This window comes from Festucalex cinctus, chromosome 2 (assembly GCF_051991245.1).
Source record: "Festucalex cinctus isolate MCC-2025b chromosome 2, RoL_Fcin_1.0, whole genome shotgun sequence".
Lineage (NCBI taxonomy): Eukaryota > Metazoa > Chordata > Actinopteri > Syngnathiformes > Syngnathidae > Festucalex > Festucalex cinctus.
The window spans coordinates 18,154,558-18,215,186 of record NC_135412.1 but is presented as its reverse complement, the minus strand read 5'-3'; the positions used below and the strand labels follow the sequence as shown (position 1 = coordinate 18,215,186).

General features: G+C 40.1%; 2 protein-coding genes, 1 long non-coding RNA gene and 1 other non-coding gene across 6 annotated transcripts; all 4 read right to left on the bottom strand.

Moving 5' to 3' along the window:
• Nucleotides 1-33,811: 33,811 nt before the first annotated feature.
• trnaa-cgc (transfer RNA alanine (anticodon CGC)) lies at nucleotides 33,812-33,883 on the bottom strand. Its single transcript has one exon. It is a non-coding gene; the product is annotated as a tRNA-Ala (tRNA).
• Nucleotides 33,884-39,347: 5,464 nt separating this feature from the next.
• On the bottom strand, nucleotides 39,348-43,635 carry aar2 (AAR2 splicing factor). 3 transcript variants are annotated; one of them, XM_077513475.1, is made up of 4 exons: nucleotides 43,370-43,635; nucleotides 42,512-43,279; nucleotides 40,724-40,953; nucleotides 39,348-40,511 (listed from the first exon to the last, which is right to left on the bottom strand). In XM_077513475.1, the coding sequence occupies exons 2-4, from the start codon at nucleotides 43,275-43,277 to the stop codon at nucleotides 40,344-40,346; spliced, it is 1,164 nt and encodes a 387-aa protein (XP_077369601.1). In that variant the 5' UTR covers nucleotides 43,278-43,279; nucleotides 43,370-43,635; the 3' UTR covers nucleotides 39,348-40,343. The 3 variants fall into 3 exon arrangements, with proteins under 3 accessions (XP_077369601.1, XP_077369600.1, XP_077369599.1); XM_077513474.1 differs by having other exon boundaries at nucleotides 43,374-43,634; XM_077513473.1 differs by having other exon boundaries at nucleotides 42,512-43,634.
• A 452-nt stretch (nucleotides 43,636-44,087) lies between these two features.
• On the bottom strand, nucleotides 44,088-46,760 carry LOC144014003 (uncharacterized). The gene is made up of 5 exons (XR_013282382.1): nucleotides 46,527-46,760; nucleotides 45,074-45,208; nucleotides 44,944-44,997; nucleotides 44,657-44,800; nucleotides 44,088-44,485 (listed from the first exon to the last, which is right to left on the bottom strand). It is a non-coding gene; the product is annotated as an uncharacterized LOC144014003 (long non-coding RNA).
• Nucleotides 46,761-46,867: 107 nt separating this feature from the next.
• Nucleotides 46,868-55,897, bottom strand: prpf6 (PRP6 pre-mRNA processing factor 6 homolog (S. cerevisiae)). Its single transcript, XM_077513472.1, has 21 exons — nucleotides 55,674-55,897; nucleotides 54,557-54,719; nucleotides 54,346-54,464; nucleotides 54,184-54,262; nucleotides 53,903-54,079; nucleotides 53,602-53,730; nucleotides 52,476-52,570; nucleotides 52,219-52,375; nucleotides 51,742-51,904; nucleotides 51,538-51,656; nucleotides 51,233-51,451; nucleotides 50,013-50,135; nucleotides 49,619-49,740; nucleotides 49,394-49,532; nucleotides 49,014-49,133; nucleotides 48,636-48,812; nucleotides 48,402-48,535; nucleotides 48,228-48,319; nucleotides 48,032-48,146; nucleotides 47,829-47,955; nucleotides 46,868-47,704 (listed from the first exon to the last, which is right to left on the bottom strand). Exons 1-21 carry the CDS (start codon nucleotides 55,859-55,861, stop codon nucleotides 47,552-47,554), a joined length of 2,910 nt encoding a protein of 969 aa, XP_077369598.1. The 5' UTR covers nucleotides 55,862-55,897; the 3' UTR covers nucleotides 46,868-47,551.
• Nucleotides 55,898-60,629: the final 4,732 nt, after the last annotated feature.

Here is a 60,629-nt window from a genome sequence, read left to right as displayed (position 1 = left end):
TGGAGGCAGTATGTAGCAGTGACAGCCATAGAGACACAAATAAATAAGAATAGGCTACTGTAGTTATTACTTCTTTCACTACTACTGCTACTACTACTGTAAGATGCTGTAATATTATCCACTTTTCATCGATGATAAAGAATTTAAGCCTTTGTATATTGTTTTATATATTATCTGACTAAATTTGTTTCTCCACCGTTTGTGCTCAAAAGATTCTGAAACCACAACTATTGATGCTAATCATTAACATGTCAATAGCCTTTTCCATTATATGCTAGCATTAAAAACAAACAAAAACAGCCGAATGACGGCTCTTGAAAAACTGAAATAGTGGGGTCCCTCGTATCTCAAGGCACCACTCCTACGTCTTTCTCAACAAGGAAAAGCATACATACACTTGTATATTTAAAAGGGAAAAAAAAGAAAAAGAAAAAAAAAGAAAGTCATCTAGTATATGTCTAAAGCAAACTGGATTAAAAGAACAAGATGATGAACAACTTATAACAGGAGATCAGTGACACAATCCAGAATCAAAAGAGTGCGATCATGTATAATGCACGTTCTGCACCATATTACATATGCTAGCCCTATTAATAAAGAGTTTACATGTGTAGGAGTTCGAATGCCTGCACATGGAATTCTTTACAACCTCTTATTGCAGTTATAACCATTATGTTGTTTTTTCTTAAGGTGGCAGTCTCCCCCCTAGCTGAAAATACTTACAGGATAACTTGCTTCTACACCCACCTGACTGAAATATCTCGTGCTTAATGGCTCACATGTGACGCCACATTCTGAATTGGCACTTGGCCACTTGCTCACTCTCTGGTCTATTAAAAAAAAGGGTTCTATAAATCAGGCCAAATGTTTCTCTGGACCACATAAATCTTGGAGAGGTGCTGCTTCTTTCTGCTGTGGCAACTGCCAGGATTGGTCACAAATGCGGTGAGCCGTCGGGTATGAAAGAAAACCAGAAAACCCAGCGAAGGCCGTAATAAATGTGCCAGCAGCCGTTGCCATGATAAACTACGACAGCATTGAGACCACGATTTAGAGAGTCTGCTTGAATATGAAAAAGGAAAGAAAAACCCGAGCCCGAATACAAAACATGGGAGTCAAAAATGACATCATTGCATTTCAACAGTGAAATCTGTGGCTTTGGTTACAAAATGTTCATAGCCACCATAAAGCAAGTTAGTATTTTAAGGCTATGATTACAAATGAAAGTGAGCATCCATTGGAGTCTATCCCAGCTGAGAGGGGATCTTGTCGCCAGTCAATCGCAGGGCACATTCATATATATGTATAGTGAGCAAGAGCCATTTGGACCATTTCCCACAGGAAAAGAAAAATAGCCAGGGGCCCTAATTTCGTGTTCAGAACAAGTCTAAAGTGCAGTCTAACTGAGCGCATGGATGGAGTTTTCTTTCTTTTGGTATTTTTGCTTGACTAGCACACATAGAATCAGGCATTCTGTGGAACGCGGCCAACTCCGGCACAAAAATTAAGCGCCCGTTTTTACGCCGAGTGGACTATCGTTTTGTTTTTTTGTTTTTGTTTTACCTGCATGTATAAGAAACTATAGTGTTTCATTTATGAAATCATTGATCTTAAAAAAAAAGCTTACTTTTAAATGAAATAGTGTTATTTTGAGTCCCCTTTGTATTTTTGAAATTACTTGTAAATCCAAATTTTGTCATGTCTGGGTCATGCAAGGGTTATGTTTGGGTCATGACCGTGAGGTCAAGTATCTGTTTTGACCTGATGTAACCGGCATCTAGTTTCAACTGGTCTTAACCTATGTGATGCCAGGAGCTATGTGATGTCAAGAGTCTTTAATCTCCTTATCCGGTCAACAGCCAATCAGATAATTCCATGTCAGTCCTGTTACCCACATGTCTAGCCACATCAAATCCGATCGATTCACGGTCTATATAAGCTGTCTGAGAAATGTGTGTGTTTGTCGGATTATTACCTCCGTTCCTCTGTGCATCCCCACAGCCCAAGGGGGCTTGGCGTCTCGTGATTCTCGATGTATTCTCATTGTTTCTCGTCTAGTCAAGTTGTTCTACACCTCTCGATGTTATGTGAATAAATAGTTAAAATCTTATTTGTGTCTGCGCTTTGGGATCCAACCTCAGCACCTAACAAATTTAAATGATCCAACGAACCAAAAATGCCATCTGCTTTTGTGTTATGTCATCATTTTATTGTGTGTGGTATTTGCAGTCAGCTGTCAATTTTGAATGAAAAATTAATTTCAGTAAATGTAAAACATATCACTGGCATCGGGCAAAAACGTCATAAGTCACAATTTTGGTAAATGTCATAGTTTTTCAAACATTCATTATGTTCCGTGTGGCTGTTATTTTTACAAATTATTGACCAATTTGAAGTGTTGAAAATGACTTGATGTTGTAATGTTAATGGATCAACAAACGAAAAGTGACTGTTTTGGAGATATGAGTTTGGCCCGACGCCGGTAATATATTTGCAAAAATAATAGCCAATTAAAATATTTATATGACCTTTTTTATGTGATATTTGCTCCCGAATCTCAGCACACCAGGGAAGGAAGACGTCACCTTTGAGTATATTCCAACAAATCCACATCAACACATTAAAGTCGTATTGTCCTTGAAAGTATGATGATAAACTTGCAAAAAGAAAGAGAAGAAAAAAATTATTGCAAAGCTCTTACAGTGAACATCTGCTTGGGTTGGCTCTTTTTCCACTGCTAAAGGATGGCTGGCAAGGAAAGTCTACCTGATGATCTCACCTTCTTCAGTTTGAAAGTTTGAGGATGATCACATAAAAATGGCAGCTGGACGAGGACTTATGATGAACTCTTCGACCTCAACTTTTGCCAGCGTGTTTTGGATATTTCAAAAATCAGTCAAGTTTCTCACAAGAAGTTTGAAGAACAGCGTTGACAGTAAGCGGATACAGTGCACAGAGGCCAAATCCTTCACTGCGTTATTACTTTGTGGGGAATACAATTATGTTTTTTTTTTTTTTTTTTTTTTGCGTCACTAATTTCATACACAGTCGTGCTTTGGCTACAAATACTCTGCTGCTCATTTACCACGCAAACCCAAAAGGCATTTAATCCCTACATCTGATTCCTCTCACAATTTAACCACAAGTCAGAAGCTCGTCATTAGACTCAGCAATTATTGTGGCCAGAGCAGGACACCAGTCAGACTTGCGGTCAAAACTAACTTCACACAATCGTTCATTCACCATAAAAGTTTACTGTCAGAATAAATAGCGTTTCAAATCTTAATTCTGCATTCTAAAATCCCATGTCGACTCCATCTGGTGTAGATAAAACATGCAACTCAAGCTTTCTTTCATCAAAATTCCTCCCACATCTCTCGACTTCCTGATCTGGCCTCTTCAAAGTGGCACAGTACGCGGCGGCGGCATGCACCTGTGCCAATAAACATAAAAGCAGTGCATCGGCGCGGATGGATAAAAACAGAAATCCTGTTTCTGTATTGAAACCAAAGCATTATGCGGATTCTTCAAATGTTAACACATGTGACAGGCTAAAGATGTTGATGCTGATGACTACAATTTGTGTGCTGATTCACATTTTGTTCCGCGTTTATTGGAAACAGAACATGCTTCGCACATGACTGTCTATAACAAGCGTTGTTGGCCTTACTGACAAAACACTGTTTCAAATCTTTCAGTTCAACAAATCAAAAAATGATCACGTATCATTAGCCTAAAAACACAATTGCCCAAGTCATTTTTACTTACCATCGTTATGTTAATCAGCTAAGGTTGAATTACGAAGTCAATTCAAAATTCACCTATTATTATGATCCATCAAAGCGGCTATTTTGCCACTCGTTATTGACTGACATCACAGTGCCAAAGGGTTCAATGTTGCTTATGTCACATGACCAAACCCAGAAACAGGTGATCCGTGATTGGGCATTAGCTGAGCCCTGAGCAACTGTGATGTCATTTTCAGTGGCGAGCAAGCGGCAAAATGGCCGCCCCTGGGCTCCAGGTGGATGAGTTGGTGCCGGTTGGCGTGGGTTCGATCCTCCGCCTGGGAGAGGCCCATGTGTGGCTTACAAGAAGTAAGCTTGTGTGAGTGAGTGGATATTAAAAAAAATTAAAAAAAAGTTAAAAAATGGCTGCCCCAAATACGTGGATTTTGCTGCTTAATTCATGTTCCACACATACATTATGGGGTAGATGCCATACACTATATTGCACTATAACAATTTTTTTTAAATGAAAATAAACAAAAACAGAATAATAATATAGAACAGCGTGTATTAAAACTCAAACTGACAGACAGAAAGTGGCAGATTCTTTCGAAGTTTTGCCTTTTCAACTGGTTATTTCCAGAGTAAACGCTAAACAGTGGCAGAGTTGTACGGAGAGAGCGCTGACTGGAATCAGTAGTGCATATTAGGTTAGCACTTTGAAACCCATCAAGGCTCTAAATTCTCTCCAAAGCTTCTTGTCTCCTCCCAAAACCATCAGTAAAATTGTGTCTCCCTCTCTTTACATCCCTTTTCATTCTTGTTTTTCTTTCGACAAAGAGAGGCTCCATTTTCACAATACTGATAGTGGAATGCTATTCATAAATTTGGATATTCTCTATTTAGGGTCGACTTCTACAGCACAGTCAAAATCGTTAAGACTACTGAACTTTTCAACTTAAATCTTTTGAACTTTGTTAATGGGAAGATTAAAATCATGCTTAACTTCCAACATTGATGTTTTTAGACAAAAAAACAAGAAGAAGATTCAAACAGTTCTGAAATGTTATTTTGTATAAATGAATGCTGACGGCTCAGAGCATTTCATAGACAAACTGTGTTTATTTAATCACGATTTGGCTTAAGACAACGATAAATATTTTGTATTTGGATTGAGGGTGCGGATTAACCGCAACTGCATGTTACTCAGTTTGCTTACTCAAGGATAAACTTAAAAAGTCAAACAAATGTCATATCCTCATGTTAAAAGACTTTGGTACTAACCTTTGACTGAGACTAAGCCTCTAACAGCCAGTTGAAACGGTCACAGGACATCCCAGAAGCATTATTGGTATTACTGTAAGAGGGATTACAATTTGTTTGCGTGTCTATCCATGCATAAAATACACTTTCTAAGACGTAATCACACAAGCTGATATTAGCGTAGTGAGCTCTCATTGTGGGATCTGTGAGCTCACACAAAAGGGAACATAATGACGATAAATTAGACAAAGCACAAAGCAGCTTCTGTTGCTACAATGAAACATACTCTTCTCTGTTCCCAACACACATCTGAAAAATCATTTACAGATGTCTGAAGAGTCCGAGGACAAACAAGCAGCTCAGGCTGACCACGTACATTGTTCACTTGTGTCGGGATCCGTTCCTTTGCATTTTCTCAAATCCTCCTCCGCAGCTCACGTGTTGAGCCAACCTAGCAACAAATACATGCGAGTGCTTGCTAAGCTAAATACAATATACTCCAAACGACCTCACGCATGCTCACCACTCTCATTATTTGTTTTTGTTTTTTTGTTTTTTTGCGAAGCTCACCACAAACGCAGAACTTTCAGTGATCAACTCTCACATGGTGTACTACTTCACTGGTCAGTCTTTCCATACTTAAGGATTATAAAAAAAATAACCTAAGATGTTGTTTTAATTTCTTTCCATTGAATCTGTAGAAAACATTGAGCTGCTCTGCATTTATTAAGCCACATGCCTTTCAAGTAAAATGGACTGCATAGACCACGGGCCCGGACTATCCCCACCACATCCAGCGCAGCCTTTATCAACATAATAATTATCACCTCGTAATTAGTGCCTTACTGCCTCAGGTTTCATGATTTTAAAAACAGAAAGTGTCAAGGGCGTGCCAGGACGAGCCCTTGCCAGGCAGTTAAATACGAGAAAACGACAAGCTGCCTGCTGCGAGACACAATGCACGAAGGAATTTATTGTTAGTCTCATAAAAACAACGAAAAGCAGAACTGTTAAACGCAGGCATGGTCCTTGGATTGACAACACAGTAGAGGACACACATGAAGGTTGTGAAGGAAAAAGTCAGAGACAAAATCACCAATATTGCCTGTGATGAAGCCGCAAATCAAATAGCTAAAATTATAATAATAATAGTTTCACATCTAAATATATAAACCTAGACCAAACTATAACCCCAAATGACATTAATTCCATTTCTAACTTCTCATAACACTTTTCCGAATAGCTCACTTATTAGAGTTTTGACTTAGTGATGTATAGCCTAATTTCTCATCATTTTCTGTACTTCACCTTAACCAGCTCGCCATTACAAGCTCTTTTAACTTCTAGCACTTCCATCGATCCTTCTGTCTCTGGCACCAACCCCACAAGGTACCTTGCCTGCCTGTCGGACCTCTACTGGAATCTTCAATCACGCTACTTTTCACTGACAAGGTGATTGGTTATCAGCTAGTGGCTATTGCTAGTAACGTTAACAATGCTAGCATGGGGAACAAAGATGTGCAGTGTGTTTGATACTGCGTCATAAATAGGTAAAATGAGGAGACAGTGTTAAAGTGCTTTGAGTACCTAAGGTAGAAAAGTGCTCTATAAATGAAAGTCCATTTACCATATACTATACGGATACACACACATTTACATACATATATATTCCTTTACAGTAAATAAATATAAATAGGATGTAAGGGATTTGTCAGCATGCATTGCAAATGAGAATCTGTTCTCAATTTCCTTACCAGGATCAATAAAAATTAAATAATTAAAACAAAAACAAATCAGACGATTTGTCTGTTTTAAACATAAAGGGTAGTTGTAGTCTGTGAGTGAGTTTCCAGAAGGTTTCAGCTTGCTCTCTAGACTCAGTTGGACTTGGGACCAAACCTCATGGAGTCCTGCCACCGACTACATCATAACTAAGGTTCGGTTTGGTTATACTGGCAGTAGATGAGTTGTGGTGGGTGCACGTACGATAGAAAGTAAAAGATACAGTCAGGCAACAAGCACCATTAACCACCGCCGCAGCTGTGTTTGCAGAAACACAAATGAACCAATCCCTTCGGAATTGTTTAACCATTTATTGGTAACCATAATTGGCTCTAATGAGACACTAGAGCAATACAATTTCTTCCAGACAAATAATAATAACAATAACATTAATAATCATGAACAATAATATGAAATCTAATGACAGGCTATAATGCAACATAATTTTATCCTAATAATAAATAATTACACAAATATATTGTTAATGAGAGAAAAATGGTGCTGTAATAGCTTTTACTGCATTCCAATAATTGCATTATTATTTTTTTCTTAATGAGTGTCCAATTAAGTGTTACGAGTCTACGAAACAAGAGCGGGAGAGAGATAAATGATTCATATTCAAATTCTTCCCAAAAATGCTCCCAAATGGAACAAAGAGAGCCAAGTGTTGCTGAATGAGCATGTAAACACATCTGACTTGGATTTCCATTAGACATCAGAATGAACTTTGGCTAGCCGCTGACACTTTTCCCATCATGACATTTCCAGTATTACATTAGCAAACTTCCCACTGAGGCTTTCTAAGGGACACAAATGGGCGCAATGATGAAGAATGCAACATTTTAGATGCAGTTCTATACTTATTTGGTCTTTGTATGTTTTGTGTTGCTTTGCTTGTTTGGCTAGTGTTTAGCCTTAGCATGCAGGGTCAATATTCAGCTCCTGCCTGTTCAGGTTTCTCACAGATCTGCATACAAGAATGGCTGTGGTCTGCTTGTCTCTAGCCAGGCCAACCAGGGACCCGGGTCATTTGATCCAACCTCACTGCTGTGTACAAATGAGGACGGGTACTCAAAGGTTTTTGTGCATACAGTATGTAACAGTGTAGCGTACTTCACGGTGTATTTGAGGAAAGATGACTTTGAGGAGATTCTAACTCTGTGAATCCAACACATGATTTTATGCGTACATGTTTATTTTTTTCCCATTATACTCTTGTAAACGGGGCCACATCATGCTTTCTGGTACCCCTCTGTAAATATCGAGAATTTCACCTCTACCAGCTTTTTGGTTATTTAGTTTTTTCTTGTATATAAGAATCCTACTCATTTTAAACAATATCAGACACACAATGGCCAATGTATCTAGAGTCAAAAAACAGTCCCTATCTAATGTGACCACCGTTTTATCGTTTATTGCACAGGTGGACCTTAGGCTGTCGACAATAGAAGGCCACTCTGAAATGTGCAACTTTACTGTGTGCAGTGTTCAATACCACAGACTTCGACTACTTTGTAAACAATATCTACGAGAAAAAGATCTTTTGTATACAGAGAGAAAAAGTCTTACAGCTTGAGGTTCATGAAAAATGGGAGCAAAAACTAAAGTGATGTATACATTTGGAATGTTGTGTTGTTGCTGAAAGACTTTTCCTATTATGGAGGCACATTACGCTGTACAGGCACACTGTGATCACATTGCATTATACAGAGAACATATCTGCAGATCTGGACGCTAAACTTTCTCTGAGTCAAAACAGGTTGTCAAAAGCAACACTCTTAATGGACAGGTGAATGATGTAACTTGTATCCCATCACACCCCGTATGTACTTGAGAGTACAGTAGGTAGAACAAGCAAGGATTTGTCATTTGTTTATTTCATGTCCCAGTATGAGCCACGAAGTGGACGAGTAGCTGGGAACTTGGAAGCCTTTTAGAGAGGTTTGAAGTGGAAAAGCCATTGTCTTGATTGGCTACTGATGATAGTGAGTGGTTTGCTTTAATCCGAGCCGGTCAAGGTCCAGCTGTCCCAGTTCCCTCAATCATGCCAGCTGGCCGCTTCAAAGCCCTGGAAGCCACCGGGCGACGAGGGATGCCAGCCAGAGAGTAACAAGGAACATACTATCTACTTATATAATTGTGAGAATTAGTAACAGAAGAGGTATAGAATATCCACAGGATTAGTGACTTTGATAGCTAGGGCCAAAGACAAGAAAGTGATGACTTTGGCATGATTTTTTTTTTTCCAGTTTGGAATGAAAACAAATGAGGACAGTGCAGTGTAATGACTGAGAAAACCATAAGTTCAGTGAAGTCTATCAGGACTACAAGCGGAACCCACATCAAGTGTATCAGTACTGATAATAAGTTTTTTGCTCTCACCAAGAAGGCTGTATCAGCATTTCTGGATCCGTCCACAGATTAGCTCAATTACAGAAGAAAATTGTCCCATCTGGCGCCCCAAATCTCAGCACTTACTCAGTGCGTGCTTGTGATGGCATGTGTGGGAAAAATTGAGTTTGTTTGAGTGCCCACTTGTGGAAGATGTACATGTTGAGATGTCAAATTGTACATTAATAGACAGTAATCTCCCAAGCACTCTCCCCCACCCACACGGAGCACATTTTGAGCTTTTAATGACATATAGGTAGAATATTATGTATGATGTCATCGCAACGTATTATATATTATGTTATTATGTATCGTGATTACGTACAAAAACACAATATTGTGCTAGCCCCCAAATATCTTTTTTTCTGCAATATTGTGAGTTTTTAAAGTATCATGATTTTTTTTATTTTTTATTTTATTTTTTAACTCATTCACTCCCAGCCATTTCCACCTAAGCAACCCCCTTCGCTCCCGGCTGTTTTACTGGATTTTGACTGATTTTGCAAGGCCCACAGAATATTGTGTTCTAGTGCTATTAAAACATGGAACCTACCAAAAGAAAGATTAGAGTCTTTTTTTTTTTCCCATCAGGAAAAAATAATATTTGTATCTGTTTCCGTTTTGCAGTAATTAGCATTAGAATATAGCTAAGTTTCATCATTCACAAACATGTTTACAACACTGGGTAAAGGAGCTTGTTGCAACATGGCCCTGGTTGATCTTTTATACTCTGCTACCACCTGCTGGCCATTTTTTGTAACAACTACCATTGCTTTAAATGACCTCTTCAGGTCAGCGGCTGCAGCAAAGTTTACTTTATGCTTCAGCGTTAAAAAGTCTACACACCCCTGTTCAAATGCTTTTTTTTTTTTTTTTTTTTTTTTTTTAAATAAAATAAAAATTATAAATATGTTTTTGGGGCCATGGCAATATTTAAAACAGAACGTATTTATATGTTTTTGGGAGCAAATGAGTTAATAGCATCAACCTCCCCACGTTTGGATATTGTTACATCCCTAAAAATTATTAATAGCAATGTTGGTCCACCAGTATTGAAGATGACTTCAATCAGTCATTGGATGACACGAATGACCTTTTCCTGCTTGTCACAAACCAGTGAAGTGCCAAATATTTACATACAATTAAAAAAACTTCTGCCACTATTCAAAGGTGAAACCACATTCAACATGGCTGGACTATGGTCCTGAATACAAGATTTGTTTTGTAAACGGTTTCATGGATACCTCGAGCTCTGCATTCAGTCAGATTGATTGACATCGCAAAGCCGTGCAAATAAAGCCCCACCAACAAATGTTCACATCTGCTGACCAGATACACTTCCAAGTAAACACTCGACGATATCAGGGAGAGAGGCAGGGTGACACGTTAAATATCCCGCTGCAATTATCCGCACACACAGACAGTGAAAGTGAGAACAGGCGAGAGGCTAATCCTGTCGAGCCTGCAGGCTTTCATTATACAGATGGCACATCGCATGTTTGAGCGACATACGGCAGTAAACAATAAGTTGTATTCTGCCACAAACGATCGCACTGTTCAGAACTCAGTGGAGTTAATTAGACACAGTCACAACACTCACTAATGTCTTTGAAAGAAATCTACAGTGATGCAAAGTGCACACAGATGCCAAGGTTTACAATACATCCAGTATTGGTGACATGAGCGATTGAGCGTGCACCTATTTTATTTCAATTTGATGTTTCAAAGGAGACAGCCAGACAGTACTCATGTGTCACGCATTTGCTTTTATTTTGACGTATGCTTTTACATGTGTGGACTATTGAAGTCAAAAGGGGTGAATTTGTTGGTCATCCTATCAGTCCGTAAATCAACCTATTTTTATAGCGCTTTGCATACATCTTGGCGGAGCTTAAAATTCTTCACTGATGACCATTCATCCAACCCTCTTCCATACATGCCGCTTATCCTCTCTAGGGTTATGGGTGTGATGGTGCCTATCTCAGCTTATATCAGCAAAATCCACTGCAAGTCCAGGATTGTAGGTTTAGTTTGTGCTGAGCTCCTTGCTATATGCAAGATAAATTCCAGCATTTTACACATCATGATGCATCCTAAAATTTCTGAAAGAGAAGCGTAACAGTTTTTGGGGAAAGACTGTGACTAAACCATCATATCTAATAAAGGTTAGTCAAATGTTCAGCCAAAGCAAAGCAGAAATGGACTGATTTTTCTAAAAACAAATAAGTTGTATTAGATTGTATGCTGCAAAATTCCATCAATAGCACATGCCCATTTTAGTTAGCAATTTTTGTATCTCTTTACTTTGTTTTTGAATTTCTAACTCTGTATCTGCTTTCAAATGTACTTTTAATTATTAGAAATATCTTGTTTATTAATTAGATGCATTATAAATCAGTGATTCTTATGTATTTATTTATTTATTTATTTATTTATTATACTTTTTGTTTATTTTTAAGCCCCTTGTATAAAAATAGATTTGGGAACTTTTTTTTCTTTCTTTTTTTTAATTCACAGGATTTTACATTGCTAGTTTTATGTGGTGTGGATGTATAAGATATTTGTGGTATAAATTAGAAAATTTATGGACAGCTACGTTTGTTTTGTAAGTCAAAGTTGGGTTTTGTGAAGGGACTTGACACATTTAGGTATATAAGGAACAATAGTTGCGTTTACATGGAGCCTTTTTAGTTATTCAGATTAGAATCATTCCGAATTAATCTGTGGCCACCTGTTCACATGTGACGTCATCTATTCTGGTCTGCCGTTTACTCCTGCGCCTTTAATCAGATCAGTCCCGCGTCAGCGTCACATGATTTATCAAGATGGAGTTCATGCGTCATTTAGCATAGTAGTTGTGATAGTTTTAACACTTTTATTAAGGAACATCTTGATTTAAAAAAAAAAAAAAAAAAAGTTCCGGGTACTTTAAAACAAGTTATCCCCTCGCAGACAAGCGCTTGGCAAGACGCCGCCATATTTACGCGCGGGAATGCCAATGTCACGACGCATTTATATCAAGACAGAGCATGCGCATACCAGACGCAGCCTCACCATTCCAATTGAAGTGTTTATATGGGGCTTTTTCATTCCGTTTGGCTGTTCAGATTCATATCTAATCGGAATATATGGCTCCATGTAAACTGGGCTAATGTCCACACAAAGCTTGATGGTCTCATCCGATCCTGCGTGGCTGAGCGAGGTCACTTCCAGGCAGTCAGGTGAAGGTCACGGCATTAAAATGTCATTTATGCATACTATCATTCACCAGCAAGGACTGTAAAAGCACCACTGAGAGCAAACTGCAATTTCATTTCATGAGCACAGGAGCCAGAGTCGACGCAGTTTAAAGTGAGCAAAAGCTCAGTGGAAACTCGTCAACACAGACGAATGGAAATGCAAACACGTGGATGCCCAAGGGGTAGATGGAGTGGTAGGACCACGTGTTTATGAGTTGGGGAGCACTAGGTAACCAAAACCTCCAGATCGTGAGCACCGCTCCTGCCTGCATCCTCACTGATAAGCCTGACACATTTTCAACACACATCATCATACCCTGATCTCTTGATTCACTGCGGACTGGTAACAAAACAGTACTTATCTGCAAATTTTTCCCAAAGCCTGTCCTAAAACAATAGAAACGTTCACTTTGTTGTCATGCTTCACATGGATTTCAGTTAAACTACATCATGTTTTGGATATTTTCATAAAACGAGCAGCTAATAATGTTCACAGCTGTTAATGCTTTGTTAGATTCATTCTGTTTTAGTGGCGGGCTACAATATAGTTAATATTTCTGGTCAATCTACTGTCTGCAGTTAAGTATAATTATCTGTCCCGCCAGACTTAAAGCAGAGACACATGCTCAAGGGCATATAATTAAAAGGAGATGATTTTCCTTGGAGAAGACATTATTATTATTATTATTTTTATAAAATCCACAATTCTAATTGACTTTCAAGCCACAACTGTAAATATAAATCCTCAAATAATATTAAATGACAAGGGTCAGATGCTAAAGAATCGCGAGGAGCAATATCTGAGTTATTGTAGCGATAGTGTTGCCATCTGCTGACATGTTGGCCTAATGTAATCACTTTTTTGTTACATGTCAATGTGAACAGGAAGCTTTTCCAACCACAACCCTTCGTCTTCATGATTAATCACACATCCCCTGCTGAGATAGCAGACTTCTACAAGAACAAAGACTTTCACCTTCTGTTATATCATCACTTGGCACCCAACAGACTCCACTGTTTCCTCTGCTGTATTTGCATTTCACTTCCTGCTGTCTGTGTTCCTCTCAGTACACACCTGCCACCATTTAAAGTGCCTCCTATTAACCCCAAATACATTTGAGTGGCATTTCTAAGCCTCTTCCAGACATTTTTTTGTTTGTTTCTAGCAGTAGCCTGAATGTTTTTTTATTTCCCCAACACTAACTGATATATCAAGCTGTTCATAAGTCATTTGCCAATATATAAGGCCTGAGTTCCATCTTAAAAAAAAAAAAAATAACACACCCCTAAAGCATGATGATGTAATGCTTCACACTGTAGGTAATTCTTTTGCTGAAGAACGGTCCCATTAATGGCATTTGAAAAGGCTTTGGAATTTTTATATCCAGTGATATGAATATATTGCTACCAATATTCCGTAATTGTTAAGGGGCCACGTTCTGGTAGATAAGAAGCATTTGCTTCACTCCATTTCTTTGGGAGATGTCAAAACAACATTGTAATCTGCTGGGAGATTTGACGTGTATAAATTTGAAGTCCACATACAAAACTGAAAACAAACAGTCAAATACAGTCCGGTGCGCTGGTATGAAGTCTGTCATATGAAAGCACACACACAAACACAAACGTGCGCCTTAGTGGAGTGTTTGTTTTTCTGCGGATGGCCAATTCCGACGGGTGGACTTTCAAAGCCGTCTCTAATCCATTTGATTAGCTGAACCCAAGAACCTGAGCCACGGACAAAGAGCTCTTTCACACATGCAGCCAATGCTTACGGCTACATGTGATCTCAGGAATCCGTACATCACAAAACATTCCTCGGCATTCCTCCTCCCTTCTCTTCTTTCCTCACTGTTTGTGTTTCCTTGAGCTGACACTCCCCACCGCTGTTCATCCGACAATGTCTTTTTTTACGCGCTTTTCCTCACTGACACACATTTCAATGACGTAGAAGTTCATAGCACTCAATTGTCAGTCAGGGAGGAATTTGGGAACAGTGAATACTAGTGAGGTCACACTGCACGAATGAGAAGGGCTTTCAACAAAGGCCAAGGTCCCAGACACGTGGCGACCCATGCTGACCTTGGCCTTGAAGCTGGGGGGAAGAAAAGCGGCAATCACAGGAAGAGAAACCATTTCAGATCAGTCATGTTTATGCTGCTCTTTGCGATGAAAAGCTGGAACACAATTCCCATTACGGCTTCTCTGGGACCATTTCCGCGGTTTTCCTGTAATCCAATAATGTTATCCGTTTAAAAATCAAGATTGTTTGATAGTGTGAGTGCTCCGTGCCACACTCGGGCATGGTAGAAGCAGGCTTGAGCATGATATCTTTGATGTGTTGTTTAATCAATGAGGTACTTCCTTCCACCAGGCTTTAATGAGGTCTGACACCTTACACCCGTTTACAATGACTGTGTAACAGATGCGGAACGGCATCTGTACGGACGCCGCAAGAAGCGAAAGCATTTTATATCTCCATGTCATTTCCCACTAGCTGGGGTGCGGTGCATATGCGAATGCGGAGCTGCGGAAAGTTTCTATTTTTTTCCAGATTCCGCATTCATATTTTCATGAAGCTGAAGAGCTTACACAAGCAGGACAGGAAGTCAGGCGTCGGCATCAAGGTTGAGCTGGTATAGTTAAAAATAAAACCATTTGCAAACTTGTTTTTTTGGGAGGGAAGCTAGCTAACTACAGAGCTTGACATGAGTCGGACATTGTGAGGGCCAAGCGGTTCAGAAAATGGATGGATGGATGGAAAATAACACAAAACATACTTACCCATGATAGAAGACCCATGGTAGAAGTCCCAGAAATAATGTCCAAAAAAACATATCGATGTGAACGACAGGCAAGTGTGGCTATTGTTTACAAGTAGCGCTCTATATACACAGATACGGACACCGTTACGCATCCGTCACGCAGTCAGTGTGAACTGCCAGGCTTCCCTGTGTTGGTCAATATTATTTTTTCGTGTTTCTGATAATCTGATTCTGAAAATACAGTCGCTTATAACACCAAATAGCTCAAATCATCTCTCCCCATTAAAATGAATGAAAATACCATTAATCCGTTCCATCCCAACGTTGTACTCATGCTGGTGTGCATGCCTTGCCCACCAGAGGGCAGCATAATAAAGACATACAGACAACAAACAAAGAAGAGTTTCAAATCTAAGTGACTCAGTCTGTAAACTGCAGTTATATAACAGTTTTTCCTCAAAGGATAAAGACTACATGCCCGTAAGTATTTTCTATGCATGGCTCGCTTGTCAAATAACTGCTTATAAGATCATGACAAAATGACAGAGCTGTACTCTTGTATAAGATATTGTGCATGTGCTCATAATGTTGCGCTTGATTGGCCCAGACCTGAAAGAATGTATCTTAACCCATCCTGGTGGCCCAAGAAGCGCAAGAGGAAATACACTTTGGTGGTAAATGCGTTCATTTTGACACGACGTACGGTACTCCCTTTTGTGCACATTCATACAGGAATGCACGCTAACATACACATACATGCACACACAATTGAAACACATCGACCTGCACTCAAGGGATTCGGTAGAGATATTCTTATACCTGTTGCAATAAATTACAGAACCGCTCAAAATATTTAATGCATTGTGTGTATCAGGTGTCATTCCCAAAAGAGCAATATAAAGGTGTGGTGCACACTTTTATAAATTATTCTAGACTTACTGTTGCTAGTGAGTATTTGTGCGTGCAGATTGTGCAGCTTAAGCAACAGTTTTATGTGACCGTGAGTGGGAAGTGGGTCTGGTCTGGGTTAAGGAGGACCTAGACTCTGTGAGCAACAGTGTCCCTTGGGTTCATCACTTTTTTCCCCTCTCACTGAAGACACTGTAGCTGCAAGAGTAACAAAACATTTTCTGCACATCCAAGTGCATATTACTTGACACAGAGAGAGAGAGAGAGAGAGAGAGAGAGAGAGAGAGAGAGAGAGAGAGAGAGAGAGAGAGAGAGAGAGAGAACCCGATGAACGTTAGTGTAAGAACAGAACGTAAACCGGCATTACATTCCACCGCAATCTGGTTTAAATGATTTGCTATGAGCCACTGGCAACTGGTTGACCATGCCGATATTTTATTTTCCTTTTACAGGCATCTTATCTAAACGTTTCACAGCTAAATGGCAGTCTACAGTCCCCTCCAGTGGTGGTCCTGGACAACTCTGATGGTTAAAAGATTGGTTGAGACAAAAAAAAAAAAGATTTTTATTTTTATTTTTATTTTTTTAAATGATTAATTGCTACTTGGAAGAGTGAGGCAGCAAACTTTCCCACGTGTCAAGAACCACCAAGCATATCCAGTGGTGGTTTTTAGCTTTTATTTTTTTTATTTTTCCCCTCCTCGAAGTAGAAGAACCTGAATGTAGTGCAAGCTAAATTATGGCATGAGTAATTCTGCAAGAACAAAATGAATTGCAACGTCCATTCTTTCATGTTGGGTTTGTTTGTTTCCTCCGGTGCCAGCTTCCTGGTTTCGTGACAGCTACACATCCCACCCCCATACACGATCTGCTTTGTGATTGGTCCAAACCACCAGTGGCTCGTATCGGTGAAAATCAGCGGGTTCGGTACAAGATGTATTCTCCGGAGTTTGTAAACTCACAAATACCGCGAGAATTCAGCTTGCAGAGCAACATTACATAAATGTTGCCATGTGCAGTTACACATATTGCACATACCAGAAACTGAGACTGGGTGCATCTAGTAAGAGCTAATACAAGATCTTTAACAAATGTTCGGCTTTTATAAAAATAGTCTGTTCAAAATTATTGTTATAGCAGGGATTGTAGGGTTGTTAGTAATATTTTGCACATATGTAACTAAATAAGGTAACCTAAATTTTGGAAAAAAGGAATGTTTACCCTTGGAGTATGTAAACTTCTGAGCACAACTGTACATGTACAAAAGCTAAATGTCACTTAACATTATGAAACATCACCAAAATTCACATGCACACCTCTACTCATGTCAACGTCAGCATCTGAAAATATCAAAACAATTGCCGCAGTATTTTGGATTTTATGGGAATTAAGCCTTTTTCATCACCTTATAGTGTGCTCATAAGTTTACATACCACTAGGTTATGTAAACTTTCAAGCACAACTGTATTGATGTTGTTTTCTAATATTTTTTAGCGCACCTGTAACCGATTAACAGCATTTCCATTCATTTTAATGATGAAAGACGATTTGATATACAATTGTTTTTAATTAAGCAACAAACTACACTTGTATCTGAAACTATTGTATCTCACCACTGTATAATTGAATTTATACCACTGACAAGTGCAATCACAACAATTCATGATCATTATTGTAACGTACTGTACAAGTATGATGCATTCAGCTGTATGGTATGAGAACACTTTTCTGGCAAATAAATCCGATCCCATTTTTCGACAGCTCAACGTGCGAACAGAAGAAACCAGGTGAGGCTTGGTCCAATCAGCCCGAGGTTACACGTGGAGCTTAATGCCGATAGACAGATGTGCTTGCTGCTTGGTGGGTCGGGGGTGCCGTTATTAATGTGGCTTGACACCTGGAGCATACCCTGATTATTAGGCTACTCAGGCATGTCATTACCTTGCATTCAAAGATTCCACGTGGGAAAGAAAATGAGTGAGAAAAAAAAAAAAAGACTTTCACATCGCTGCAGCCCTTTGGCAGATGTTGAGTGGCCAAACACCACACACGCCCGTTTCTTCGTGGGCCATAAAACGTGATCTCACGTGGACAGTTCTCATCTTTGACAAGATGTTGGAGGTCACAGAATGTATTATTGTGCTTTGGTGTTTTTAGGAGAAAAATATTTATCATCGCTGCCAGACATGAGGTCCCACCCAGGGAACAGCGAGCAAACACACATTCCCACAGATAGTCCCTCCCACCTGCACACACACCGGCCTCATGATATCTGACATATTGTTTTAGCTGCTGCATGACATGCAACGCACTCTCATAAATATCATTTGGAAAAATCCTTGGTGATATCGAGCACATGTGTCACTCCACCACGCTGCGTGTTTGTCAATGATGCTCCGTCACAATTTACTGTCTTTTAAAAGATTTCATCCCTGCTGTCGGTCTCTCTTTCATTTCTGTCCAAAAAAGCATTTTATTCCCATGTTGCTTCCACATGCTCCACGAGTGAGTGAAGCCATGCTGGAATGCATGTTATGTACTCCATGTATCGGCCGGTTGTACAAGGCACACTCAGTATTGATGCATATGCAAATTGTTCATATTTGTTCTAAATAATTTTATAACAACCACTTAGCTTAGTCTTTCAGTGTGCTAGCTTAATGCTAACGTTAATTAGCATCGATGTTGTGGTGTTACAACCCTTTATGAAAAGGAATGCGCTCATGCGATGTGGCAATATATTGAAAAACAATACAACTCTACTTAGTCATATGTTGTTTATCAAAGAAAGACTACAAGAAAAGAAAGACTAAAATTTGTGCCGTTGTACTGCTGTATTGCTGTTGTGCTGAGGGGACTTTACATCTTAATGAGCAGTATATACATCTGTCAGCCTTTAAGCCTTCAATTTCAAGTTATACGCGACTTCAGGCAAAACAAAATCTGACATTGAGTAAGTCCTCCTGAGCAGTAGTTGGCGCTATAATGCGTCAGTATGACACATCGGCTTGAATCTGCTTCAGAAAGAAAGGTCTTTGGTCACAATTTCATTGTGTAATATGAAATTTGATATACTGTATCAAAAATTCTAGAGGTAGGCTATTATTACTCGGTATCGGTGAGTACTCAAAGTGATGTTATTTTTTCCCCTTAAAAAAATACATAGAACAAAAAATTTGTATATATATATATATATATATATATATGTACAGGTACCAGGTATCGGTATCGGGCCGATACCAGACTTTTTTCAAGTACTCGAGTACTCGTGACGCAGACGAGTAGAAGTGACCAATGGCAGAGAGGGAAGACGTGAAGTGAGTCCTCCTTGCCTGTAACTGGCGCTAGCTTGCAGTAGTTTTTCACCAAAACTTCACCGGTTTGGAAATACTTCAAAATTGTGAATCTTAAACTAAAAGAGCATTTTTGTGTTTTATTTTGAGCGTTAAGACTATTGAAGAGTGACTGTGCTGTTTTTTTTTTTTTTTGTCAAAATTAATGGAAATATATTTGTTTAAAAATATCTTTTTGTGATTTTTTTTTTATTTGTCAAAATGTACTACTGATATCGGCAGTTGGTATCGGTATCGGTGAGTACTGAGGGTCTGAGTATCGGTATCGGTCTGAAAAAAAGTGGTATTCAACATCCCTAATATATATATATATATATATATATATATAAATATATATATATATATATATATATATATCAGTAGTACATTTTGACAAATAAAAAAAAAATCACAAAAAGATATTTTAACATTATATATATATATGTATATATATATATATATATATATATATACATATATATATATATAATGTTTTGAATTACAAACATCAACAACAAACAACAACAACAAACAACTCTTATCTCAAGGCACGATCACCACAATCACCACGTGTGCACAATTTAGAGCAAAAGGTGTCAAACTCAAGGCACGGGGCCAGAACTGGCCCAGCCACATAATTTTATGTGGCCCGTGAAAGCAAATCAAGCATGCTTGCTCACATTGGTACCAAAAAATGAAATTGTCATACGTAATAAATAATAACATTGACATATTGCATGTATTTTCTTGTTACATGGCTAAACAATAGTTTATTATTCTTAACTATTCTTGACGTCTTATTTCAAAACTAGTTATCCATCAATTTGTTGTGTACAGTATGTAATAATTAGAGGAGATGATTAAACATTTATATGGTTTGACAGTGGGCTACTGTAACTACAAGGACAAAAATGAGTTGGACACGTCACACCCCTGTTAAGAGTCTTTAATGAACCAATCATGCATGTTTTGGAATGTAGAATGGAGCCAGCGTGCCCAACGAACACCCACGAACGCAAATAAGAGAATAGGCAAAATCCACACAAGCCGAGATTGGAGCTGGCACCCCCGAACTGCGAGACAGATGCACCAACCACAAGCACCACCGTGCCGTCCACCATTGAAAGAGTTGTTGCTTATTGTGTGAAAGCAGGATTGTGTGTTGTGGTTTCTGAACAGGCTGTGTGGTCGCAGGCATCTTCCACTGTTCCAGAATGTCGCTCGCCAAAGAACTTTTATGGATCGTGTTATCCTGAAAGTGAAATGTCAGCAGATCATCACAATAAATCTTCCTGACAATGTTGCCCAATGCAGTGATTTAGTGTGCATGTAAACGAAATGGTGTCACACACATTAAGAGATTAAAGCGTGAGTCAATTTGTGCGAGTTTGTACATGATGGATCTCCTGTTTGTTTCGGGACAAACTCAAGTTAAATCTCTTCGGGATGAATTCAGGATTATTTATTGTGGCATTTGTTGTCACTGTGGGACGGATTCCATTTCAAGTTTTGGATCGAATATTTATTTGAATTATGTTCTTGCATGACAAAGAGCAGTAATTCCCGGATATTTGAAGATTATTCACGAGCAGCAGAGCACGAGAAATCTTGTTTCATTCCACCCAAATGTTTGATCTTCCTCTGAGATGTCAAGCCTCTTTTTGTTTGTTTGTTTGTTTGTTTGTTTGTTTTGGTAGTTATTCAAGTCTAATAGATATGTGAGCAGGCTGCAATTGTCACTACCATTTTTTAAAAATATCGTTTTCTTATTTATTAAAAACAAAAATGCAAAAACAACAAGCATAATACTGCTATAGTCAGGATCAACGATTCAATTTAATTTTGATGACAAGCCCAGACAACTTAGAACTTAGTACAATTGACATGTATGTTCATTTTTTAATTTATTTATTTTTTCTTATTACTTTTCCTTTTGTGGGGGAGAGGGCAACACTGAGACAGCATTACAAGTTATATTTACACTTTCTTTCACATACTTGAAAATGTAACTGCAGTTCATATGTGTGGTGTGAATTTCCTAATACCTGACGATTCGATTCGTATCGCGATTCATAGGTCACGATTTGATTTGATACCAATTAATCGAGATACACATTTATAAGTCGATTGTTGCAATTTTTTACTCAAATTTTGAAAATACTAATCAGTAAACTTGTACACTGTATGATTTGTATGAAAATGTATTATTTATTGATCTGAAATTTCAATGTCTTATAACTGTGAGCCACTGTATTTAATCTGTTTCATGTTTGCACAGCATTGAAATATAATATTAGGGTATAATGTTCCATTAATATAACATTCTTCCACGCTTAAGGTGTGAACACTGACCCTAAGTAAAACGTTTTGTTGAATATTTTTCCATCAAAAATTGATGTTTAAAAATCGATTCTGCCGCCTATTGAATCGATTCGAGAATTGCGTGCTGTAGTATCGCGATATATTGCCCAATCGATTTTTTTTTAACACCCTTATGTGTTATAGTACTATATGGACAGATTACATACCGGTACCTTAATTAATCCATTACGAGGCATACAGTCATTTTGGTCTGCAGGGTTCTCTCTGAATAACACTAAACATATACAGTAACTTTCTTTTCATTTCTTGTGATATTTTTTGTTGTTGTTGTTGTTATTATACTCCAAAAACAGGATATTTAGACAACATATAAAGTTTTCCTCAGATGGCAAACAATGGGTATGCTTTTTTAAAACTAAATAAATAAATAAATGTGTGCCTATAGCACTCCTAATACCTGCTACATACATCACCGAACTCGGACCAGAGCATAGATTAAAAAAAAATAAACAAATAAATTTGGCGGTCCACACTGAGTGATTTGATGTGTAGACGCCATGCGACGTTAAACGGTGTGCCTGTAAAGCTTTACAGTATACAGTACAGTACATACAGTATATTGTATATTGTACTTTATCAGTTTTATTAAACCATAAAAAGAAAATGAGTGACAGTGAAGGAAGGTGTGGGTTGCTGCAGAGAGAGGACACGGGTGAGAATAACGAGAAGAAAAAAGTTATATTGAAAGGTGAAGCTTGCTCCCGTTTACTTCAATGTACACGGCATAGTACATACACTGCGCACATACTTTTTGTCAATGAATACTGCAAGCTCTACAGTTTTGTTGTTTTTTTTTTTTTTTTTCTTTAAATCTTAAAACCCGGAAATGTGCTTTCACTCGTGCATTTTGATTGGCTGGGATCAGCAACATTGCGACATTGGTGCAATTCAAATTTAGATATACGTGAAATATTAGTAAGGTGGTTGAGTGGTTAGGACATCCGCCTCCCAGTATTGAGGACGCAAGATCGAGTCCAGGCTCCGGCCTTCCTGGGTGGAGTTGGTATGTTCTCCACGTGCTTGCGTGGGTTTTCTCCGGGTGCTCCGGTTTCCTCCCACATTCCAAAGACATGCATGGCAGGTTAATTGGGCACTCCGAATTGTCCCTAGGTGTGCTTGTGATATGGATGGTCGTTTGTCTCTGTGATTGGCTAGCCACCAGTTCAGGGTGTCCCTCGCCTACTGCCCAAAGGAAGCTGGGATAGGCTCCAGCACCCCCGCAACCCTTGTGAGGAGCAAGTAGTTAAGATAATGGATGGATGGATGGATGAAATATTAGTAGGGGTCACTGTCCCTACACATCTCAATGCATTGCAATTACTATTATGTACGGTTTATATTGTTACTGTATTGTACCGTGCTCTGCCATCATCCCTTTATACCGAGTGGTTGAGGCAGAATGCCACCCCGCAGTGAGTCTGGCTCTGTTCAAGCTTTTTCCTGTTAGACGTGTTTTTCCTTTGCTTCTTTGGCCAAAAAGTGCTTGCTCATGTGGCGAACCTTTGTGTCTTTTTCAATGGATGCGGAGCATCGTGCCAAACAGACTTGCTTCATATGAAAAATGCTCTCTTTAAATCCATTCTTTAAATAAAAAAATAGGAATGAAATGTCAGTCACGCCGGCGTGTCCCGCACGTCACCCCCCAATGGCCATTCTTCACTTTCACATGATCTCATTCTGGTAGCGTTCCGGCCACGGTGGGGAGTCTGGAATTCAAGAATCCTAAACGGATTCCCTTTCACCCGTGGAAATATTTCCACTTCATTATTTTTCGCACTACTCCTCTCTCGCTCTTTCAGGTCACGAGTGTCTTTTTAAGGCCAGTCATTTCAGCACCGCTCTGGTATGAACGTCCCAGATGGAGACGTGCACTGCAGAGGAGCTGTTAGGCTCACTGTCACACAGTTCACTGACTCACAAACAACATATGACCCATGAAGCTATTTCTTTCCACCTGCCAGACTCGTATTTACCAGTGCAACATTATGCATGCGTCTTTTTGAATGACTGGCTCATGCATGTCGACAATTTTTGTAGTGCATCACAAATATGCACAAGAGCCAACAGAATTGCCATCTTGTTTTTGTGTGAGAACTCGTGAAAGTTCTCTTGAAAATCAAGTTGCAGACGTCAGGTGTCTGCATGGCCTCTTGCCAGGAGGGATTCCAAACGGACACAGCAGGCATTGCCTGGATGCTGGTACGAGTGGGCACAAGATGATGTTGTGCAGACTGTGTTGTGTTCACGTGAGTAGATGGAGGGAGAGCATTAGTGTAGAAGAGCAACATTAACATGCACTGTAAATCGTGTGATTCAAGAGCACCTTTACATTCTATCTGATTTATGTCGTAGAAAGTAACAATGTGTACTTTACAAATGTAGGACAAAATTGATCAATAGCATTTCCATTTGATTTCAATGTGGAAAGATGATTTAAGATACAAGTGTTTAGAATTATGGAACAAATTCAGCTCATATCTCAAGGCACCATTTGTATACACTTGTGACATTTTTGTGTAGTAGTATGAAGTGAAATTTTTCTAATGTAAAATATGTAACTTGGCTCAATAAAGGTTGAGAAACTGCTCTATTCGAATGCTGTCTTTGGCAGTTAATAACTAACACGGCCTTGTTTCTTTTTTCGAAGCACAACATTTATGAAAGAGGGGAAATGGTTCCACTAACACAATTAGGTTCTTAAAATACACCCCGTGGACACCCATTTGCATCCTGGGCAAACTTTCTTCTGGCGCATAATATGTGAAAAGATTACGTGAGATAAGATCTTCAAAATTGGCCAAATTCACATTAACCCCGAGAGCCAGCTGGACTGGCCAGAATGCAAGAATGTCATCCATTTTGCCAATCTTCAAACAAACATGACCAGTCTGTGAACCAATCAGCATGCTTACAAGAGATCAGCCAAGTTTTTCAAGTTACTAAAAGTATATCATCGATAGCAGCTCTTACCAGATAAGAGTTTTATCAGATCGGGATCGTACTGTATTCAAGAAATAATGCCAAAGTAAACAGGTATGGTTACCTGAATGTTAAAATAGAACATGACATGACTGAATTACTGAGTTTTATTGAAGTATTATTGATAATAATCTAGTAAAAAGTGACTTATGGTCTCTAATCAGTACCCTAAGTCCCTTTTCATTCAAGATAACTGCATAAATCAGACGGCAATCTCATCTTATCCCTGCAAGGTACAGTAATTTTTTTTCTCAGTTTATAAAATTAAACTCAAACTAAACCCACCTGTTCGACACACATTACACCAGTGCCATAAAAAAAAGAAGAGAAAATTAGAAATGTATTGACAACTGGCCGAGTCTAAGAAATGAACTTGGTGTCCTGCTGGTCCAACAAAAAACAGATGTGAACCTGGCTTCCCATTAAATCCCCTGCATTATTTATTAATCCTGCTTGCATCCATGTTAAAATTGCTGGAAATTTCACCTTCCAGTGTTACAACCAGAAATTTTGCAAGGTCGACCAATGATTTTGAATGCTCCCATCTGGGATGATTGATTCAGAGGACAGTTGATTTCAATCTTTCCAGTCAATGGCGTCTTTCAGGTTCTGTTTTGCCTCTAGGATGCCACAACACAACGCTGCTTAGAATACTCCAACTCCGCTTTTCACTCCAAGGACACTCGTGTCCCGTCCTTGCTGATGTAAGAGCACACGCCTGCCAGGCTGTTACATAAGTTCTGTAACAACATGAAAATGTCATTCACAGAACCACATGATCTTGAAATCAGACGACTGGCCGAACAGATTAGATTAGAACATAACACCTCTGCTCCTTCTCACCCTTTGAGAGTTCAACATGAAAGACGAGCAGATGAAAGGACCTGTGTGACATACTAAAACTTTGTGGCCATCCAGCGGGGGTGTATGCCCAAAACAGTGAAAATCAACTCAACTTTATTTATAGAGCACTTTAAAACAATCATTGCTGCTTTCAAATGTGCTGAACATGGAGTAAAAATGAGTCACACAAATTTAATTCAGCGCCATCCGGGCCTTGATTTCCAGTCTAGCAATGACCGCTACGTTGCGGAAATTCACCTATCGCAGGTGGGCGTGAAACGTAACACCCGTAAAAAGTGAGGAAATATCAAGTTTTCTTAAAATGGAACCCAGGGGGCACCAAATTAAATGAAAGCAGCAGGGGCCCCAAAATTGAACCCTGTGGAACACCATACGGCAGTTGGGCAGAGAGGGACTCAATCTATCTTCGTTGACAGGTCAACAGCTGGGGGAAAAAAAAAAAAAAAAAGTTCAGTGCACGTTTTTGATCAATCCTGGCAACTATTGACTTGGAAGCTGGCTGTGCTGTTTAACTTGTGCCAGTCCCGCATTATAACATTGGAAATATACCGCCGGAAGAGCTCAGCTTGTGTTGGGTCTGACCACGACCGCAGCATTAGGCTAGTAGGACTACATTTCCCATGATTCTGAGACACAGAAGCACAAAGTAGTTATAGTTTCTGCATGATGAAAAAAAAACCAAGAAGTTACATTTGTTTTTAATTGGATCAAAATCAAGACATCTGGTCACCCTATATAAGACAATGTATTTGTTATTATTGCTAGAGCTAAACCTGTTAGCTTGAGAGCGTCCTGGTGGCTACCACCGCTTGTCATAGGGATATATTACAGCCATTGGAGGCTTTAAATGGGTATATTTTGTTGCTTAAATGTGGGAAGGGTACACATAAAGAAGATGCTAGATGAAGTAACAGCTGGTTGCTGTACATGCAAGTGTGAATTCAAATGGAAAAAATACAATGAAATCAATGTAGAATTCCATACAGTGTTGTCCTTTTGTAAAAGACTGACTTCCTTCCACCTGCTTGCATAATCTTGATTTACAGGTTTGAGTTCACATACTGAATTCTTCTGAGTGCATCCAAACTAAACTAAACGTACCTTGTGTAAGTCAACTGTCATAAACAACTCTTGAAATCTTTGCAGTGCTGGAAGTTTCCTTTTGCACTGCCAGATGAAGGGGAGTCCATGCTCAGTAATGAGCTCACGTGTACACACAGACACAAATGCTTATTGTCCTCAATGGTATTTTAAAGGCCAAACCACAATCGAGAACTCTGGTCATAACAAAGACCATTCCGCATCAAAATAAAAACATTTTACTCAGTACGGTAATTCACATAGTTTTAGCAGTGCAGCGTAACCGAAAACAGATGTGTTTGCACCAACGGAGCTTAATTGATGAAGGGATGGAAATTATTTCAGCCTCACCGATCAGAGCTAAGAGAGGCTTGCCCTCTCTTCCCCTGGCAGCCACTTTCCAACTGAGGACTAATGCTAATGCACATTGTAAATCCTGCAGCGGTTACACGTTTTGTGGATTGCACTCCATGACCTGGCTGTCACTTAATTGAGCGGACTGTACTCATACAGTGAATTATCAAGCACACTTGGGAAAAGCAATCGGAGGACACTTTAGTCTTGAGCACAAAAGTGTGGAAAATTATGAGTGAATGTACTCAGTTTCCCATTTGTTTGCTTATGTGTGAACCTGTGAGATAACGTGTGCTCATGTTGATACATTTACCCACGAAAATCTTTTTAATATATTATTCTACTTTGAGTTTGCTTTGAGTTTATGCTGTACCAGTGCACAGTGTATCAATGAATTGCGTACTTATTTTGACTGCAGTAGTTGTTTATATCCAAGTTATATAATGAGAGCACTCTGATGTTAGATCCACTAATGAATGATAAACTAGCTGGGAGATTAATTTAAAAAAACAAAAAACGTGGACAAGCAGAACCTTAATTAAAATGAGTCTGACGCACTGATAGAGAAAGAGTTGGAAAGTAAAACCATAGACAAAAACAAATGCTTCCAGGTGTTGCTTTGCAGGTGTCTAATAATGCTGAAGTCAACGAACACATGGGATAGTTGCAATCAACCTGCACTTTCAACAATCAGCAGACTAAAATCTCCCTGAAATCCTGGGGGTGAATGACTGTGTAGATATGTATGTTGTCAGTTCAATACATGTCATCATTAGTTGTCAAATTGCTGATACAAATAAGGGCAGAGGATTGATGCCGTGGGTTAAAATGAAGTAAATGAAATATTTGACTGTCGTACAGGCCTGAGCTCCCGTCATGATGAGTGTTGCACGTGCCAATCGAAGAGTCATTGAGCTGAGAAGGATGAGGTGAGTGTTACCAGAACGTCAAACAACGTAACGTAAGGAGTCTTCATGCAGTCACTTGATGCATCCAGAGCTTTATTAGATGAGTTCAAGCAACCAGAATAGATGGGACATTATCATTCATGCCAATGGGCTCTTTGCACAGCTCGACTACTTCCTGAACTGAATACCACACCTTTGTTTCCTATCTTTCATGAGTGGACAAACTGATTAATCCAGGTGTGTCTGGCCAATGTTGTTGTAGTTACTGAGACCAGGCACACCTGGATTAATCAAATTGTCCACTCATGAAAGACAGGAAATGAAGGACTGGTGTTGAGTTCAGGAAGTAGTGGATTTGTGCAAAGAGCCCATTAGTCTGTCAGGAGAGGTCAGTCCCCACTGAGTTTGCCTGAGTTTTACCTCTGTATGTCAAAGGTCAGAGCGTAGTAGAGTTGAAACTTCTCACCGAAATACTTCTAGCCCTCTTTTCTGGGTTTTCGTCACTCGGCGCGTTGACCAGTGTTGTAATTGTTTTGGAATCTTCATTATAGTCACTTTTTTATTATGTCGTTTTATACATTGAGTTGTTTTTAATTAGTTTTCAGAGTGATGAGAGATGATGTCACGTCGAGGCGACACACAGTAAAAGGACCACAACGCCCACACGACTGTTTGGCCTTCTTTCTTCCAGTTAACGGCTGTGCTATAATACCAAAATAAATACATTTAAAATATTTATAATCAACCCCAAATGATAATATATTAAATTAAGTGCCAAAGATAAACAAAAAGTTAGTTTTAGTTAGTTTTGTAAAAATAATAAAATGTAGTTTGTTATTTTATTTTAAACGCAACCTCAAGTGTCTTTCGGTAACGAAAATACTTTTTCAATGTTAGTTTGAGTTATTCTTCCATTGTCGTTGACTAACATAACCTTGGCGTTGACCCACAAAGATGAATCCACAAATAATGGGAAACGGTGGTGTCATCTGGGATTTGGCTTAATACGCATAAATCCGCTCCCTGTTGTGGCCTTGTGACCTGTGCATGCGCCTTTGTCAGTGGAGGGTGCCGGTATGCGGGGAATGCAATTGCTGAACGCATTTGCTGAACATTTTGCTCGACCTGGAATCGCTTATGACAAGCGCGGCGCAGATGCTCGAGCCTTCATCACCTTGACGTCTAACCCGATCATCTCTTCTTATTCAGGACTGTGAGATGTGATGATGTGGAAGACGTGAGCGCATATGGTCAATGCAGCATCAATCTGCTGTTCGCGATCACAAACGACTAGCAGCGATTTTTGCCTTGACTTGTTCAAGCCGGGATCATAAGGAGGAAGCGGGATCCACCTTTCACTCATAATAATCACATTTCACGGCCTCTGGGGCAGGATTAGAACGGCGGGCATGCATGAAATGAGATGGACGAGATGGGAAGGGAAGGGGGTCCAGTCACATGGCATTATATTTGTTTCAATATCATTGAGCTCTCAATATGACACCATGGGGGAGGCGTGGGTTTTCTTTTTTGCACTGAAGTGAATGTCCCCTGTCTCACACTTTGTCCTGTAAAGACTGCATTTTTGCATACTTGTCTACTTAAGAGAGCTATCAAGTCTTTCAGTGGAAAGCTTCTTGCCCAAATACAGCTTGGAATGTAATTAGCGAGTTAATTGTTGTGTCAATAAATCCAAAAAGAATTGTATAAAGTAAGCCTCAGCACTATAGTATGAACACGTAGTGATTTAGACACACCCTCCGTCTGGCAGCTTAATCCATAAATAGTACACACAAACAAGCCTTACATTTTAATAAAAATTGGAATCCTGCCTTGAATCCTGTTGGGTGGGATGATGGACGGAGCTCAAGTTTATTGAAGAGTCATCTGGGGCACGAGGGCGTTTTAGAAGTTAGAACCCCTGGAAACGATTCATTCTTGTACCTTATTTCAAAATCAGAACAAATAAAGAATCCAAAGCCTCGAATGGATTGTGTCCTACAGATTGTCTACTGTACAGTTTCAAATAGTCTTGTTTATATAAAAGTGGTCTACAAATCACTTTTAACGCGTTCACTGCCAGTTGTTCAAATTTTGCCGGCTCTTTGAAGACGCACATAATATTGTGTTCTGTGATAATATAAGCACCAAACCTACCAAAAGAATGAGTGGGCCCTCTTCTGTCACCAGAAAAAAATAAATGTTTCTAGCTACCGGTACTTCCATACTTTAGTAACAGGTTTCTAACCAAAAATAAGAGAAAACAAGCTACTGTGGCAAGAAACAGTGACTTTAATGCGAATATTTTTTTCTTTTGTGACTGAGAACTCAAACAGTGACATAACCAAGACTGAGAAAGGGCAAAATAAATGTATCTACAGATTCATGACTAAGTAGCTCACGTTGATAAATGGCTTTTTTTTTTTTAACTGAACTGAATTGAACTGCATCATCACACACTTTCGACTGCAACACATACTCTCTTTATATCCCATGCAAATGCTGTTCGAGTGTGGGATGCCTAAATCTGTTCATCTTCCAACGTGTTGACATTACACTCCCTCATAATAAACATGACAAGGCACCTAATCATTATCTTAGTTAAAAGTTATGCTGATCTCAAATTCAAAGTGATGCAATGCCAGCATCTTCTGGGATTTGTTAGTCATTACAGAGCTTGATAAGCCTTAATTTCACAAACACATACCTGTGGGGTGGGGGTTGGTGGGGGGGGCACTTCATAAAGTTAAACATGTCAGCAACAGTAAACGGTTGGATTCTAGTTGATGAATATAAACGTATGCACCAGACATGCCTGTTTTTAATAGCCCAGGCGGTTCCCTGCCTGCTGTGTAAAATTTCATGCATTCAATTGCTTTTGGGGCAGATACGAGAACTCAATTTTTGAAGACCAAAATAAAAATAAATAAATAAATAAAAATAGCATCCCCACTAAAATACAACTGAACAAGGTTTGGCACACTCTTCACATGCTCAATCCATCACTTGCAGAAATATAAATAGGGGTCCAATGACCTTGTCCTTGACCCACAGCTGCCTTCATGCCTTTTTAATTCACAAGAGGTAGGCTACAGAATTCGGCTCTCCAGAGCAACAGTCAGAGAGTTTACGGCATGTGTCGCTGGAAACTTTTTGGACTGTCACATTACCAGTTTTTTCCCTTTGCTATTGTACAGATGTTTATGATAATGTTTGGGGAGGTGCTATGGCTCCCATGGCTTTGAGAAGGTTTAGGATAAATATCTCCCAGAGCAGTGACAGTATGGATTTAGACCCTCACCCAAGAATCTGAAACACAAACAAATCCCTGCTTCATGCTGGACCGGATATGAAATATGTGCCCCAACAGACAGACAGACAGAATAAGCAAGGTTGGCATGCATGTTTTCTCACGCTATCATTTACTTAGGTAAGGTTATTAGCTTGAAAGACTGAGATGGTTAACTTGAGCCACAGTTTCTCCACTCTGCACAACTACTGAAATGCTATGATGAAATTCCCAGTATAACCAGTCAGGAATTCCATTGGATAAGCCATCAATCCACTTGAAACATGTTGGCGTCAGTTGTTCATCCAAAGCTCAATTGCTTATTTTTGTAGCCTATATACAATAATGGAGTATACCTTTGAAGGGTGGCTTATCTGGACATTACATTGAGCAATGCAGCTGACTCATCATAACATGAGCCAAAAAAAAAAAAAAAAACACCAGGAGATCGTCAGGAAAAGAATGTGGGTATTCTTTGCTGGACTTTGTCTCATAAAAAATTATATACACAGTATACATACTAGCGGCAGAACAACTAAAAATGTTTTGTAGTCAAATAATGTGACGAAAAGTGAGTTTAAAGTTGATTAATCAATTACATTAATTTTTCAGCACATCACAACATTAATTAGAAACACATAAAAACAAATTATTAAAAACTACAACTCACATTGCGCTGAATGGACTTGTTATTAATGATAGTCCTGCATGTTTCTCTTAACGCACCAGCTGAGCTCATCTTGTGTTCCATACCACAGAGGTACCACACACCGTCATGGGTAAGAGAAGAACCCAAAGGCAGTACACCAGGCCACGGTAATTGTTAGTAATAACTGTTAAAATGTCCGACGTGACAGTCAGAGTTCAATTTAAAAAATGTAGACCAACCTCCTCTGTTGACTCTGGAAGATGTTTGGGGCCTGGACATGTAAAGTTTTGCAATCCACTGTTGGCACAAGAAGTAAACTCATGGTGTGATGTTGCTGCAGTACAACACCAAGCAGCCATGGGGACAGGCAAACAGAAAACAAGAAGGGCCAAGGCACAACTTGTATTCTAAGACGGAAGGATGAGGTAATTACCTGTAAAACAACAAGGCAGAAAGGGAAGTTGAAGTTGACTACGGGAGTTCAATCCTAGAAAGATTGCTGGAAAGTTTTGCACGAGATCAGAAAAAAAACCTTTGAGAAAATAAGCAGCAGAGGCCTCTAATTGCTGATTGGAAGCATCTGTCATCCCAGGTGACGTGAATGGCGAATGACGTGAGAGTGGAACAGTGGACAGGTGAATAACAAGGAGTGTGACTTTAGCATAAGTGTAAAACTCCAAAACAACTGTGATCTGCGATTCTTACGTGACAGTCGTGCTTGTATTTAAATGGAAAATATTTCGATTGATTTCTTAATTGTTTGACATTTAACTGAAGAGGTTTCCCTGCATTTTACATTAAGCTGTATCTGTAATGAGAACCTGCACTCAAAGTTTTAGTTATATAGCTTCAACAAATCTTTAGCCAGAAAATTAGTCAGATATTCCTAAATATTCTAGTGCATCTGCTCTCACTTATTTTGCACCAAACTATTTACCGTTTGCATTTTGGGACTGTGCCTATCCCCTGCGGTTGAACACGAGAAAAATGTCTTCCTGTGAGCCAAACACTTGACCACCTGGTTCGAGTAAGAGTGGCCACAACATGTACCACCGCACAGTCACATGTACAGAAACATGTCCGATTAGGCAGTTTTGCGTGCAGTGGGGAAGTGGGGATAATCTGGGATTTTGGCCAGCACGACTAAATGAAAATGTTAATTTAAAGATTTGTACTCCATAATAAACACACCTTGATGAGAATGAATGCTCTTATGGGATCTGCTCATGATTAGCAATGAACTCCAGAGAGATGGGGTCCATTTGGGAGTGGAAGCAGGCTGGAGAAGAGAAGGAAGATCAAATCAGAACTTCCCGCTGTTACTTTGGATGACGGTCCCGTAACTCAGCATGAGCTGGGACAGGAGAAGAGGATGTGGAAGACGACAGGGAAAGAGTGTGTAAGGAGGTAAAAGTATACAAAGGAGACAGGAAGAGGTAGATTTACTGTTATATTTGTCAGATGTGGGAATAGCTCGCTGGGGTTTTTCTGTGACTGTATGAATGCTTAATATGTCTGCAAATAAATCCTGTAGCCCTTTCAAGAAAAGTTCATAAATTACATCACGTACAGTATGTGTGAGGAGGGTAAACATTACACAGCCCTTATGAGGTACAGCAAAACTGCACAGACTGCACAGAGCCTTGGCGGTCCCCCGACCTGATGGTCAAACAGCGAACATCTTTGCAATGTTTTTTTTTTTTTTTTTTTAATCTTTAACATAATGTAATGAAATACCAACACTCACGCTACTTGTGCACACATTTGCAAACCTGCGCCGTTCAGTGAGATTACAGGTTTAATAAAGAAATCCCATATTACGTTTATTCATGGCTGATTTAAACCTTCCCAAGATGAAATCAGACTGCCAGTCCATTCAGTGTGAGCTACCAAAACTTGGAGATGCTGGGGATTGAACCCAGGACTTCATACATGCGAAGCATGCGCTCTACCACTGAGCTACATCCCCATTTACCAGTATAGATGTGGAAGTACACTGCATGTATGAAGGACCAAAACTGCAACAAAACGGATACAAAAATAAAATTTGTACTTTCTTTATTTGTACTTAAAAAAAAAGTACAAATAAATAAAAAATAAATTTAAAAAAGAGATTAAAAAAATAAAAAATATTGACATAAATACAAAATATATAAATAGAATTAAATATCAATCAATAAATAAAAACGCTCTGCTCTCACATTTATTTATTTTATGCTGCAGATGCTCTGTCAGGTCGAAATGTTATTCAAATGAGGGGGCAGTCCTAAGAGTGTCTGGGTTTGTGCCTAGAGAAGTGGTGTCCAAACTCGGTCCTCGGGGGCCAGAGTACTGCAGGTTTTGGATGTTTTTCTTCTCCAACACACCTGAAGCTCATCAGCAAGCGCTGTATAAGCCTGATAACGATTATGCTGATTGGAACAGGTGCGTTGGAGCAGGGAAACATCCAAAAACGGGACTCTGGCCCCCGAGGACCGAGTTTAGACATCACTGGCCTAGAGTGAGCGGGTCGGCAAAAAAGGAAGTCTCACCGGCATGCAGTGACCATTCCAAAGTTGACCCCAACCTTCACCCAGAATCAGCTGAGATTCCTGCTCATCCCTGATGATGAACAAGATATGCAGTAGAAAACTGATAAATGGATCAATACAGAGACGAGAAATAGTACAGCTGTTTTTGTACAAATTTCTCTGTATATACTCTCATTAAGTCATCTCACATGCAACCGATTCGTTTGGAAAAGTAGCAAGGGAAAGGAAATGTGCATACTTGAATATGATGCAGATGAGGAAATAACAGTCAACAAAAGCAACGAGTACGAGCGAGAAATGCCTGAATAATACATCGGATAATGTGAATTATTTAAAAGCTAGACGAGAGCAAAGAGCCCAAGTGCTCTTTATTCCAGGTGGGGGTTTGTTTTTGGTTTTATTTATTATTATTATTATTTATTTATTTATTTATTTATTTATTTATTTATTTTAACTGTACTGCACTTTACAATCAATGATCTATTGACAACAGGTCCACGCCTGTGGCTATCTTACAAACCAACCAGACAGATTGTTCTAGTAGTCAAATGACATTTCATCACATTTTGAAATCCAAAGAATCCTAACAAATCTAATTACAACGATCCAAAGTCAAATGCTTTTCAGTGGGAGCTTGCTTTCACTAAGACCGCCTTTTTGACTACTGACGTAAGCTTGGAATTGTCCCTACACCATTGTATCCGCTTTGCGTGTACCTCGTCTTCACTCTAGGATGTGATTAATTTAGAATTAAGAATAATCATTAACAATTGTCACAATCAATACAATTATTCAATAAACCAATACCTACATTCAAAACAACCCCGTTTCCACTATGTATCATAAAGTTAGTTTAGCATCATCATACGCTTGTACCTTGGTCATCCACTTTGAACTACTAAGTTGTGATCCGAAATTCCGAACCATTAACATCTTTATACAAAATATTCAATATATAACAAAATTTATCAGTATTTGGTATTCAAACTCAATTTGCTTACCTGTAATACATAAAATATATTTTATTCACAATGTTTGATTTATGCCACAGCATCCACCTTGCGTGTGGCTCTTCTTCGTTCTATCATGTTTGGCTCTGCTTTGGTGCATGACAAGCAGCAAACACTGTCCTCGGGTGGTCAGACCGAGTCATTGCACCCTCCTTATCGAATGACGAAAGTTTTCTTATTTCCTCAAAACAAATAAGCAATGAAGTAAAATGGTCACCCTCCAAATGTGGGTTGCACGAAAAGTTGGTCCCAAATAGCCTACCTGTAAAAACAAAACAAATTCAAAATATAACTATTTTCACGATTGCTGCCAGTATGTGTGCCACCTCCACCCCTTCACACAGAAAAAGAAAATTGAGATGGGGTGGGGGGGAAATGAGCCAAGGTGGTGCATGGGTCTGTGCGGGTTGCCGGGTATTCAAATCCTGTCTGGGTCTGACAGAGTTCACGCTCAGCTCAGAGTGTCACTGCCAAAGACAACAGTCTGTAAAAATGGAAGGTAGCCATAAGTCACGTGATGGGCAGACCACAGGTGGGATAGCGACAGCTATCTGATGGGATGGGGCCCAGGAGAAATGAGGACGTAATGTGGCTTGTCTAAACCCAGCCTGATTAAAATAGGACTCTCCCCATGTTTAGTTAAGCTCCCATGGAAGATTTACCACCTGAGTGCAAACACATTTATGAGACCGATGAAACATGGCAATGCATGTTATTACTGTGCCACTGAAATGCTTTCACTCAGTCAATGAGTCCGCAGGGGAAATGTGTTTGCGAGCTCGCCGTGTGTGATCACAACGGCAGACGCCTCCGAAGTCTACCGCTTCGGTTTCAGTTCCTAATCACTTGAACAGATCATTCAAACAGGACTCGAGTGTGTATGACATTTCCAGGAGAGATTGTTATCATCATCCACCTCTTCTTTTAGTGCCTCCCCACTTGCCGTTGTCCATATGTCTGGGTACCAAATTTCCGATTGTGACCAAACTGCACTCGCATGTCCTGCCGCGGGGGATTAAACGTACACGTGCCTGTCTCAAGTCATGTGAGTCAGACATGAAGCGGGAGGGAATAAAGATGAAGCTCCAGCTGGTCATCAAGTCACTTACGGAAAACTTGACTTCATTAAGGTGACTAAAGTGAGCAAGTAGACAGAGAAGAAAATCATTCAATGTGCAACTAAACTGCCTATCACATATTTGTCATCTTATATTCATTTGTTTCATGTAAATAAAGCAAAGGTGCTAACCTTGATGTTTAAAGGGATACTTGACTCAATGAACAATTGTCAGCAGTGAAAAGTCAATATTTTGTGCAGAATTTGATAACTTCATTATTTTTCATGTACAATTAGTACCTTTAAAAAGTCATTTTTTTTCTGCTGTCGACTGATGATGACATCACCTGTGCTGAGGAAGTATGTAACGACCAATCATGGCTCAGTTTACTGACCAAACCCAGAAAACAGGTGAGCCATGATTGGTCGTTACCTACTTCCTCAGCACAGGTGATGTCATCATCAGTCGACAGCAAGTAGGAAAAAAAAAAAAAAAAAAAAAAAAAAAAAAAAAAAAAAAAAAAAAAAAAAAAAAACTTTTTAAAGGTATTCCTTGTACATGAAAAATAATGAAGTGACCACATTAATTATAGACAAAATATTCACTTTTTGCTGCTGAAAATAGCTCAATGAGTCAAGTATCCCTTTAATTAATGTGGTCAGTATAATAGTATTCTTCGGTTTAAATTATCCCATTTTTGTAAGCATTTAATCACATTATAAAAGGTAAAAGTGTACAAAGAGGAGAAAAAGTTGCTATGCACGTAGTTCAAGTCTTCTAACATGAGACTGTAGCAAAGTAATTAATACAATACAAAGTTAAAATATCATTATCATACAGTTGATTAAAAAAAAAAAGTCTACACACCCCTGTTCAAATGCCTTTTTTTTTTTTTTTTTTATCTTAAAAAAAAAAACAATGAGACCATACCAAAGAAATATATTAAAGAGAGGAAGTACAAATAAACAAATGTGATCATGCGGTTGTTGCACAAGTGAGTACACCCTCATAAAGAGACTGTTGGCTTTAGATATGACGCAACCGGGCCCAAGTCTACAGTGTGAGAAGAAATTGAGTGACATCCAGGCCTTGATTTCCTCCCAATAGGACAAAAGTGGCCTCAATGAGGAAGCGTCCTTTTTTGCTCAGCGAGAGCATCTTTTCTTTTTGGAACCCAAAGGCAGCAAATACAATGAAAACAGAAGAAGCCCCAAAATAGAATCCTGTGGAACACCATATGAGAGTTTCTATATTTCATTTCGCCTTTTCATCATTTTGGAGGGACAACCAATTCTTGGTAATGTTACCGTTTTGCCATATTTTCTCTCTTTTCTGTGCTCACTTTGCAAACTTGCCCATAACCACTACATTACTATAATGAGATCACCTCTAATGTTGTTAAAGGTCTCTGCGGAGCCTGAGTTGTGCTGGAAGATGTGACTAAAAAAAAAGCCAACTAGAACAGCTGGGGTTATTCGGGTATTGTAACAGGGGTGTGTAGACTTTTTATATCCACTGTATAGATATGCTACTTCAAAAGATGTCAACGTGTAGCACTAACCCACCTTTTGATTGTTTGGTTTCAGCCATTTTGCGTCACGCAGAGAAGATGGTGTGCAGCATGTGGTCATTCACAACCAAGAAGGTTTTCTTCATAATCGTCACTCAAAAAGGGACTGAAACGCCAATGACGTTAAAACGGTGTCATTCTGAATGGAGACGGTATTCATTGACAACATCTGATTGCAACCTCAACTAGAGAGGGGAAAAAAAGGAGGCCACAAATGTTTATTAATCATTTCCTAAGTTGTTTCCACCATGTGATCCAAACCAGTCGCGCCTTTGTTGCACACGAGAGGGAAATCACTCACACGGGGTTTCTGTGGTCTGATACAGGACCACATACATGAAACTGATATTTTAAAGACAGTGGTGGGAAACTGGTGGCTTGCAGGCCGCATGTGGCCCCTGTCCACACTCTGAGTGGCCCTCTGGATATTTTTTGTGGGCCGGGGGAATTATAAAACCTACAGTTAACCCCAGCAGACTTTTTCTTTTTCTTTTTTTTTTTTATATTTTTCTCTAGCGAAAAAAAAAAACCCAGCAGACTTGCAGTTCGGCATCTGCTGATTCATCTATTCGCTGATTTCTTTTTTTCCAATATTATCCATCCATCCATTTTCTTGACCGCTTATTCCTTACAAGGGTCGCAGGGGGTGCTGGAGCCTATCCCAGCTGGCTTCAGGCAGTAGGCGGGGTACACCCTGAACTGGTTGCCAGCCAATCACAGGGCACACAGAGACAAACAACCATCCACACTTAACTTACACCTAGGGACAATTCAGTGTTCAATTAGCCTACCAAGCATGTCTTTGGAATGGGGGAGGAGACCGGAATACCCGGAGTAGACCCACGCAGGCATGGGGAGAACATGCAAACTCCAACCAGGAAGGCCGAAGCCTGGACTCGAACTTGTGTCCTCAGTACTGGGAGGCAGACGTGCTAACCAGTCATCCACCCCTTTCAATGTTATGTTATATTATATATTATATTAGGGCACTTTGCATTATTGAATCGCAGTAAGTGGTCATTTTTTGATAATTAAAACGAATTTGTTTTAGTGTTAAAATCTAGATCTTTTATGCAGGCATTGTGCATGAAATACTTGAAGATACTGTGATGTACATTCTTTAAAAAAATAAAAAATCAGACATATGCACATATTTTATCCATATTAAAAATGACATATTTGTCATACATGTGGTCAAGTGTATGAGCCTATGAAAGGCACTGATTTAAAAAAAACAAAAAAAAAACAGTGGGGCTTCCGTCCATCATTTAAGATTTTTTTTTTAATCATTTAATCACAGCCTTGAATTACAATCAAGTATGCAGGCAGCATCAGCTGTACTGTGGATTCAATGTGAGCTAGTTGAGCTACATCAACAATCATATTATTTGAATTCTCATAAGGATTTTTGTTTCTGCTCTTTACTGCATAAGGCATAAAGTCCATAGAATCAAGCAAGACTAAAGCAAATCAATACAAGAACAACACATTTCTGATGAATGGATTAATGTAGTAGTTCACCAAAGCAAGATTTGATGAATCTGTTTTACTCAAAATGCACAGGCAGTCATCATTCTGCACAGCATTGACAACAATTTAGTTGCTCAAGTACGCCATCTGGTGCCAAGGAGTGATATGACAACCACTTTACAAGAATAAAAATAAACATCCATGATTCCAAAAGTTTTTTTTTTCCAATCTAGTAGGAATAATGATTTGTTTTGATAAATCAACAACAAAGAGCATCTTTTGTCTTGAAATGTTTTTATTAATATTATTGAGGTTTAAATATGTACACATGCGTCACCCACCACAATACATGGCTCAACTGTTTTATGTGCTTCATCACTGATCACATGAAGCATTCCCCTTTATTCCCAGTATGTTTTAAGCATTACTTATAGTAGTTACTAGTTAGTAGTTCTCCTATATTAAAAATAAAGATTGATTTAGTCATTGTTTTTCTTCACAGATTTAACGGAAATGTTGCTGGAAGAATATCTACTGTCTAAAAACTACAGATCTATAGACACATATATTCACAGGTAGTTGCAAAACAAGGATAAAAACAACAACAGGTTTCTTGTGTGACCTCGAAAAGCCAACTGATAAGATTCCCTGTAATCAACCACCAAGATAAAAGAACAAGATAACATATAGACCTGCGGGGCTCACTTGGACATGTGGAGCGCCATCTTGGTGTGGGAGGGCCATCTCACATGTAAGGCTGAGCTTGCCTGACCTTCCAGTATGGGTGAAGTCAGTCCACAGTAAAACCCTCGGGGAGATCCACCACCACAGGCTCGCACTCGTCCAAGTCTGCGTCGAAATCCCAGGAAAACTTCTTGGTCAGGTGGGCTTTGAACTTCTCCGCTCTCTTGCGGAGTGCTCCGTCCACGCCGGGCCCACTGGCCAGCTGGAAAAAGTCCTGCCGGAAACAAATAAATCTAAATTAGTCACACTCTTGACTGGATGGGAAAAACAAAATGAAGATACCCATTTTTACATTTATTATTAAGCGTATGTGGTATATTTATGGTTTTAAACTATTAACATATTAAACCCAAAATGGTTTTCAGGGAATATCAATGACCGTCCTTCAGTCAAATAAAACCATTGTGTGGGTTCTGCCTCATTTACCTGCAGCGTGGAGGTGAGGAAGTTGTTTTGCGACACAATGTCCACAAAGAAGTCAGGAGGGATTTCTCCCAGCTGGTGGTAGAGCACGGCGATGAGCCCCAGGTAGAGCTCCTTGCGCTTCTGCATGGCCGCCTCCGCCCTACACAGCAGGCTCAGAAGGCGCTTCCAGTGCTCGAAGCCCTCGTACACGTTTCCGATCAGGAAGCACACAAAGGCAAACTGCAGCTCACCTGGCAAAGCAGTTTTGTTGTCAGGCAAGGTTATTTTAGTTGACACCCTGGACTGGTTGTCAGCCAGTCGCAGGGCACACAGAGACGAACAACCATCCACACTCACAAGCACACCTAGGGACAATTCGGAGCACCCAATTAACCTGCCATGCATGTCTTTGGAATGTGGGAGGAGACCGGAGTGCCCGGAGAAGACCCACGCAGGCACGGGGAGAACATGCAAACTCCACCCAGGAAGGCAGGAGCCTGGACTCGGACCCGAGTCCTCAGAAATGGTAGGCGGACGTGCTAACCAGTCAGTCATCCACTGTGACGCCCCTTTGTTTTAGTCTTGGGTAATTAATGTAATGCATGAGCCTTCGGGGATGATTTTAAATGTGTTTTTAAGTAGATTTATTTTGATATTTTCCTATTTTCTATTTTCTTTTTATGTTATTTTATTTTCTGTTAGCACTTTGAGATCATGCTGATGAAAAGTGCATTACAAATTGAATTTATTATTATTATTATATTAACCAGAATAAGGACGTGTGTCACACAGAAGTGACGTCATCTAGCAGCAGCCAATAGAAAAGCACCTTCAGATGACCTCGCTCCCATGGTATTTTTTTGCGCACAATTAATACATTTTTTTTAAACTAAAATGAATAACTAACTAAAACTAAACTAAAACTAAGCATTTATTGAAGAAGTAAAGCTAATAAAAACTAACAGAACCACCCTGAAAACGAATGACAACTAACTACATTTAAAAAACAAAACTCAAAACGCAATTAAAACAAATTAAAAGGAAAAATTCCAAAACTATAATAACCTTGTCAGGTCAAGTTCAACATTTCAGAAAGTCCCACCATTCCAACGTGCAACATGAGAACATGCAAACGATAAATTGCTTATCAAAATAGTTGTTAATTTGATAATTGATTTATTGCAATTCATTGATTAATTGTTGCACAGCTATTCGGCAGTAACATTATTTTGTGTATAAAAATAATCAATCTGAAGTTTTGAGGCAGAGATTTTGCTTTGACGCTCATTTGCTCCCAAAAACGTATAAATACGTTCTATTTTAAATATTACCAGTGTCCCAAAGCCATATTTATACGTTTTCTAATGTTTTGTTTTTATGCTAAAGCTTTTATGCAGCCTCTGAACTGAAGAGAATGGTTGAAGCTATGGTAGTTATTACAAAAACGGCCAGCAGGTGGTAGCAGAGTATAAGAGATCAACCAGGGCCATGTTGCAAACGAGCCGTTTTCCCCACAGTTTAAAACAGATTTGAATGAGGAAACGTAGCTATATTCTTTGCTAATTGCTGCAAAATGGACACAGATAGAAATGTACTTTTTTTTTCTGATGAAAGAAGACACTCTAATCTTTCTTTTGGTAGGTTCCATGTTTTTATAACAATAGAACACAATATTGTCTAGGCCTTGCAAAATCAGTCAAAATCCAGTAAAACAGACGGGAGCAAAGGGGTTTGCTTCAGTGAAAATAGCTGGGAGTGAATGAGTTAATAATCAAATTATTGAAGTTATTTGATTTATCGTTTACTCACCGAGTAAGTCGAGAGGCTTCTGCTGATGGTTCTGGTCGAGCACAGTCTCCAGGGCATAGGTGAAGTCCAGGCTGCACTGTGTGATCTGGGCAGGCGTGGCCCCTGGAGGGTAAGACTTCTCCGGGATGACAGAGAAGCGCAGTTGTGTCCCCTCCCTGTGCTTCATCTTGGGAAGCCTGTCCAGTCCTTCCCTCATGGTCTGGCAGGCCGTGTCGTTTCTCGGCTGCTCGGCCCGGTCCTTGGTGTGTCGGAAGTCGATCTCGGGGACAACATCGCTGTAGGCACGTACCCGGCCGGAGAGCGGCTGCAAGTTGTTGGCCACCTCCTCACTCAGACGGTCCGTGAGGGAGACCCACTTCCTCATCACCTCATAAGGGTACGGTCCAAGATATGGGTCCAGATCTTTCAGGTTCGTTCGGACTCTGTTCACTTCCTCCTCATTGTGGGAGGCAGAGAAGTCCAGATCCTCGTCTTTGGCGTTCCAGTTAGCCAACAGGATATCTCTGGGTTTGAGACCGAGGAACAGACCGGTCTTGGGGCCAACTTCTCCTCCACAGCTCGGTGGATTGACAGAGCAGTAGTTGAGAAAGTGCAGCCCTGGGGGGATCATCTTAACACCTCGGAAGCGAGGACCAACCTTCCAACTCTTGCAGTCAATGCCAAACTCTGTGCCCTGAGGGACTCCCAACAGCACCAGGGTGGCCCCCTCCTCAAACAGCCTCCGAGCAACATCAGGGTCCATGTCTACACTGCTACTACTAGCCATTTCTGGAATCCAAATTCGGCGAATTTATGTTTTTTAAAAATGGCTACACGAACGCAGCCCCATTTCCAGCATTTAAATAACAGAGTACGTACTCACGTTTGTTGTATTTCTTCAAGCAAATTCGGCACAGTTGACACGACACTAGCAATGTGACCTGCAATGCCACTTTTGTGGCAAGATATAATTTACGGATTTATGTATTTTTATTTTTTAAGACTGTTCGCGAGGAGTGACTAGCTCCACCAGACGTGTAATGTTTCCACCCGGTAGGAAACAGACCGGGTATGTCCTGTTTTAATTTGATTCCGGGCAGGAACAATTGTTGTTACACGAGGTTCCTACCAACGAGACAAGTAGGTAACAAGGAAGTAACGAACGTGTGTAACATTTTTACTGCTTTTTGGAGATCGACTTATAACAAGAGACATTGTAACATTTGGAACTTTTCTTGGAGACAAAAACAAAGAACTGTGCTATAATATAATTTTATGTTTCGCCAAATTCTTTATTCACAAACGAAGACTTCTTAAATCGCCACCCATCTTTGCTGTTTTTCTGATAGAATTTGAGTTATATTTACATTCCCTTGATTGTATCAAGTCTGAGCGATATGAAAACATTTAGGTATTATTGTCGACTCTTGTATAACCCCTGTAAAGTGAATTTGTTTTTGTTTTGTTGAGCTTTGTATTCATTGTTTTGTATTTGAAAGTGTGGGAAAAAAACATTTTAAACATTTTTACTGCTGGGAGGTAATCTACTGAAATTGCTACTGTAGTGACGGTTTCACAGATTCAAAGACAATTACTTTTTTAAACATACTTTTTAATTGATACATTTGGCCCAAAACACGTATATTAAGAGGATGATTGCTCACAAGTCAGAGAAGAGACATCTTGTAAAATTGACACACAACGTGATGTAATCTAACACATAACAATAAAAATGACATTGCAGTTCAACGTATTTGCAGCCACTATACTATACATATAGGCCTACATTTTCCCCGCCCCCACAAATTATCCAGTGTGGGGAGTTTGGCATGTTTGGGGCCTTTAATGCTCAGTTTCTTCTCTCTAGCTGTTCATAAAGACACTGTGAAGTTTCTGCCAACAGGTTACCAGTGCTTTGATAGCTTTAATAGTCCTGATCCTTTTTCTTTTCTTTCCTTGAATTTTCTTGACATCTGAACAGGAAACTGCCTTGCCCTAAAATAATGGAGGGAAGATGTTATTATTCAACAAAATGTAACCTTTAGTTCAATTTTGATGTTGTTATTTTCAGGTTTACAGCCAAAAGCATATTTGTGACCGCAGTCTGACCCTTATCCACAAATAAATTGTCATAGTCAATCAACGACGTAGTGCTTGGCACCTCACCAGGAAACCTGGACTGCAGTTAAAAGCAATGAGTTGTTCCATGTTTTCGAGGGGCCGATCCATGTCCGAGGGGTAATCGCCACCTCGCTGACAGCGCGTCCGCTGAGTTATTACAAAGATGGAGCGTAGGATGTGATGAGCCTGCTATTAAAATAATCACAAGGTGACATTACTATATGTGTCAATAACATGACCAAAAAAAGGTGTAAAATAACATCAAATTCACGTTCATATTGGCCAGCGCCCTGTCAGCAATGATAGGGGGTACATAACATTTCACCCTTTACCTTTCCTGGACAGGGGTCTCTCCTTTTAGATGTATCACTTGAATCTGTCAAATTCTTCAGACAAAGCAGGACAAACATTTGGACTGATGACACGCACGTAATGTGTTGAGACTTTAATGAGTCTGTTTACCAGATTCTGTAGCTGCACCAAAATGACCTCACTGTACGATCCCAGTATTTCTTGATAGTTACATCTTCGTTTTTCACAAGAGGTGACCAATAGGAGAAGTGCCAGGACACTGTGGAGTAGCTTTCCAGTTTGACACTTTTGACAAACAGATAGAGGGGAGGGGGGTAAGAATACTGATAGACCTCCACCCTGCCACGGTACCAGTACACCCATGTAATCAGAACGTCTGCTTAAAACAGTGACAGGCCAGCCATGTTTGGACATTACAAAGTTGGGGGTGGGTCCCTTTTTTAATATAAGAAGAAAAAAAATTGTGGTACACCAGAACTAAACACCAGCAATATTACAGGCTACTATAGCAGTGGTTCTCAACCTTTTTTCATTGATGTACCCCCTAACCAGCATTTTTGGTAATGAAAAAGTAATTAATAACAATAATAATGATAATGAAACAGTGATTTGCATTGCTTTGCTTTCGTGTGCTATCGAGTCAAAGTCTACTTTTATCTCATGCGTTGATTTGCTAGTCAACAGTTAATCAGGGTGATCAACTGTCGATGCTATTACTGTCATAGATGGCTTGTTTGCTCATTCAAATCATATCTAAAACACACAATCACACAACAATCACTCAAATCTACAGTTCTAAACATTGCTTTTTTACTTAGGTTTGTTTTGCTTGTATTATTGAGTGTTTTGTTGCGAGATTATATCCTCAGACTCAGTTAATTGTTCATATGTACTCATGTGTAATGAGCGCTTGAGCCTCTGTGAGGCGCTCGAACACTTTTCTTTTTATCGTCCTTTGTTCTTTTATCTTCTTTTACTTTGAGCCTGGAGGCTGATGAGTGCAGACGTGCTGTGTTGAGTTCCACAATAAATACGCCATACTTGGCTAAAGAAACTTCATCTTTCCGTCATCCATTCATCCGAATGCATCATTCAGCTGCCAAAACATAACAGTTTTGGGCAAGATTGGTATACGTGTGCATTTTATCAAATCAAATGTTCTTGATCTTGACGAAAAAGAGATTAAGAGTTTGCATCCAGGTTGAGTGTTGTTGTTTTTCCCAGAGTAATTTTAAGAATACTCCAACTAAAGTCAGGATCAGTAGTGGCAACATTTTCCCATAGATTTGGGGTGGCCACCTGTAGCTCCGCCCCTGATACCACTTGCCCTCATTCGGGTTGCGAGTGAACTGACTAGTGACGAATCCCAGCTGGCTTTGGCGCATAACTCCTGAACTGTCCCAGGCTCCAGACCATTTCAGGGCATATAAACAAACAATAATTCACACTCTAGTTCATACCTATAGGGACAATTTAATCACGATAACAACGGATACCTATCAAATACGCTATGCTTTTGCCCTAGTAACAAACTTCAAACGTAACTCCAAGACGAACAATCGGCCGTTAGGTTGACGCCAAAACAAATTTAAAGCCCACTCACCATTTATATATCATGATCCTCTGCCGGCTCCTAAGGCGAGCAAACTGCCAACTGAGGCGTCATGCAGCACTCAAGTTTGTGGGATCTTCGACCAAGCAGGATTCGGTTGGATAGGTTTTATCCAAACCCCATCATGCAGCTCAAAAGCTGCCAAAAGGCAGAAGCGTACTTTCCATAGCCGTCGCCGCGGGTCTAATTTCATTCCCCGTCATGAATGGCTTCCTCTTGGCTTCACCAAAGCGCGCGCGTGCCAAGTCAACGAAAACAATGCAATCGATCATGTAGTTCTCATCGTTTCACTTTCGTTCACGCGACAGTCAGGCCAATTCGGACAATTAAAACGCAGTATGCAGCAATTTATTGGTGGACTACAAACGTATTTTGAAAGTATTTCAAGCAAACTACCAAAACAAAAGTACAACAGAACAATGGATGGGATGAAAACAAAATAATGAGGGGAAATGAGCTTAAAACCTGAGTTCAACCTAAGCATTAAGCTGGCACCATGAAATTGATTTCTTTCTCTACACTAGGTTTATAAGGTGTTATTTTTCTGTCTTTCTTTTTTTTTAATTCTTCTGTACATCTACTTTTACACAAGGGGTGCAGTGTTGGATGCTTCAATGCTGCAGAAAGAGGTTAGATTACAACACAACCAACGACTCATTATGTTGTATTCATTTAAAGTAATTCAATGTACAATCTGGAACACTTGTAATAATATTTAAGAAGCAGCTGCACACATGGATGAAGTCTCAATCAAGTGTGTCATCAAGCAGTCACGGTTAAAAAAACACACAGCCAAGCCGACACGAAAGGCAGCAACTTCTATTTTCAATTTGTTATGAAAGCCTAATTTCACACTTGATGACAATGCTGGAGGTACTCCAATCAGATTGTGCCTGCTGCAAATGGACAAACAAAAGCAAAGACGCTGAACTGTGTAAACCCGTAATGATTCCCATCCATCCTGGTGATTTGACAGACAGTTTGGCTCCATGTTTTGAGTCCAGCTCCTCAGTCTCTCAAAACGTGTTTTTGATCTTGCTTGCAACTTGTGCAAGAATCTCGGCTGTTTTCTTCTGCCAGTTCAGGACGTGTTTGGACTCAGCGCACCACAACTCGCCGTGACGTGGCTCTGCATTTTCACAGCGCTTACGCACTTCTTCCTGCTGCTCCTAATGGATGACAAGTGGCTATTAGTACAAGATAGGGATTTTTTTTTGTGTGTGTGGCTGGTTCCAATTCCGACATTTGTCAAAACATTATTATTATTATTATTTTTATTGGGGGTAATCGTACTTGTGTTCCGTGCTGCAGTTCAAACTTGTAGAAGAGAGCCCAAGCATCTCCCAAGTCAGGCTCGATCTTCACCGTGCGGAGGAACCACTCTCTAGCTTTGGTGATCTTCCGTTCACTCCAGAACAACCTAAGATTGGGAACAATTGCGAAGCCAGATTTCACGAGGATTCTGTTATAAAATATATCAAAAGATGCAGTCATACTTGGCCACGGCAAGCAACACATGTGGATCATGTTCACATTTCTTCAACGCATCCACACTTTTGGTCTTCCTCTGAGGCCTGGCCTCCAAAAACACGGCCTCGGCCCACAGGATGCCTTGAACAAAGCAGAAATGGAAGTCATTTATTACAAAGAATGAAAAGAAAGACTTCCTCTTACATTGGTCACATTCTTCACCTGAATTTGGACATTCCTGCAGAGCTTTGGCCATCAGCGTGTTTGCAATGTTCTTCAGTCCTGACCGGAATTCTAATCGCACCGATTCCAACCTGGTGACCAGGAAACACGAGAGTGACATGAGTGACAAGCCCGGTGACCGAAGCCTTTTGTTCGTTCACGTTTCTTCCTCACCACAAATCGGGACTCTGTGGGTTCTTGAGTCGCGCCTTCTCCAAGATGGCTCTGGCTCTGGTCAGCTGTCCCACTCGCTCTTCCAGTCGTGATGTCAGCAGCCACAGGGCCACTGAATTGGGACACTTTTTCAACTGCGTGAATTTATGGGACGTTAGCCACTTAGAGGTCCAAATGATTTATTTATTTATTTATTTATTTTTTATTTATTTTTTTTTAAAGCAAATAGCTCACCCCTTGGTTGTAGGCCTCTCTGGCTTTATCCATGTTGTCACATTGTTCTTCAATCTGGCCTCTCATCATCCAGAGTTTGGGAAAGTCCTCATAGTGCTTCAAGGCCTCTGTGCAAAGCTCCTGAGCGGCTTCAATGTTCCCTAACACCCACTCCAACTTGACGGACTTCATGAAAACCTTTAAAAGGGGAAGTCAACTCATTTTTTTCTTCTTTACAATAATTGTTGTATACAGCCCCACTAGTTTTAAGTGTTATTCTGGTTAATATTGCGTTAGTGACTGTGGAATATGAGTTAAGCAGCAGGGGGTGCAGAGTCGTGTACTTTTCGGCCATTCGTTTTTCCTACTGAGAGAGGAACGTGGGAAGGGAGGACTCACTCTTGCCGTGGGGGCGCTGCTCCGAGCTTTGGCTAGCAGCCGGCGGGCTCTCTCGTACTCGTTATTCTCAGACTCCAGTTTGACAGCGGCCAGCCAGATCTCCTCACTGTTGGGGTTAGCCTGTGGAACAGCGTGTCATGAACACAATGCTGGACACCCCAACGGATGTGTTAGAAAAGCCTGACTTTGCTATTACTAGGGATCAATATTTTCTATGCATTACTGCAAAAATACTGCCCTTGAAAATGAGATTTGTCTCTTATACACAAAAAAAATGTCTGATTTAATGTTGTAAAAATGTCTGTTTTAGCTTTTTTTCAGATTGGAGACTAGTCTTTTTTTTTTTTTTTTTGGGAGAAGCAACACTATATATATATTACCTGAAAGGCCAGGGCCAGGATACTTCTGGCGGCAGGCACGTCCTCAGCGAGCCACTTGGATTTGGCTCCCATAAGCCAGAGAACCTCGGCCTTTGGACAGTGAGCCACAGCTTTCTGGAGGAGGGTCTCCAATGACTCCCTGACAAGTACACGTAGGAAACACGATGCAGTATCAAGCAGACTGTTCAATTCAAAAGGTCACCTGTGGAGGGCGCTATTGTTTACCTGGTTCCATTGTTCTTTTCAAAGTAGGCAGCTCGAAGCCACACACTTTTCTTACTGGGGAACACCTGCAGAGCATGAGCATAGATGGCCCTGGCACACTCCAATGCTCCGTGGGCCACACACTGAAAAACACATCGTTTTATAACTCAGGGATTCTCACAGATGTGTAACTTATAGTGTTGATTATAAGTTTAAATAAAATAGCAGAATTTAAATATTTGGAGGAAAATATGATGGCCAACTTGAAGCAGGACCATCTCATTAGTTTGTGCCATCCCAAAATGGCTGACAGTTTAATGTGTATTTTGTGAAAAATAAAATGAATGTTTTGTCTGACTTTTTTTTTTAAATGATACACAGCTTCCAAATTATGTAAACTTATGTATTTACGCACACTATCAGAGTCCTCCATCCAGGTGTGCTTGCGGTCTTCCTCTTCGATGCCAATCCCGATGACCGCTCGGATGACGGCCTGGCAGGTGGCCACGCTGCCAGCTTTGTCGCACTCCTCTGCATCCTGTCAGCAAAGATGAAAGGTCAAGGAGGGGATCTACACTATATTCATCCGTTGAACCCACTGATCTGAATATATGACTGGACAGCCGATAGGCCAACAGTTTTGAAGTGGCGAGGCCGCCATATTACTCCTCCCAAGAGACGTTTCTCAGCATACGATCCTATACATTCACAGTATCGAAATTGGAGAACAATTGAGATAGTACTTAGTAGAAACAGCATGATTTATGGTGTTTTAAATTTGAACGGAAACCAAACGACTTCAGACATTTTACAACTTGTTTTAAATACATGTATAAATTATATGCTGAATGATGTTTACTTGTATATATATTTTTTATTAAAGAATTATAACTGTAATTCAACAAAAGATGCCTCTTCTAAATCTAATATTGGGATCTAAGGAATTGAGCGATAAAAGAAAAAGGGGGTCTTCAAAGCAGCAGATACCGTCCACTTGTGATTATTATTATTATTTTTTAACTTGTTAAAAAATAGTGACCACCACAAGTCTCCCACACCGTCCCCGGCCTTATAATAACTGCCTATGAGCTGTATATGTCTCTTATCTGTGCGTATACCGTGTAGTTTATACAGTCGTCTGCTTGCAAAGTGGGGGGAAAGCAAGATGGCCGCCCTGCACGGGCGTGTATGGGCTATCAGCTATCCAGTCATATATTCAGGTCAGTGGTTGGAGCACAAATCTCTCAGCCTTTTCAACTACCACCTTTTGTACAACTGTGTAGCATAAGCACCCACAGAAAATTATATTCATTTTAAATATGGTCTTAAAGTGACTGTTAAATTGCCACCTGGACCACGAATGAGCTCGACTGCCACTATGGGGTATATTCCACCGAAGAGGCGGGACTGTTTTTGCACATCAGTTTGGTTCCGGTTCGGTTTGAGACGTGTGGGCTGCGTCAAAATACTTGTCCTTCCGACTTTGTGGCCCTCGGTTGCGCGTTCGCAACCCGGACCGGAACCAAACTGATGTGCAAAATCACGTCCCACCTCTTCCGTAGCATATACTCCATTCAAGCCTCAGTTGGCAAACCTGTCCTGGATGGAAATATGTTGTGATTTACACAAACACACCTGTATCCACTGCTCTCTGTTGATCTCCACTCCGTTGGCACGCAATGAGGTGATGGCTCTCTCGATGATCTTGTCCACCATCTGCGTGTTGCCATTGGCTTCCTCCAACTTTGCGGCGGTGATCCAGATGTGGCGATCGGTGGGGATGTTCTCACGGGCCTTGTTCAGGACACGCCGGGCGTTCTCGTACGTCTCCAGTCGGGCCAAAGCCAGCCACAGCTAAACAGGATGGACAAAAACAGCACAGAACTGATGGGATTTTTCATATTAGTGAAGTCAAATGGAAGCATGGGTTCTACAAGCACCTCCACACTTGTTGGGCAACACTCCACTGCTCTGCTCAGCATGATTCTGGCATCTTCTGGCTCCTCCAGTTCAACAGCTGTCTTCCACAGTCGGACCGACTTGGACACATTCTCCAGGGCTGCGTAAACATTAACAACTGTTTCTAAAAAACACACACAGCCAAAAAAAAAAAAAAAAGCAGGTACATTAAACTTGAGTCTTACCCTTCCTGAGGACTCTTTTCTTGGCTCTGACGTCAGTTTCCAGCTCCGCAGCTCTGATGTAGATTCGGACCGATTGCGGCATGTGCCGGACAGCTTGAGCTACAACAGCTTTGGCCGTGTCGCCAGGCTGCAGCCTGGCTGCCTCCAGCCACACATCCTCGCTCTACGGGCACAGACAACAATCACAGATTTCCTGAACGGAGCCCTTATAGGCAAAGCCAATAGATGCTAATTGTCAGTAAAATCATTTGTGACTTAATGACACCACTTTGGATTCAGCCAAAGTCAACCAAAAAGAATCCCTCAATAAACTACAAAACCTTTAGACAGCATAAGCAAATGGCAAGGTTTCTGCTTTTAAAAACACACATACATAAACAAAAACAGTCACACACATGTTAAACCAACAAAACAAACAAAACACACTCACAATCCACTTGTGTATATGCGCTCAGCTCAGGCACTTTCCCGCTTTACCTTGGGACACATCTCAGTGCCTTTCATGATGAGGTTGCGGGCCACCTGCAGTTTCCCAGTCACTTCTTCCAGCCTGGCCGACGCAATCCAAGCAGGCGGGTGATGAGGGTTCGTCTCCCTCACCGATTTCAGCAGCAGACGAGCCTTTTTAATGTCACTGCACAAAAAGGAGCCGAAATACAGCCATGAGAAATTCATTAAATGCAACGCGCGTAAATAATCCACATGAACATTCGGCGTGGCCCCCGTGTCTCTACCTGATGTCTCCTCCGTGTGTGGGAATCATGGAGTTGAGGTCAGTCAGGTAACCTTTCGGGTCCACTACAGTCTGACCGCTGACCGAGTCGGAGACCTGGTGAAAGAGAAAGAGGCACACTTGAGAAACAGAATCCTCAACTCAATGAGATGACTGTACTGTATTGTACTGTACTGTACTGTACTGTACTGTACTGTACTGACTATAATTTCACATTATTGAACAACAAAATGTCCATGTGAACTGCAGGTATTGTTGGTGTCCATTTGAGATTGTCAACCTCACATTCCGCATTATAATACCCGGGCCATGACTATGAATGTGTGTGGCTTTAAAAGGTGGGGCGTGGCCTGATTAGTGATGTCGGTGCCCTGATTCATTAGCCTATTTTAGCCAATTTTTCAAAATATACACATACGGTCAGAAACACTTTCTCATGAAACATTAAACATTAAGACCATCCATCCATCCATCCATCATCTACCACTTATCCGGGGTCGGGTCGCGGGGCAGCAGCTTTAACAGGGTTGCCCAGATTTCCCTCTCCCCAGTAACTTCAACTAGCTCCTCCGGCGGGATCCCAAGGTGTTGCCAGGCCAGCCGAGAGACATAGGCTCTCCAGCGTGTCCTGGGTTGTCCCCGGGGGCCTCCCGCCAGTGGGACATGCCCGCAACACCTCCCCAGGGAGGTAAACATTAAAACTTAGACACAAAACATGAACTGATCTCAAAAACTTGGTGTGACAGGTAGAAAGTAAAGACGTTTTTTAAATTAGCATCGAAAATATTTTTAGGGACACATAAAGCCACATGAAGCAATTTGCTGTTGACCAATGCTTTTGCCACAAACATCATTCATTATTATCACGCGACTTATGTATGGCATAAATTGAAAGATAAGCTCATTAGTTGCAAAGTTGAAGAAATGCTAAATTGTGAACAACAAACGTTGTTTCTGAATTTCAAATCTTTGTTGTTCTAAGCGTTAAGAGACCAAAAACATGTTATTCTAACCATTTTATTTCATTTTTTAAAATTAATCGGCCAATTAGTCTGTTAAGAGTTTTTTCCTGATGAATATCAGAATCAGGCTAAAAAAATCCACATTGGTTAGGCCCTAATAATTACCTGACTGAGTCTCATATCCATGAGTGTGTTCCTGGCCTGACCAATTTTCCTCATGTCCAGGTCTCCTGTCCCCGGCGTCATCAGGCCTGGCGTCATGCTGCCAGGGTACGGAGTGTTAAGACCGCCAAGCTAATGGAGAGAAAAGACAGTGACAGTGTCGTGTGGAGGATTCCTACATGGCAAGATGGAACAATCCAAGTTACGCTAAATTAGAGACTTCAATGTTTTTCCTCATAGTTCCACTGCATGAAACGTAAATATTTTTAATCCACACTGAATGTGTATTTGCAAGTACACTAACCCCCTTCAGAGGGTCCACGCTGGTGTGGTTATCTCCCGTTTGAAGGTGCTTGGAGAAAAAGCTATCTGGGACAGGGGTGAGTTTCTCGTAGCGTGGGTTCCTCTGGCGCTTATTCCTGGCGTCTCCCACGTCAGGAATGCTAAGCCACTCCTCCTCTGAGACCTCTGCCAATTTCCTCTGTGTGGAGAAAAAGAGAGGAGAAAAAAAATCAGAAGTAGCAACAAGAGGACAAAAGCAGCACAATTCATAGAATACAATTGTAGACTTGCTCCAATCTGCACCTTTAGATCAGAAAACTGCTGCTGAATTTTGGGTCGCTCCATACGGTATTTCTCAATCTCTTCCTTTTCTCTCAGCTCCCTTAAAACACAAAAGAAAGATATAAATCTTACATTTTCAGATTCTGAAATAATTGGAGTTTATATCTGCGCTGTTCAATTAACCTTCTTTCTTTGCGTCTTTCATCCATCCTCTTATCCAAAGCTGCATATATAGCATCTGCTTCTTCATCGTCCTTCTCATAAGGTCCACTGGAGAACAAGCTCCCCGCATACCCGTTAAACTGGAAGATATTGTAGGGTTACATATTTTCAAGTATATTAAAATATAGGCGTCAATAAGAGAGTAGCTGATACCGAAATGTAAACAAGTCACCTCGTCATAATTAGTGTCGTTCAGATCTTCATCGTCATCATCCTGGCTCTTCTTCATTTGGTCCCCAACCGTCCTCTTCCCTGGGGGAGCATGTCGGTCATCAACTGGATCGTTAGCATCGCGAGCTGGACCGATATCAGATCGGGTAGTGAAACCAGTAGCCCTGAAGAAAAACAAATTAAGGCAAATGTTAATACTGCACTAAAACAACTCGAAGAGCCCTAACTTTTCATTTTTTTCTGCTTATAAAAAGGAACATATAGTTACAAGGTGAGGTAAGGTAGGTATTATCATAAATGTTGCAAAACTCCAACACTATTTTATGATTAAGGGCTACGCAATAAATTTATAGTTGACAACTTGACAAACTAACCCCTTAAATCCTTCAAGGTGAGCAAAGGCATTTTTCAAATTGATAAGCGCATCTGTATTATATATTTTCGATGCTTCTGCCAAATGTGTCAATCTGCACACAATTTTTTTTTGATGTACCACAGGCCAGGTCCCTTTCTTAGCCATAACTGTCACAGTGTGAACAGTGATCATAATTTCCATCGTTCCTATTGCTAATTTTATTAACTGTATCAACTATAAATGTCTCTTAATTGTGCTATATTTATTCCTTACTATGGATTCCACAACTTATAACGTGACTATGAAAGCCGGAACCTCGCATTAAAATAAAATAAATTTAAAATAAAATCTAAAAACTCGAGTCTCGACCCTAATGTTGTCTTTGCAGAAATTGATGCACATTCACCTGTTTTAATGGTTACATGTTTCTTAATATTTATCACAATGATACTTTAACTACTGGAATCGTCAAAGAATCTAATTGTTAATGGCAGTCTCGTTTAACTCAATTCATCTTTGAAATTTTACACGCGTAACTAAATCAAGCCCATCTTCATGTTAGGTTTCAATGACTCGCTTTGTCACATGTGGAACAGCATGTATATAATAATAATTATTATTATTGTATTTATTATTATTATTATATTTCTTGCAGCGTTTCCACAAGTTACAAGGCAACACCAGGTAACAGGTAACGTGTTGGCAGATTAAGTAATTAATGGTCATATTTATAGCCAGCGAGTTGGCTAAAATGTTAGCTTACCCTCTGCCCAAACCGGGAACGTAGCCGAGCGGGGCGGGCATCCCCAGGAAGGGTTTCTTCTTTTTCCCCATCAGCGGGGAAGCGAGAGGAATAACTGGGGGCCCACCGGTTGCCCCCGCTGCTCCGGTGGCTCCTGCGTTGGCTTTAGGGACATTTTTAGTCGGCTGTTTAACCACAGTAGCGGACATCTTTACGGCGCACACACAACGACGAGGGCGCACGACACCGGAAAAACAATACGGACACATCCGCCTATATGAAAAACGACAGCGTCTCATTTGGAACAGCGCCCCTACTGGAATGGAGGGTTCGTGTAGTCAAGTGATCATTGTAGTTTTAAGAAGAAGTATAAATTTCAGAATAAAAGTGACATTTGGAATAGATAATATAGCCTACATTTAATTTGAGATAATAGCAATGGTGACGGTACTCATAATGAATGAACCAAGTTTGTGCTCCTTTAGAATGTCATAAAATAGATGGCCACAGAAGGGCGCTATTTGCTGACGGCAATCCTTATGTTTGTTTTTTCATTTTCAATGAGTTAGTGAGGGTCTCGACAAATGGAGGGATGCAATTGTAGTGTGTTATTTTGCTTATTGTTTGCATGCTATTTTCTAAAACTTAACCCTAAATCTTTATTTTTATTATATCACTTCCAAAACACTTTGATGAAATCACAATGTCCCATCACTGGTAAGTTATTTTTAGACCAGGCCCCAGGCTACTCACGTGGTCCTTGAGGGCCACTTGTTAGTGACCCTTGATATAGAATCGGTAAAATCTTATAGAAATCTTCCCACAATTGAGACAAGTGCGCAGCTGAGAATATCGTTGCATTTCCCAGTATTTGTCAGTCATTCCTCGTCGTCAAGGTGTCTTATTAATTGAATCCAATTAGTGTACTCATTCCAGAATGTTTTATTTATCAAAGTACAAGGAATTTAGTTGCAGAATCCAGTATGTTCTTGACAACATTATTTAACAAGTTTATTTTAAGTTATCGTATGATAAATTAGCTTAGCCTAATTCATACTGACCATTTTGAAGTGACTATGTTCCAAATTGAAACAGCTGATTGCAGTACTAATCGTAATTAACACAACGACTCAGGGTTTTGTCCTTCTGGGAGAACTGGGGCGAGATACTGTATCAATTTTGTTTCAACCATATTTCACATTACCCATCCACGGTCCTCGCCTTGGCACGAGCCTTTACATTTTTCTCCATTTAAACGGCCGTGAGCGTAGACATTATCACGCTCATGGGAAAAGATGCTTTGATGAAAATGTACTGCCTGACAAAACACTGGCGAGGACTAATTTAAAGACCAAGTACATCTCATTTTATCCAGCTTTGTTATTGCTTCTTTTACTTTTATGTGATTAGTGCAACAGACGGTTGATTGAAGTCAAGCTATTCTTTTTATAACATCATGCACAGCTTGAATTAACATCACTGGCCTGCATAATTTGAGAAAGAAAGTAACAGAGTTACAATACTAAAGTATGAAGTCTTCTAACCACATTCGGAATGGTCTGTTGCCACATTTTTATAATTATGAATTAATCTACTGGACCTAGCATGTCCAAACATCTTCTATACAACCTTCACCAACAGACATCTAAAGAAGTACTTGCCTTGTAGGCAGTAAAAGATGAATATTGAAGAGCTGACAGTCGTCTCAGCACTGTGGGTGTTGTTATTATCCAACACTTCTATTAATACATTTGGAAAAGAATCAAGACACTAATTACGTCCCCTGGTTATCTGCATTTGGATGGCTTACATCTGCTCACTAAATTAAATCCTTGTAAAAAGCATTCTACAAAAGGAGCAGTATGATGGATTGCTGGTTAGCACATTCTCACAATTCCGTGCTGAGGGGTTCAAACCTCAGCTCCGGCCTTCCTTTGTAGAATTAGCATGTTGTGTAATTTTTAAGTGGGATCACCAAAACATGCATGCTATGTCCATTAAAGGCTCTAAATTGTCCACAGTTGCTAATGTGAGTGTGAATGGCTGTCTGACTACGTGTCAAGTCAAGTTTATTTGTATAGCCCTTAATAACACTACAGTCTCAAATGGCTTTACGGGCACAAAGCTAACAAAGGTCAGTGACCTCCAAGTTTAACACCCACCAGCTTTAGAACCCATTTGGTAAAAAAGGAAAAACGTTGTGAAAGGAACCAAGGTTATTTGAGTAAACGAAAATAACAAAAAAACTAAAATTCAAAAAACAATTTCGTTAACGAAATAAAATAAAAACGAAAATGCTTTTTAAAAAACGAAAATTAACTGAAACTACAGTGTGTGTTTACAAAGCTAAAAGTAACTATAATTCAAGTGAAAATGTCCTTCGTTTTAGTCTTTGGTAATTCATTTAATACATGAACCTTTGGCGATGAATTTAAATGTGATTTTGCGTGTATTTATTTCAATATTAAAGGGGTACTTTACTTATTTAGCTATTCTGTGCAGTCAAACATTAATATTTTGCCTATAAGAAATTTGATATTTTCATTATTCTTCATGTACGATTAGTACGTTTAAAAACACATTTTGCAACTTGCTGTCAACTGAAAATGAGGGCTCAGTGAACCAATCACAACTCAGCTTGTGAATGTCACATGACCACACCTAGAAAACAGGTGAGCTGTGATTGGTTACCTGAGCCTTAGTGATGTCATTTTCAGTCGACAGCAAGTTGCAAAATGTGTTTTTCAAGGTACTAATTGTATGTGAAAAATAACCCTGAGAGGAACACTGATGGTCGAATCCACCTTCAAGAATAGCCAACCATGCTGCAACGGATGCCGAATTCATCACACAATATGGTGCTGTAGAGCTTTTGTTAAAACAGTATAAGCATCTGTTTAGTAAGATGAAACTCTGCAGGTAGACAGTTTTCTTGGAGAGCGGTATTTTCCCAGGACTTGACCCGGTAGTTCGATGCAGAATCCTCCACAGCGATGCCTCCAGGGAAGTGGTCCACCTCAGATCTTGTCCTGGTCAGTCGATGCACGTTCTATACAGCACCAGCTTCAGATTCAGTCATCGACACCTTACCCATCCAAGCAGGAGAAGAGGAGGAGAGTTGGCAACAAAACAGCCCAAAATCTAGATGTTAGTGGTAAGGAAGGGCAAGATGCAATTTCCATAGTAGGTGTGATGCTTGCTACATTTGTTCTAAGAATCTCGTCGTGCCAACATATCACAAGCTGGATGACGCTGCCTGTGTATCCACGTGTATGTCAGTTTTCATGAACGCATAGTTCATCTGTTTGTCTATTATGGGTACACGAGAGGAGCACTGTATCTGCCCCTTTGACATAGCAGATGTCAGTGTGATGATGAGACTGAATGCAGCCAGAGAGAACATGAAGACATGAAAATTCATACTTTACGATTAGGTTACATTTAATGTTTTGCTCATTGTGTGTATGTCATCAGGAAAAGGGAAAAAAAAGAGACACAAAGTTGGTGAGATCACGAGACAACAGTTTTACTGACATACATCCGTGGGCCAGCCAAGACACACAAAAAAAGACAGATGCATCATTCATACCGTCTGGGCAGCATTGCTGAGTTATTTTTAGCTCATTAAAAAACAGGAAACAATATCAGCAAATAGAACACACGGACATAGTCGTTTTTTACTATTACACGCACGTTAAACTCAATTAGCATCTCTTGGATGCAAGCACAAAGTGGGATTTTCATGGAATAATGTCATGGCAGGATTAATGATTTCTTGAGCTCTGATTAGCAACTGTGCACTAATAAAGACAAGTGTCCTTGGAAAAGGTCAACACTAAACTGCTTTTCCTTTTAAGTAACAACCCAGCCAGAGTCTCTCTCTTTCTTTCTTTTTTGCCACAGATGCTCAAATGGAATTATTGATCCACTAAGCTCAGCATGTCAGCAAACTTTTCACACTGATGATGAGTGTGCTGCAAACTGAGAATGTGTGAAGGCGACAAAGGATGAGTATGTGTTTCGAATAGTAATGAGCTGAAGGTAAATTGTAGAAAGCTCCTTGAATATATACAACTTACCGGTAAACCGAAAGGGATATTTATGGAAATGAGTTGTATGTGTTGCCTCGATTTAATGAATTTACTCACGAGGTATGCCCACATGTTCCTTATGCTCAAAACAACGTCTGGTGATTATTTGGAATATTTCACATCAAAGGTCCACTACCACTACCTTGCATGAGTGCGAGACTGGCGAGGTTTGACTTGTTTTCCTGTTGCTGAGCAGATAAATTAGATTATTGACTGAGGCTGTTATTCGAAGGCATGTGAGCGGTTCACATTGTTGTCTTTTGAGAGGAGACGAGTCTCTTTATAATGCATGCAGTTAATGACTGTTAAGCACAAGTAGATGAAAGTGGAAGAAGTGTGGGGGACTATAAAGAGATTAGCGGGATTTAGAAGCAAATAGGAAGGAGTGACACACATAAACTTTGAATTTGGCAACTTAAAGAAGTCATAATGGTCTTTATAGTAATATGTTTTATAGAGCCCCACTAGTCTAAACACAGCATTTTGATTAATATTGTGTTTGTGGAACATGAGTTAATTAACTTGTAAATCCACCTCCTACTTTTTGGGGGGGTTGGCGGTAAGGGGGGGGCACTCTATAGGAAGGGCAGCCATTTTTCCACTTGCTGTCAATTGAAAATGACATCGCAGTACCTGAGCTCTGAGCAGTTGTTACGTCTTTTGTACAGCTTGCAGTGAAGTGAGTTGAGTTGATTCTGCTGCCACCATACAGCACTTGCATCGCAAGACTGCACTCGCAAGTCAAAGCAAAAAAAATAAAAATGTACAGACCGATGCCTTGTATCATAAAAAACCAACAACTTGTAAGTCCAGTCACTCGTATCTCAACACTGTGCTCCGTGATTTGTCAAATTCACAACAATTTCACTTTAGGACAGTACTTTTC

Coding starts and splice junctions, on each gene's coding strand:
- prpf6 (XM_077513472.1), bottom strand. CDS start 55,861: ATGTCCGCTACTGTGGTTAAACAGCCGACTAAAAATGTCCCTAAAGCC. Junction 49,533..49,618: donor GAAAAGAACAATGGAACCAG/GTAAACAATAGC, acceptor TGTACTTGTCAG/GGAGTCATTGGAGACCCTCC. Junction 48,813..49,013: donor GCAGCGCCCCCACGGCAAGA/GTGAGTCCTCCC, acceptor CCCCTTTTAAAG/GTTTTCATGAAGTCCGTCAA.
- aar2 (XM_077513475.1), bottom strand. CDS start 43,277: ATGGCTAGTAGTAGCAGTGTAGACATGGACCCTGATGTTGCTCGGAGG. Junction 40,954..42,511: donor GAAGCCTCTCGACTTACTCG/GTGAGTAAACGA, acceptor CTGCTTTGCCAG/GTGAGCTGCAGTTTGCCTTT. Junction 40,512..40,723: donor TCCTCACCTCCACGCTGCAG/GTAAATGAGGCA, acceptor TGTTTCCGGCAG/GACTTTTTCCAGCTGGCCAG.